The sequence below is a fragment of the Diceros bicornis genome, unplaced genomic scaffold, assembly GCF_020826845.1.
Source record: "Diceros bicornis minor isolate mBicDic1 unplaced genomic scaffold, mDicBic1.mat.cur scaffold_54_ctg1, whole genome shotgun sequence".
NCBI classification, from domain to species: domain Eukaryota; kingdom Metazoa; phylum Chordata; class Mammalia; order Perissodactyla; family Rhinocerotidae; genus Diceros; species Diceros bicornis.
The window spans coordinates 803792-875880 of NW_026691418.1; the positions used below are offsets into that span (position 1 = coordinate 803792).

The window sequence follows — 72089 nt, forward strand, 5'->3', positions numbered from 1 at the left end:
ACAAAATCGTCCCATTTGCAACAACATGGATGGGGCAGGAGTGTATTATGTTAAGTTAAATAAGCCAGAAAGAGAAAGACAAACACTGTATGATCTCACTCATATGTGGAACATAAACCAACACATGGACAGAGAAAACTGGACTGCGTTTACCAGTGGCAGTGGGGGTGGGGGGTGGGCACAAGGGGTGAAGGGAGTCATATATATGGTGATGGACAAACAAAAATGTACAACCCAAAATTTCACAATGTTAGAAACCATTAAAACATCAATAAAAAAAAGAATATTAAAATATCTGTTTTCAGGAAAAGAAAAGTCACACACACAAAAATGTGTTAGTTTCGTTTCTTGTTTTATGTTATACTTTTAAAAGACCATCTCTTCTCTGAGATTATATATAAAATACTTATCCTTTGGTTTTTTCTAGGACTTTCACAGCTTTAATATTTACATTTAAATCTATGATAGTCTATATTCCACAGAACAACTAGGGTTTTCAACATGATTTTTTGTTAACAGTTCGTTTTTTCTTTCCTGCCTTAGCACACCACCCGCACCCACGTTATTAGGAAAAATGTTCAGGCATGGAGATAATTTGAAAGAGTTGTACAGTGAACACTCATGTTATGGACAGAATTCTGTCCTCTCAACAGTCATGTGTTGAAGCCCAAATCGCTGCTACCTCTTATTGTAACTTTATTTGGAGGTTGTGACATAAAAGAAAGTAACTGAGATAGAATAGGGCCATTAGGGTGGGTCCTAATACAATTTGATCAGTGTCCTTATAAAATGAGATTAGGACACACAGACCAAGAGACCCCAGGGGCACGCATGCACAGAGGGATGACCACATGAAGAGGCAGCAAGAGGATGGTCATGTGGAAGGCAAGGAGAGAGGACTCAGGAGAATCCAATCCTTCCGGCACCTTGATCTTGGACTTCCAGCCTCCAGAAATACAAGAAAGTAAATTTCTGCTGTTTAAGCCACCCCGTCTGTGGTACTTTACTAGGGCAGCCCTACTGAAGACAGTCCACCACCTAGATTCCATCAGTTACATTTTACTATGTTTACTTTGCCACTTCCATCCATTTATTACCCAAGAATCCATCTATGCTTAATGCATTTTAAAGTAGGTTGCAGACAGCAGCAGACTTCACTCCTAAACATGTTAGCATACATAGTCATTAAAGTTCAAAATTTGACTGAGGCTGGAAGATCTTCCCAGATGGCTCACTGAATGGTGAGCACTTGGTACTGACAAGTTGTTTCCTCTCCACGTGGACTGCTCCACAGGGCTACTTGAGTGTCCTCATGGTGTGGTGGATGGCTTCCCCTAGAGAGGGCGCAATCTAAGGGACCAAGGAGGAAGCCTCAGTGTGTTTTATGATGTAGCCTCAGATGTGAGACACTGTCATTTCTGCAGCACTGTATTGATCACTTGGGTTCATGACAATTCATGGCTAATCAAATGTGGGAGGAGACTGCACAGGGCATAAACACAGGTGGAAAGTACCATTGGTGGCTCTCTTGGCTGCTAGCCCACACACTAGCCTTTCCTTCAGGCCACCTCTCCTCAGCAGCCCAGAATTCCTTTAATTCTGCTCCAGCTCACCCCTGAGAACCTGGTTTGATTGGAGCTGTTTGGGGCTTCTGGAATTCATAGCTGTGTTTGGGACAACATGGAAGGTCTCATCTTTCCCTTTACGCTTGCTCCTCTCCCCACTCTATCTTTCTCAGCCTCTCCCCCAGCTCCAACGTTCCTTGGCCCCTAGTAAGTCTTTTAGCGGTAGAGGATATTCTGAAGGTCAGCAGGATGGGCAACAGATAAGAGGGGTTTGCTGGAGCAGGAAATATTGGGGGAAAGTTTGCTTCCTGGGCTCCTGTCACCTTCTGTAGAAGGGGAGCTTGGGGGTTTTTGGTGACTTGTCAGGACAACAGTTATGTCCCTTATTCTGAGACTGGGTCCTCCACATTCCCCAGAGCAGGGGATATTAGGTTGAGTGGGGCTCTATCTATCCACTACAGTTGGGAACAGAGACATCTACACAGCAAGAGGAAGCTGAAGAGCTGGCAGCTGGGGCTCAGAATGTTCCTTGTGTTTGGGATTAGGGAGGAGTCACCACAGGGGCCGGCGTCTCCTGTTGGGAGGGACTTACATTGTGCTCTCCTCTCATTTTTGTTGAGTGCTGCTTACTGATGCTTCTATAGATATTATTTTGTGATAATGGGAAGAGAGGGAGTTTTCTGAGGATCTGTTTGACACTTACATTGGAGAGCCTGGTGTGTTGCCTAGGGAGACTCTGGTCATTTCTTTTCTGGAGAGGGAGGCTGGGGTTACTCTTTGCTGGGGATATTCGTATCTAGTCTTATGAGTCAAGAGGCAAGCTGGGGTTTGTGTTGGTGAAAATGGTGTGGCGTTTGTTGCAGCTCCTTCTTCTTGGTGTGTAGGGGGATGTAAGTTGTTTTTTGGGGTTTCCAACATCTCTAATCTTGCAGGAATATGGGGGATCACTTGCTGAAGCTTCTATCATTTGATGGAGCCCTCATGATGGTGGGGATAACTGGGAGGTAGGAGGCTGAGGTTCCTGTTGTCTCTGGTGCTTGGAGACTGGAAGACTGCTGCTTGTACGGTGACCCCACTTTTCAAATGTTGGGGTGACAGGGACGGGTCACGGGATGGAGGGCCATTGTCTCTAATTCAGGGAGAGGATTGGGATAATTGTATGAGATTCCACTTATCTTTAGTCAGGGGACTCTCGAGGGGTCTTTATATACCTCCTTTTGTCTAGTGCTGAGGGAGATCAGAAGTCACACTTTCTGGGTCTGCCCTTGTCTGTATTGCTGGCATAGAATGGGTGGGTCACTGGGCTGCGCCATCCCATTGTCTAGTGTTGAGGAGCAGCTAAGGGTATGACTTATGGGACTGCTGTCATTTCTAGAATTGGAAGTGACTAGGGGATGCTTGCTGGAGTCCCATAATTTCTAGTTATGGGGGGATGTAGGACTTGCTTGCTCAGACCCCAGCATTTGTGTTTGTGGATGACAGTTGTTATCTGAGGTCCAGTTGCCTCTAGTTTTGGAAGGAACTGGTGGTGTTTTGCTAGGGCTTCTGTCACATCTGCTGTTCGATGCAGATTGTGGGCACCGTTTGCTGGGGCTCCATAATCTCTAGTCTTGGGGGTGGAGTGGGGATTCCCATGGAAATGTATCCATCTTCTCTAGTTTTCGGGTATCAGTTTCATGGTTTTTTTAAAGCATTTTATTTTGAAAACGTTTAGACTTACATAAAAGTTGTAAAAGTATACAGGATTGTTTTATTCAGTCAATATTCATTATATTTACGTACATTGTGTCTCCTGCTGATGATCATGGTTAACATTATGTCTTTGGGTGTAATTCTTTTCCTTCAGTCTGAAAACTCTTTCGAGTTTCTTGAATTTCAGTTCTGCTGTTTAATTGTTTTAGCTTGTTTTTTTTAAACCCCCTTTGGAAAATATCTTTTATTTGTCAGCATTTTTGAAGAATATTTTTCTTAAGTCAAAGAATTTTAAATTGACAGGGTTTTTTTCACTCCCATTTAACCCTTTAGCTGTCAGATGTCATACATGTCTTCTTGCTTCCAAAGTTTCTTTTGAAAAGTTTCCAGACTTCTTATTGTTCTTTTGACTGAAACATGTCCTTTTTCTTTGGTGGCTTTAAATATTTCTAGTTAGTTTTTCGTTTTCTACAATTGTCCAGGTTTCTTTCCATTTATTCATAGTTATTTTGAAGTTCTTGTCTGCTAACTCCGGTATCTGGATTGTCTCTGGGTATGCATCTACTGATTTATATGTTCATAATTAAGAGCATTTTCCTGCTGCTCTGCATGTCTAGTAATGTTTTATTGTGTGCTGGATCTTGTGAACAATACCTCGTAGAAGCTCTTAATCATATTACCTTCGTCTAAAAGTTAGGTTTCTAGTATGAATGGATCACCGTGAGCCTCTGAAGGCTAGGTTTTAGACCCTAAAATGAGATATTTATTTCAGTTTTTCGCTGACTCCTAAAATGTAGTCCTGACTCTTTGTGTGTGGCACTGACTGTCAGGCTGTGACATTTCTAGGCTCATAATTGAAAGCCAGAGCTTTTTTTTTAATCAAGGTCATTCCAATCCAGATGTGTCCAATAGCCAACCTCCCATTTCTGACATGTGTGATCTCTGAAATTTCTGCACCATATTCAGTTTTCAGTGGCTTTTCTCTTCCAAGTCTCCTAGATTCGTCCCCTCCACATGCACAAGTGAGGTGTTATTCAAGTTCCTGTGGGGAGATTTTTAGGCAGCTTTGGGGGGCTTCTTTTTGTGAATCTTTATTTTCCACCAGAATATCCCTCAGAGATATTTCAGGATCAGGTTGTATTTCCTCTAGTGTAGCCCTGGAGTCCTCTATTCCTCCAGAGAGCCCTGGTTCCCTCCTTTTTCTTTAGAATAGTATCTTAGAAACCAATTTCTGGGTGGTTGATAAGTATTCTCATTATTACTGGAGTGTCGTTCTTCTAGGCCTTCTGAGCTAACATCTTTCTTTGACTGTGATACACTGGGTCTCATCATCAACAATATATTTACTTAGTTGTTCAGATCCAATATATGCATAAACTAGTTTCAAAATTGCTAACCCATGCCGTTCTTAGAAACATCTTTTATGAGCTAGAGTACAGGATTTCTGGTCAGCTCTTTTGATCCAGGCTTACAGGATGAGGTAAAACATAGTTTTCCAAAGTAAATTTAGTTTCCTTTTCATAGCCTTCATTGTGGCTATGTTATTCATTTGCAAAACATTTAGATTCATTTGTTATAGATCGTTTTCCATTTTATGTTCCCTTCACTACGTGGTGGATTAATGTTTTTAACCTACAGTAATATCCACTCTGGGTTGTACAGTTCTATGGGTCTTGGCAAATGCATAGAGTTGTGTATCCATCAACATAGTCGTGATCGAACATGATACACACACGAACAATCTTGATAGGACAATTCCATCACTCCAAAATTCCTTTGTGCTGCCAATTTGTAGTCATCCCCTCTCTTACTCTTTGCTCCTGGAAACCAGTGATTTGTTGTCCTTCCCTGCAGTTTTGCCTTTCCCCAAATGGCGTACAATGGAATCTATAATAAATGGCTTTTTGTCTCTGGCTTCTTTCACTTAGGAAAATGAATCTGTTTTAAATTGAGGCATATGTTACACGTAGCACAATGCATAGATCTTAGGTGTAGAACTCAATGCATCTTGACAATTGCATACACCTATGTAACCTATGTAACGCCTTTCAAGATATAGAACGTTCTCTTCACCCCATAAAGTTCCTCCATGTGCCTTCTTGGTCAATCCTTGCTCCTTCCTCACCCCTTCTCCACAATCTGAGCTTAGATGCAACCACTGTTCTGATTATTTTTCCTATCACAGGTTATTTTTTGACTGATCTCGGAATTTGTACAAATAGAATCATACAATATTTACTTTTTTGTGTGTGTGGCTTATTTTGCTTAGTATACGCCTACAATGGATTTTAATTAATTCACAACAAAAGATGAAACATATAATGTTTCCTGTATACTGAGAGACTCATAAAGGCTTTACATTTATTAGCTGATTGATCCTTAATACAAGTCTGTGAAGTACTCAATCTCATTGTTCTCATTATACAGATGAAGAAACTTTGGCATAAAATGTTTGTTACTTGCTTTAGGTAAACATCTCTGAAGGAGAGAACTGAGATTGGATATAAGAAGAGATTGAACTGTGATAAGTTATAAACGGAGAAAACAGTTGATCCTAAGGGGAGCTCTGGAGCAGTGGTGGGCCTGCAATGGTGTCTCAAATTGAGGCAAAGGAATTGGGCCTTTGTACTTCCCCCCCATGCCATGAACCAGTCATTAGAAGTGGGCTGCCATTGGGATTGGTCATAACCTTAGGTGTGGCACTTTCCTTTTGCCCATGGAAATTCCCAGATAGGTTGGCAGGATGAGCCCTTAGAAGACTTTCTGCAGCTACAAGAGGAAGTGACTTAGTCATGAAAGAAGAATCTAGAAAATATACCACTGTCTCCGTTATGGTCCACCACTTAAGCCACTCAGATGCACTTGCTTCTTAAAGACAGTGCATTAGGATTCTGGTTGGTCATGTTAACTGGGGAAACTTACAAGAGGAAGATCAGTGGGACAAGTTACAGACAGCTCTTGACTGCACCTTTTCTTGGTGCTGCAATTGATACTTACCATTCCACGTCTCCTAATGTCCCATTTAGATTCCCTTCACCCTTGAAATCACCTCTGCTGGTCTGGGTGGCTTACCGGGAGGAGGATCCAGTTCCTAATCCCTGACTCATCTGAACACCTGGTCACCACGCCCTTCACAGGATACAGCTGTTACATTTAATTATTAAAATAATTGGGGAAAGAATATCAAAAGACATCCCACCGGACTACCTGAATGTCAAATGTCTTCTTTGCCTTCACTGTATAACAGAAGCCCCATATCCTCTGGATGAATTACTTGTGTCAGAGGCCATAGTGACTTCTTTCATTCTGTTGGCCTCATAAGCAGTAGTAAAGTTCAATGGGACTCTCACTTTGTCTCCTGGTAGAAGTGTTCACCTCTGGGAACCAGGACCTGTTGGTTAATTATTGTTTGCAATTCTTCCCAAGAACACGATAACCCACCTTACATGAAAAACACTTGCAATGGCAACTATTTTAGACTACACATGGGAGTATCAATGCTTGGATTGCACCTAGTACAGTACAGTAGATGTTGGGAGTCCTGGGCAGAGGTATGAACTTTCCACACAGGTGATTGACAAGAGTAGATTCTCAGGCAAAAAAGGGCTGCCCAGTTCAGAATATCTTCCATTTGTCTCAATAGATCCACTTCTCTATCTTGCTGCACCCAGGAAAGTTAGTGAAGATGAACTATGTCAGCTGGTTTTCTTAGCTTATGGCTTTTGGCTGGGTTTGGTCAATGGGGAGCCTAGACATGAAATCAGAAGGATGAAAGAGAATGACATCTGGTCCTGGCTATTTCTTGCAGGAGAACCTGGGGCTGGATGCTGCCCCTGACCTCCTCTCAGCTCCTGGAATGCAATTTCCTCCTCTCTTGTTTCTAGAATTCGATAATTTTTCATAGTCCTTACCCCTTCAGGCTTAGGGGTGTTAATAGAGCCCTGCACTTACCATCTTACTGGGTATCAACGAGCTTTTCTGGTTTTCTTACATCCTGTCCACAACTCCGAGAAGCCCCTTTATGAAAACTCTACATGAATCTTCCTAGTCTCAGTGTGTCCTCTGTTTCTTGCTGAGATTCCGACTGATGTGCCAACTCATTGATAGCAGAAGGAAAAGACCTAATAGTGAACCATAAAACCCAACAAGATCAGGACTCACGAAGTCTCTGACTATATCATCTTCTACCACTCCCTCACTGTCCCCAACATGATCTACTCCAATCACACTGGCCTCCGTGTTGTGGAGCTTTGCATGACAAGACTGCTTTAGCCACACAAATTCCTATGACTCACAGTCCCAACTCGTTAAGGTCTCTGTTCAAGTGCCCCTTAACTAAGACTTTTTCCCTTCCTATTCTATGTAAAATAGCAAGAACACATTCTCTCTTAACTGTCTTAAAATGTTTTCATTTTCTGCATAACACTTATAGTAACATGTTTTCTTCATTTTTCTATAGTCTGTCTTTCCCCTATTAGAACTTAAGTGCTCCAATAACAAAAGTGGAGTTTCATTCATTGCTATAGACACCAGTGTCTCCAACAGTGCTTGGCATATAGAATGTGCTCAACAAATAGGCTGATGGTTAAGAGTGTCGACTGTCTGGGCTAAAATACGGGCTCTACAATTTTCTAGCCAGAGAGCTCAGGCAAGTGACATGACAGTTTTCTCATATCTAAAGTGGGGATGAAACTAGTACACACTTGTTAAGTTTATATTTAGTACTCCGTAAGTTAATATTCATAAGGAATTTAGAAGAGTGCCTGGTCTAGCAGAAGAAATGTTTGATCATTTATTAGTGTATTGGAATACTTTGCTATGAAAAAATAAGGTCCCTTCATAAAAAGGAACAATTGACAAGAAAAGACCTAATCCTGTATCTACTTATTTACCTTACACCCAAATATATAAAGAAAAAATCACAGAATACTAAAAAAGAATTTGTTGATCTATAACCGTAGTATAAGACTTCAATACACCTCTATCCCTAAATAAGTTTCAGAAAATAAATCTGAATGTGATACTATATCCCGAAACAAAATGAGCTTGAGTTACTGAGAGTGTACTCTATAACCAACCGTAAGAGAATACACATTGCTTTCAAAGAAACGTGAGGCGTTTATAAAATGCTACTCTGGTTCCTAGCGCCTTGGAGGGGAGTGCTGAGCCAATATATATTGCAAATAGAAATTAAAGAATAAAGATCATTAGAGACATGTGTCATACAATGACAAGGGCTTGATCAACAACATTTACTACTGTGCAATAGAATTAAAAATAATGAGAGATGTGCAAGGCCTGTCCAAATCAAAGTACAAATTACTATTGATAAATTAAAGAAAATATAAATAAATGGAGAGAAATACCAACTTCATGCATCGGTAGGATCACTTATTTAAAGACATCAATTCTCTCCCATTGATCTACAGATTCCAAATAATCTCATTCAAAATCTTGCCAGGATGATGGGTAGAAATTGATAATCTGATGATAAAATTTATAAAGAAATGAAGAGGATCAAGAATTTCCAAAGTGTTCTTAAGGAAGAAGGAATCTGGAGGGTATACACTGCCACGTATCAAGACTTACCAAAGCTACAGTAATTAACACTGCATGGCATTGTGATACAAAAGATGGAACTGAACATAGAGTCTATAAATAGGCATGCTGACATATGGAACTCTGATTTATGTCAAAGACAGCACTGCAGAGAAGTAGACAGAGGACAGTCCTTTTATCAGTAGTGCTCAACTAATTGGATGTTTGTAACAAAAAATGAAGCAAACCATCAGAAACTAAGAAAGATGGATAAGGCAGAGTCACTCCCTCTCATGGCCCTCAAAAGGAGCAAACATTGTCAAAACCTTTATCTTGGACTTCTAGCCTCCATAACTGTGAGAAGATAAATTTCTGTTGTTTAAGCCAAAAAAAAAAAAAAAAAAAGAAGCTGAACTCCTACTTCACAATGTACATAAAAGTCAATTCACAGTGGATTTTAGATCTAAAAGTAGAAGGTAAAACAACAAAACTTTAGAATATAGCAAATATATTCATTGTTTGAGGCAGAATTAAAAAACTCTTAAAGGGAGTAAACACAAGATCCATGAAGAAAAGTATCAAGCATTTAAAGGTGAATAAAACAAAGAGGCTACAGTACAGGAGATCAGGAGAGAGATACACATGAGGTAGGAAGAATATGGAGAACTTTGAAAAAAGAAAACACATAGAAAGTATTGTCCTAAGGATAGAGCAGTCAGCCGGGTCAAATGATGCTGTGTGGTGAAGTAAAATAAGGGTAAAAAATCACCACTGAATTGGGCATCATAGAAGCTGCTGATGTCCTTGAGAAGAGCAGATTGAGTGACATACTTGGACAGACCTGAGTGAAGTGATTTGAAAAGAATGGGAATTGAGAAAGAGGAATATTTGAATACTAACAACCCTTGAAAATGTTTGAATTGGAGATTAGCAGAGAAACGGCAAAAGAGCTATTGAGAGAAACTTTCTGTTTAGGAGAGACAGACTTTAAATGGAAGATACTGGAACATGTAGTAATTAAGTTCTGGAGTCCTGGCATAGGACGTAGGTCTAAGGAATAGGTTAAGTGTAAATATATGTGAATTTAGACTTTATCCAGTGCCAAACTGATATGAACTGGATAATGGATATCTATTTCCTGAACTGTGCATGAGACCAGTTCTTCAGACAACGGTCAAATAGACCTAAGGGTGAGGTTGGCGATATAGGCTGTAAGTACCCTTGAGGGTAACCCAAGGCATGGTCAAAGACCTCCTCCTTCGGTATCACAGGAATGATGCTGGGCTGATTTTGCTGATTGCAATACCAGCTCTGTCTGATGCTGTGCTTTGATGGATGCAACACCTCTCAGTCAATTGCAAGAAACAGAATGTTTGCCTGGGAAAGAAAAAATCCAATCTCAGGATGAGGTAGTTCCCAGAGCCCTGCTGACCCCCAGCCCTGATGAAATCTCTGGCACCTGCAGTGGAAGATGTTGCCCAAACAGATTTTTCACCTTTGTCTTTACCAGAGCACAGCATGTCAGGTGCAGACCCCAGGGCAGGGAGGACCCCAGAGCTCCTTACTGAGAGCAGTGACCAGTTAGGCCTGGACTGGGGGAGTGACAGCAAGAGGAGACCAGAAGAAACTCTGATCCACAGTCACATTGGGGGAAGATCTGAGCCAATATATGTTGCTTCTGAAAATGCCCTAGTTCTGATCAATAACAATTCTTCTTTCCATGGTCTTGAATGGCAGAGCACTTTTAGACACGTGTACTCTGCACAGGAATAAAATTTCCCTGCAGAAGGCTACATTGCAGGTCTCCTTCCTGTTCTGCTCCCCCAGTAACCACTGACCTGAGCACTTGCCTCAAACTGGTGAGTCAGCTGGGATGTTGTTTCTGCTTCTTCTGCCCCTCCTTGTGAAATTTCCACATTCCATGTGTATGATGAGTTATTCTGACGGTTTTGATGACATAAGGCCCAGTGTCTACAAGGAAGGGGACTTGATGGTCAGTGGATTTTCTCCCTTCTATACATTGACCCAGGATTCAGAAATGCAACAGAAATTTCTTTGTGATTCGTCCAAGCAAAGATGTTACATTTTACCTGTAAGTTCATGTGTGTGTGTGAATCACTCTGACATTTATGAAAGTTGAATATAAAAGCTGTGTTGAGATTCTCCAGTAAACAATGAATCATCAGCTCCTTTCTTTTCCTTTAATAATTATTTGTGGTTTCCTTTCTTTTTCCCTTCTGGAATATTTTCCCCCCAAACAGAAGACAGAAATAAGCATCTTTTATTTTCTCCTGCCTTGGAATAATCTCCATTAGTGATTATTTTCTGAAAGCCTAAAGGAGGCAAGTTGCAGGCAAAAAAACACCAAGATCCCACTGTGGTGATCCACATGCCATCCTGCTCCTGACCCATGATGTGGGAGGGAGAGAATCCTTGGGCACACCATACCTTGACTAGAAGTTAGTGCTAAGAGCAAATATCATCAAAGTATATAGATTATTCAAAAATGAACTTTTTATTGAGATGACATTTATTTTTCTTCAAAATGCATTTACTAAGTATCCTTTATGGTCTAAAATAATTTGGAATATTCTCTGAAAAAGATGTGTTTTTTTCAAGTTTTATACAGATGTAATTGACATTCATCACTGTATAAATTTAAGGTGTACAGCATGATGGTTTGACTTATATATTTGGTAAAATGATTACCACAATAAGTTTAGTTAGCATCTATCATCTCATATCAATATAATAAAGAGAAAAAGCAAAAAAAAAAGAAAGGAATATGTTTTTCCTTGTGATCAGAACTCAGGATTTACTCTGTTAACAACTTTCATATGTATCATACAGCAGTGTTAACTATAGTCATGTACATTAGATCCCTAGTACTTATCAAAGATCAAGTGTTTAAAATATATATATATATACATACATATATATATAATGAAATTTTCTAGAAGTCTTTTTATTAATTGCTAGCCTAATGATACTGTGGTCAGAGAATGCACTGTGTATAATTTCAATGTTCAAAGGCTTACTTGATGGCCCATTGTATTGTCAAATGTATGTATATTCTTTGGTGTTCAAAATAGACCAGCATTATTTACTGTTTTATGTAACTATCTGTTAAGCTTGTTTTCCATAACTTTGCATAATGTTTTGTCTCTAATTTGACCATTTCTAAGAGGTTGTGCTAAACCTCCAAATCTGGTTGTTCATGTATGTACTTATGCACATGGGTCTATACATAGTAGCTTTTTTTCAGTTTGGGGGGGATACATATATTCACTGTAAGTACTTGATCTTCTCTTCCTTTCACCACATATGGTCACCATCTTTGATATTTTACATTCTTTTTGATATGAAGTATGATTTTATCAGATGTTAACACGGATACCCATGATTTCTTTTGGTTCATATTTAAATGGAATAACATTTCTATCTACTTTAGTCTTTTCTGTGTTTTGCTTCAAGTATTGGAAAGAATGTAGTTATGTCCTGTGGTAGGTGGAACGTGCCCTCAAAGGTGACAAAGTCCTAATCCTTCGAATCTGTGAATATGTTACCTCACATAGAAAGGAGACTTGGCAAATGTGAAGAATCAAGGATTTTGAGAAGAGGAGATAATCCTGGATTATCTGGATGAGTGCAAAATAATCACAAGCGTCCTTACAAGTGAAAGGATAAGTCAAGAAAGTCAGAGTCAGAGAAGGAGTTATGACAACAAAAACAGGGATTGAAGTGATACGAGGCTATTACCTAGGAACGTGGGAAGCCTCTAGAAGCTAGAATGAGCAAGGAAATGGACACTTCCCTAGAGCCTCCAGAAGGAATGCAGTCCTGCTGACACCTTGATTTTAGCCAGTGAGACTCATTTTATATTTCTGACCTCCCAAAGTACAAGATAACAGATTTGTGTTGTTTTAAGCCTCTAAATCTGTGGTAGAGTCTCAGAGTAGCAATAGGAAATGAATACAAGTCCTCTTTTAATCCAATCAGAGTGTCTCTGGGTGACTCAGAATTACAGTATCCCAACATTTTGGTTTTTAAAGCTGTATTCACCAATAAAAATAATATTTTAATAGTAGAGCGACAAAAGCCTACGCTCTACTGTGCAATCTTCTGGAAATGCGTGTTGTACCTTATCAATTAAATTGTTTGAAAATTAAAATTGGATTGAACTTAGATGTGCAAGAGAGGAATCAAACCAAAGGTAATCTGTAAAGCTCACTGCTTATGATGGTTTTATAATCTGTAAATAAACATATGAAAAGCTGCAACTTTACCTTGCTCCTTGGACCCTGAATTGTTTTTACTCTTTTAGAAAACCATAGAGTCATAAATTGCCTTTCTCTTTATTTTCTCCCTAAGACTATCTCCTTATTTATTATGGTTCAATTTCCCTGCTTCTGGTGAGATGTGTTTCCTAGCTCTGTGAGGCAGGCAGTTTTATAAAGGTATATTGCAAAAGTTTTGATGACACCATTCTATATTCGACTTGTCCTTCCTCCAAGCTTTTCTTATGCACTTCCCTGTCTTACCTAGTTTCTTTATATGGAACATGATCTTTTGCTTCATCTCATTATACCGGCACTTGGCCATGACCAACCTCATGTTGCTGTCACTGCATAAAGTAGTGCTTGACTTGTAAACAAATATGTAAATTGGTCCTTTCCCCTTAAGCACCCTTCCAACTAACTCATTTTAGGACATTGGTCTATCTCTTTTGACTGCAGAGCAATAATGTTGGATCTTCCAAGGCGTTGGGAACACCATGTGCATGTGCTTTGGATTCCAAAGTCATGAAGAGACAATAATTGCTCTGGAATGAACAAGTTGCTTGAGTAAAAATGCCATGCTTTTCCTCCTTTTTTTCCCACGGGAGTTACTCCTGAAGTGCATGACTTTATCTTATTTCTAATACTATGGCTTTGTTACAGGTTGAACTACAAAAACTATCGTTATGTCCTGGTCTTTGTTTTTGCCTTCAAGGAGATCAACAGGAGCCCCCAGCTGCTCCCCAACGTGTCTCTGGGTTTCCATGTCTACAAATCATTCCACAGTGATGTCAGCACCATGAGGTGGTCATTGGGTGGGGGCCAGAAGATCCCTAATGACCCCTGCCAGGCACAAATCAAGGTTGTGGCTGTCACTGCAGGAACCACACCAGCATTCTCTTCCCAGATTGGGACACTGCTGGAGCTCTACAAATACCACAGGTATGAGCATGGTGGGGAGATGGATCTGGAGAGACTGAAGATTTCCTCCTTGGTGAAATTCTGTGGCCACTCAAGTGGAAAAGAAGAAAGTGGGTTTGCATATCTCCCTAATAGGAAAATACCTACCACAGATAGTTCTTGATACGGTGGATTCATTATTTGGTGTGTAAAGCTGAGAAGAGATGAAGTAACCAGAGGCTAGTATCATTGGCTAAAGCAGACCACCGTAGCTTCTGGAAATGTGATTGCCCAAATTCTCTGAAAGGAGTGGAAGCTGGATATTCTGAAATAACCACACCTTAGTTATTTATCTTCTAGTTAGTAAAATTTTATCTGTAAACATGTACTTAAAACTATTTTACTTGGTCAAAAGACCTGAACAGACATTTCTCCAAAGAAGATATACAGATGGCCAACAGACACACGAAAAGATGTTCAAAATCATTAACTATCAGGGAAATGTAAATCAAAACTACAATGAGATATCACCTCACGCCTGTCAGAATGGCTATAATTAACAAGACAGGAAACAACATGTGTTGGAGAGGCTGTGGAGAGAAGGGAACTCTCATACACTGCTGGTGGGAGTGCAAACTGGTGTAGCCACTATGGAAAACAGTATGGAGATTCCTCAAAAATTTAAGGCTAGAACTACCATATGATCCAGCTATTCCATTGCTGGATATTTATCCAAAGAACTTGAAAACACCAATACGTAAAGATACATGCACCCCTGTGTTCATTGCAGCTTTATTCACAATAGCCAAGACTTGGCAGCAACCTAAGGGCCCAACAAGGAATGAATGGATAAAGACTATATGGTATATATGCACAATGGAATACTACTCAGCCATAAGAAACAATGAAATCCAGGCATTTGTGACAACATGGATGAACATTGAGGGTATTAGGCAAAGTGAAATTAGTCAGAGGGAGAAGGTCAAATATCATATGATTTCACTCATTAAGTAGTAGAAAATAACAACAACAAACAAATACATAGAGACAGAGGTTGGATTGGTGGTTACCAGAGGGGAAGGGGGAAGGGAGAATGGCGAAAGGGATAATTCGGCACAAGTGTGTGGTGAAGGGTTGTAATTAGTATTTGGGTGGCAAACGTGATGTAATCTATGCAGAAATAAAAGTATAATGATGTACACCAAAAATTTATGCCATGTTATAAACCAACGTTACTGCAATAAACAAAAAAAAATTTAAAAAATGAAAAAAAATTTTAAAAAATTTTTAAACTCTTCAAATGCTTTGCAAATAGTCACAAATTTAATCCAAATAAAAGACAATGAAAAGGTACCATTATTATGGGAATTTTTAGAGATATAGAAACTAAGATGGATAAAGGTTATGTAACCTTCTCAAGATCGTTAAGCTAGTCATATTAGAGTCAGCATTTGAACCCAGGCAGCCTGACTTCAAAGCCAAGCTTCCCCTCAATCACTTCCACCATCAGATAATATTGCTTCATATTCACAGAGTTATTGCCAAGAATTTAAGTTTAGCTACCTGATCATATGAATTTTGCTGAAATTCGGTTTATTTTGCTTCCAGAGAACTCAATACAGAACCTTTTTTCTCTTTTGATTCAGATCACCTATGGAGATATTGATCCTGTACTGAAAGGTAAGGACTACTTTTCCTCTCTATCAGATGGCTTCCAAGGACATATCTTTAGTCTTCAGAAGGGTCTCGCTGTTGATACATTTCGGCTGGACCTGGGTGGGAAATTTAGTGTCAGTTGATATAAATAGTGAGCAGTTCCTCTGGGAACTTAGAAGAGAGGAGACTATGAACGGTGTCTGCCTGTGACTAAGATACCTGTGACCAAGAGGACGTACACTTCAAAAGATTGGACCTTCATGGCCAGAATCATAGGCTCATCAGCCAATACGTTTACCATGTATGGTGACACACGTATATTAATAAGTGTGAGCATTGCAGAAAAGTATTATTTAACCACTCAGAAGGTGTGGATCACTACACCACTGTGGGATGCTTCTTTTTTTCCACTTCACCCCTTTTTCATTCTTACCATGGCAGTCTTTCCTTTGCACATCAGAACTTTGAGATAATAGGATTTAAACACTCTCTATGGACAGTTCGCCCCTCTAAATACCCAGAAGACTTTCTCTTTACCAAATTATGGCTTGAAATTTTTAACTGCTCTTTTGCAGGAACTAAATGTGGAAAATTTTGGAGTTTCCGCTCAATGCCTCCCTGGATTCTCTGCCAAAGGACAAATTAGACACGACCATGTCTGGATCCAGCTACTACATCTATCATGCTGTGGATGTGGTGGCCTGAGCCCTCCATGAAATGCTTTTGATAAAAGCAGAAGTGGTGTCCATAATGGAATGCAGGTCAGCTCATGTTTCTCACTTAGCAGGTAAAATTTCTCCCTTAAATATGATTCCCATTATTGTATTTTAGGATACGAGAATTATTTCATTTGTGTATAGAATTGTAATAGTGACATTGCGACAAATCAGCGGTGACTTGAACATAATGAATTGCTGTTGTTTCGTACAGGTTGCAAGTAAATTTATAATGATTGTAGGGGCTATTTAGCAACAGTGTCAACTCTTTTAACTAAAAATAATCAATTAAAAACTTTCACTGTGAGAGGTAAGTTTTTAAGATAAGACTTAATGACAATTCATCCAAGGGAATTTAAAAATTCAGGGATTTTCAAAATCTAGTTCTGGCCCTAGCCTGTGATAAATTAAATGCCACTGGGGAAAGGACAATTTATTTGAACATTCCTGCATTTTTCTAGAAAGGATACTGATAGTTAAATAAATATTTCTTCATTGAAATTTAAAATGACTTTTGGAAGCAAGGAGATTGATCCCCTTTTTACAGATGAGAACCCCAATACTTTGAAATATATTTTAATTTCCCCAAGACCTTTTCCATTCTACTTAGATGAACCTAGACTTTTATAAATCCAAAACCTATGAATAATGTGTCTTGAAATTCTTGCTCTCAGGTACAAGGAAGTTAATGTGATGTCAGATCTAAATACACACATTTATTGTGAATATATATTTATTTATGTATATATATAACCTTATATATATTTATGTATTATATAAATATTAGTTATACATTTATATATAAATTATATCAATTATTGTATGAATATTGTTTACTAGGAGCTTTCATCTTTTCTCTTTCATTTAATAAAATATTTTGTTCAAAGTTAGTAAGAAGCAAGCTGTCTTTCTTTGTCTCTTCTTGAGTTCAAGGAAACTCCCTAGCACCCCTAAAGCAAACCTCATTGCTCAAGGTGAAGCTCAGGTTTGGCCCTACAGTGCTCCCTGGACATGGAATCTTCAAGAATGGTTTAAACAAATCACCATGTGCTCTCTAAGGGCAGACAGGAATGTCTTCTTACTTAAGTATACAAAACAGTAAACACTCCCCAATTTGAACTTAGTCAGAGTATTACTGATATAGAGGGGAAAAAATCTAATTGCTGGGCAACTCAGTAGCCCCACCCGTTCGTATATGAGTTTTCTGTCCTCAATTTCCATCCTTATTTCCTTTCCCAATTATGTCTCCCTTTCAGCTCCACCCATTCCTAAAAAACACCCAATTTAAAAACAGCACTGTAGCTCATGCGTCACTGGCTGAGAAAAGAAACTCTGTGTCACAGTATGAAATTCTGAACTATATCATTTCCCAAAGGTCTTGGACTTCAGGTGAAATTAAGGGAGTTTGTTCCCCAGGATCCACGTGGTCAAGGTTTCATCATACATGAAGAGCTGATAGACTGGGCCGTGGGATTCAAAAAGACTGCAGAAAACTCAATCTTCGATTAATTCTTCATCTACATCACAAGATAGAGACCGTATATGAAAATAATGGTGAAATTGTTTAACTCATAACAAAATTCTCACTTATTGATATAATTTTTCTTCCTGTCCAAGAGATATTGAAGGTACACTTTTTTTAAAAATAAATTTATTTATTTATTTCCCCCCCAAAGCGCCAGTAGATAGTTGTATGTTATAGCTGCACATCCTTCTAGTTGCTGTACTTGGGACACGGCCTCCGCATAGGCAGAGAAGCAGTGCGTTGGTGCTCGCGAGGGATCCAAACCTGGTCCACCAGCAGCGGAGCATGCGCACTTAACCACTAAGCCACGGGGCCAGCTTGAAAGGACACTTTTAATTAAGGAGATATTCCCCAATTTTGAAATGCTTTATATGCTACAACAGGACAGTGAGGCTACCAATTTAATATGATGAGCTGATAAAAAATTGATGATTTAAATTCCCATTTAAGCTGAAAAAGTGTCAATCTCATTTCTTGCAAATTTATTGCTCTGCATGCATTGTGCCTCGAAGACATAACAGGTGCTGACGACCAAGCCTTTTGATGACTTGTTGATACAATTAAAATTGTCTTTGGCCATTTGCTTTTATTCCAGAAAACAAATTTTATTCTCTTTAACTAGAATCAAAAGAATTGACATTGAGTGTTTTTTTTTAATATTTCAATATTTTATTAATATTCCTTATATTTCCATCTCTTCATCCCACCTTTATACATTCTTGGAGAAAAATACACCATCAGAAAAAAAGATTATTTTTGCTCTTCCAGGAACTACATTCTTCTTCACATCAGATTTCCCTTTGAAACTCAGTCTTGTAAGCCATCCCTCAAGATGCTATATTATATCATTCAAGCTTGACCCTGTTTCCTTTGTGTATAATCTACCTGACAATAAATATATTACTAAATAAATTAAATAATTACATATTGTACTAATCAAACAATTCTCATATAAAAGTATTGTATGAATTAAAATATTATTTATTATTAAGGTAAAATCTGCTTATAGTTCAAAAAAGTGATCCAGGAATACCATATTCGGAATCACATTTGGCAATAACAAATATGATTCATGATCAGATGCCCCATTTTCCTTAAAACAAACAAGTGTCCTAGTCACTGAGATGGAAAATCTTTTAAATCAGTATGTATCTTCATGTTGGGAACTCTTTTCTGCAGATTGACCTTGATTTTATTTTGCTTTCCCTGGGTACATCAATCATGTCAAATCTTAGAGGTGATCTTTAAGATAATTTTTGAGATAATTTAACTAATATTATCAATTATTCAATATTATTAAATAATAAAATATTGTCCAATTATATAGTATTGTTCAGTATTATCAATAATTCTCTTCTTTCAAACTCCCCCCTATGGGTGTAGGATGTTCTGTCAGCCAGGATTCAAGAAAATCCCTCAGGAAGAGAGCTACCTGCTGCTTTGACTGTGTATTGTGGCCAGAGAGAGAAATATGTAATCAGACAGGTATGAACTGACAAAATTACATAATTACAATCACTTTCTTTCAGCCCTTCTTTGTCTCCAAATAAAGTGTAAAGGGTCTGGGATTAACCAATAGAATCTCATTTCTTCTTTATTTTCTATTATTTAATTCACTCATTCAATACATTCATTTAGGTAATCAATACATCATTTCCATGTTGGGAGTTACCTTGATCTGGCTTCTTTATACTCACATTGTTAGGTTTTGCTGAAGCAGCTCTTCTCAAGGGAATACAGCTCTTAAACTACATGTTGTGTTAGGCAAACACTTAGAGATTCCGTAGCACCATATACTCATCTTGACCACAGAATAACACACATGGAATTATGATGGAAGTAAGTGTGGGTGTCTTTAGGACATGCCTCCTATTCATATCTTTACACCCAAGGTGACGAGCACTATGCCTTAAACATAGTAGGTGTGCAAAAACGGGAACTAAAGATTCAATAAATGAATGGATATATTATATTATTATTACTCTAGTAGAAGATATAAACCATGAAGTGAGCATGCAAACTTGATAAGATAAAGGCCCTTTTTTCCAAGAAATCATAGTGAGGTACGTGTGAAAAAAGAATAACATGGCAATTTGAAAAGTGCCAAATAAAGGTAGTTAGAAGTTAGCAGAGTCAACAAGAGTATATAGTCTTACTTGGATGAATCAGATAATTCTTCATGGAAAGCTGATGTTTGAGTTGAGTTTTTAAAAACATGTGGGGATTTGTCAGTTCAAGATGAAGAGGGACTCTTGGCAATAGAAGTTTGGACATCAAGAGTTATGCAAGATGAATAAGTTCTGGCGACCTACCGTCCAACATGGGCCTATATTTAACAATATTGTATTGTAGACTTGAAAATTTACTAGGAGGGTAGATTTATGTTAAGTGTTCCTACCTCAAAAGAAAAAAAGTATTTTAAAAAAGGAAGTTAAATTAAAAAAATTACGAGGACAGGAGGAAGGATTTGGAGGTGATGAATAGGTTTAAGGACTTGATTGTAGTGATGTTTCCACGGGTGTATATTATCTCCAAACACATTAAGTTTTATACATTAAATATGTACACCTTTTTGTATGTCAGTCATACCTCAATAAAGTGTTTTTAAAATGTTTTTATGTGGTATATTCAGACATATGGAATAAGACCAGTATGGCTGGAATGAGATGATAAAAGACTGATCATGGATGATGATGGAATAGGTAAATAATGAAAACAAAAATGCCCATCATATTTAAAGTACAATATTCCAGTCTTACCAAACAAAACAGCAAACAATTCATATGTACTAATTACCAAAGTTATCTCTTTATATTGCTAAATATTCTGTCCAGTAAAATAATACATGAAATAACATATTACAGAAATAAATAATGGTCTGGTAGAGAGAGCATGTTTACAAATTATGTTTGTTGTTAGAATGCATCTGGATATAAATTTAAAAGAAAACAAACTAAATGTGTCTTTTAAAAAATATTTATTATATCCCATAAAAAAGACCAGAGTAATTTACTATGATGATTCTTTGTGCCAGAAAAAATAAAAGCACAGTGTTGCATTACAAAGATGGACAGGGAAATATGTGTCATTCTATTTGTTATTTACTTAATGAATGTTGTCATAAATATCACTTTTCAAAAAAAAAAGTGAAACAATTAAAAAAAAAAGGCCATAAATAGAATGACTCCAGGATTAGAGAATTCAGCAGCTCAAACCTATAATCAAGCACAGATGATACTCTCATATTTTGTTCTATCATCTTTGGTTTTCAGCTTTGTCTACAGGCTGGGCTCCTTATGGTCTCAGGCTGAGCTGTTTAAAGTATTATATCATAGCAAGTGAACAGAAAGATGAAAAAGAATGGGCATCTAGTCTGCCTGAATTTGTAAGAGTCACTCAAAAACACATCCTCCAACTATAGTTGGGGCCAACTAGAATTGATTTAGACTTCTCAACCTCCCCTCAATCACACGGCCTCATGGAAGAAGTTGAATGTCAAAGCACAACTGAGCTGCTGGTAGGAAGGGGACAGATGGGTCATGAATAGGCAACCGGTGGAATCTGCTTCCATGTTTACTTACATAATGCAAAAAATACTTTAAATTAGAATGCAAAAATGTCTAATCAATTAGTGGGATCTAAAATAATGTAGCAGGCTGGCCCTGTGGTGTAGTGGTTAAAATTCAGCATGCTCCACTTTGGTGGCCCGGGTCCATGGGTTCAAATCCCAGGCATAGACCTACACCACATATCAACCACGCTGTGGTGGCCACTCGCATACAAAATGGGGAAGACTGGCACAGATGTTAGCTCAAGGCTAATCCTCCTCAATCAAAACATAAATAAATAAATGAATAAATAATTAACTAAATAAATAAAAGATGAATATAATGTATCAATAATAAGGATTTTCCTACATATCAATAGTAAAGTGTTTGATAATGCAGTATGAAAGTCTCATTTCTCACTCTCAAAAACACAAAAATGTAATGCACAAAGTACAGTAGTTAGATGTGTTCAACTGAAAGTGATAGAGAAACTCATAGTGGCCTTAAATCATGACGTTTGTTATTTATGTTACAAGAATTTCAGAAATAGACAAATGCAAAGGTTTTTTTTTTTCTATCAACCTTTTAATAATAAAGACTCAGGCTCTATATAACTTTTGCTTCAATATGTTTAGTGTGTGGGATTTTATTTTTACAATTGTCTGCCACTGCACAGCATCCACATGGGAAAGAAAGAGGAAGAGTCAGCTATAGCATCCTATTTGATGCACGTTTTATTTAGTGCAAGAAAGAGACTATACAATCAGATTGTCATTGATTTATGTCCATGGCTCATAACCCACAAGTGAGGTGGAGCACACTCTGACAAAAATTAGCTTAGATCTGTCACAATTGGCTTAGGTCACTCAAAATTGGGGTTCTAATAGCTAGGTACAATGGAGGAAGTGTACTGAGTAAGTAGTTACTGTATGTTATGCGAAGTATAGTTTTAATTTTGGCTAAAAATGTGTTTGAGAATTGCAAAAGAAAATGAATAAATTTAGCGCCATTAAATTTCCCAAATGGAATGTCTGAATATTACAAAGTCTGTATCCTTGTCTAAATAATTTCTAGCTTTAACGCAATTCAAACCACTTAACCGAAGGAATTTACTTTGAAGGTTAAGAATTTTACTACATTTTTTATGAAACAAAAATTGAGTTAGAAAAATCGAGAAACAAGATTTATATAGAAAAGTGATTTAAAAAGAAAAGCTGTAATTACAGTAATTTCATTGTTCTAATATTATTTGTAGAAATAGGAACGAGAAAAGAATGTCCACTTTCAACAATAAGAATGGCTGCTTCATGCTCCGAGGTCAGAGTTGAGTAGTTGTGGCAGAGACCCTACGGCCCACAATGCCTAAAATATTTGTTCTCTGTCACTTTACAGGAAAAGTTTGCCAAATACAAATTCATAGCCCTGGGCGCAGCCTTGAATGATGGCTGATGGGCATGCCTGCATATGTGTTGCAGCTGTCTCATTCTCAGCTGAGATGACTTGTTTCCATGTGTTCTTCTTGCCTCACAGTGCTCCTCAGAGCGATTGAGATCTAGGTGAGCACAGTGATAAAGCACTTGATGTCCCTGATGCCCTGCCTTCCTTTCCCTGCCTCACTTTCCCAGTACCTCACTGGTGTGTTGCAAAGTCCCCAACACCTAAAATATTCGCCCTTAAACCCTCAAGTTTATGGACACATCCAACTAACACAGGACCCAAACTTGGAACTTTTGGAGGTGGATTATCACTTACTTGAAGCTAAAAGCATTCTGACATAGGACGGGACTGTTTAATGTGAATATTATTAACGTAAGTGTCTGCAACATTGTGTCTCACAACCAAATATGGTGTGGGCTGTGGGCCCTATAATGCCAATGAGACTTTTGTTTTTTGTCTTCGGAATATGGAAGAGTGGCTGACTGAAACACCAAGACTTTCCTTTCCTTTTCAAATAGAGATCAATGTATAGGGCGTCCAGGAAGCCAGTATGCAAACAATGAGAGAAATCACAGCCTGCTGAAACTTTAGACATTTCTGGAATTTGAAGATTCTTTAGGGAAGACTCTGGCTTGCACAGCTCCTTGCTTCTCTGTTGTTATAACAGTGGTCCCTGGGGTCTTTGTGAAGCACCGAGACACTCCTGTAAGCAAGAATTGGACTCTCAGCTACATCCTACTATTCTCCCTCACCCTCTGCTTCCTCTACTCCTTACTCTTCATCGGCTGACCCAACACAGCCACCTATATTATTCAACAAATCACATTTAGAGTTGTTTTTACTGTGGCTGTTTCCACTGTCTTGGCCAAAACTATTACTGTGGTTGTGGCCTTAAAGGTCACTGCACCAGGGAGAAGGATGTGACAGTGGTTGGTGTCAGGGGCACCTAACTTCATCATTCACATCTGCTCCTTTATCCAGCTGAGTCTCTGTGGGATCTGGCTGGAAACCTCTCCTCCCTTCATTGACACAGATGCACACTCTGAACACCGCCACATCATCATCATGTGCAACAAGGGCTCAGTCACTATCTTCTACTGTGTCCTGGGATACCTGGGTTCCTTGGCCCTGGGCAGCTTCACTGTGACTTTCCTGGCCCGGAACCTGCCTGACACCTTTAATGAAGCCAAGTTCCTGACGTTCAGCATGCTGGTGTTCTGCAGCGTCTGGGTCACCTTCCTGCCCATCTAACACAGCACCAAGGGCAATGTCATGGTGGCCGTGGAGGTCTTCTCCATCTTGGCCTCCAGTGTGGGGCTATTAGGCTGCATCTTTGCTCCCAAGTGCTATGTTATTTTCCTAAAGCCAGAGAGAAACACATCAAAAGTGTTAAGGAATAAAACACACTCAGGGAGAAAATAATCGAAATGTAAGTTATTTTCATAGGTCACAAGAACTTGTATAAACTTGAAAAATAAACTACTATATTTTTCCAGACTCAATTTCAGTACCAACTAAACTTACCTTACATCTCCACTTAATTTTTTGCTTTATGATTCTTTTTGCTTTGTACAATTTTCCTTGGGCATTCAAATGAACAAATACACAAACATTCATAGTAATTTTCCTCTAAAATTATGTGTGAGAGATTGCAAAAATGGCCACACATCAGTCCTTTCCCTCTGTCTGTTTGGTTATAGCATCCCACGTTGACTCTGTGTAGACTTGGCATTGTAACTTGCTTTGGCCAATGGGATATTATCAAATGACATGAGCAAAGGCTTGAAAAACACTTGTTAATTGTTGCTACTTGTCCTTCTCTGGCTGCCCTTGGGAAGCCTGAGGCCATCAATATGTGAATGAGTCTAGCCAGACTCCACATCTCCATCACTCTAGGTGGCTTCAAGTCAACAATCAGATGTGTGAGTAAAACTGTCCTAGACCATCCAATCCCAGCTGAGCCACCAATAAGTCAAGATCAAAATAACTTCCCAGTTAACCCACAGAATCTTGAGAAAAAATAAACTATTCTTATTTGAAGTCACCAAATTTTAGTGTGATTTGTTACACAGCAGAAGCTAACTGATATATTATGCTACCATTTAAATATGTTCTCTCATTATTTGTATAATTATCACAGATTTCAATTAATTTATCCAATATCATAGACTGGAATATTCTTCTCTAGATTAAGTCTCTGAAAGAAAATCAGAGAACATATCACGTTCCATTTTACTTTTTCTCGTTCCTATTTTCAACCAGACAACTTTAAGCATATATATTTAGAATATCTTCTCTAACTTTAAGATTATGGATATTCTTCTATATTGTCATCCACCACTGTTATACGTGAGGATTTTACTTTTAATTTTAGCCCTATAATCCATTTGTAATGATTTACTTGTGAATAATGTTAGTTTATGGTCCAGTGTTTTATTCTACAAATGGATATCTTTTAGTCTAAAAAACAAACACTGCATCATTTTAAAGGTTGATTTGAAGCATATGGAATCTGAACAATGTTTGGAAAACTATCTTTGAAACACTGTTTTCAGTCACAAGTATAGTATATCTCTCCATTTAATCTGAGCTTTTACATGCTTTGTATCTCTTTATAATCTTCTTCATATAACTAATGTGTAGTTCCAATTATTTTAACTACTCATCTTAAATAATTCATTGCTCTTAGGAATGGAATAATTACTTACATGTTTAAACAAATTCTTACTCATATAACAGTATTTTTGATGTTTCATATAAGAATCTATCTTCCTTTCACATTACTCCGCTTATTTACCAGTTCTAAACTTTATAAGTTTTGTCCCACTAAAATAATAGATTTTCTCTTCTTCTCTAATATTATTTACCTCTTATTCTGTTGATTCTCGTTTTTTCATGACTAGACTCTCCAATGCCACACTGAATCACAATAGTGTTTGCCAGGAGCATTTACCTCTTCTTAAGTGTAGCGTAAACATCAGATAAATTCCTTGTCAGGGCAGAGCAGTCATCTAAGAGAGAGAAAGTAAAAACCTGAAGGGGAATCATTTCTAGCTGTAAATCAACATACTTGCTTCTTTTGGCTGTTTGGAGCTGGAGATGTTATACAATGTGGCCAGCTGAAAATCAGAGGATCTCTCTCTAGTCCCAGGAATTAGTCTTGGTCAAATCTCTCAACCTCTTTAGACCTCATTTTCTTCACCTGTAACATGAAGAGTTGGATGAGTCTTTTTTAGTTCCGAAATCCAGTGACTCCAAGATTCCCTTCACCCAGATGCACTTGACAAAGACCAGAGAGAATTTTTAGTTGTCCTCTTCTGCATCAACATTATTATCCATATCACCACTTAAAGACATAGCAAATGTCTAATTTTGCATGACACTGATAAAACACGTTCCATACCAAATCGCTGTTTGTTGGGATAACAAATCTATAGTTAATTGCTTAGAGGTAAGCATAGACATGGGCCTTGCTGGAACCAGCAATCAATGGGCCAAAAAGTCTTGCTTTATTTTACAGCGAGGCTGTGGAAACATTCCCTAATACACCAGAATTCTTCTGTACTTAGAAAGTATGAAATAAATGGGAGACTTGAATCCTTGGTTACTAGCTAATAAGGATATGATTTTTAAAATATTGCTAATGATGCCATTTGCCTGCTATGAGGCTGTTCTCTGGTTAGTAAAGAGCAGATGTATTCAAGGCCACTGTAATTTTTTTAATAAATATTTACTCAGCGCCTGCCACTTGCTGCAAGATAGCAGTGATCTACCCTAAGAGCATTTATTTTCTAGTAGGATGTCACAGACCATAAACAAAAAGATAATTTTAAGGTGATCAATAAAGTTACATATACGTCAGACTTTTTTTAATTTTGGACTATTATTCACCCTTTCCCTTCTTTAACTGTTTCCCAGAACTCTAAGCATGGACTTGAAAACCAGAAATCATGGGTCTCAAGTTTCTTCTCGCAACACCCCTGTTTCAAAGACATACTGGTGATCATCTGAGAGTATGTCTCTTTAAGACTAAGTTCATATGAATCAGCATTATTTCATCACTTTCTTGAGAAGACGGATGATATTATGAAGGGAAAACAAAATATCATATGGGATTTATACTCAAAATGATATTTCCACTCTAATTGTTTTATATAATGTGGTGTGATTTGGGGCAAGTCAGTTACTCCTTCAGAGACAGTGGTAATAATACCCAGAAAAGCATTCTATAGAGATTAAATGAAACAAAGTATGAGAAACTGCTTTGTAAATTGCAAAGCAATCTATTTCATCTTATTTATTGTAATAACATTTTCATTTATCCAATCCTTTTGACTCTACACAACCTGCCTAGACTGAGTTTTATTTTTAATTCAACAATAAAATGGGTCAAAATGGTTGAAAATTAGAAATTTCATATGGTTCAACTTAATTAATAGGCCATCACAATATTTAATTTGATTATAATTACAGTTAAATTTTTCATGATGCCTTATCATGTGCCAGGCACATTCTAGGCATCTGACATTTATTCACTCATTTAATCCTCACAACAATGCCATGGAGACAATACTTTTAACCTCTATTGTATGGATGAGGAATATTAGAGGTTATGTAATTGTCCAAGTTCACACAGCTGGTACCCAGGTAGCCTACCTCCAAAATCTCTTTTAGGGATCCACTAGCGGTCATGGAGCTTACATTGTAAAAGGATCACCCTGGTTCCTGGTTGGCTAATGGACCAGAGGGGACTAAACAAGAAAACACATGGCTACTGAAATGATCCAGGCAAGCAATTCTGAATACAGGATTTCCTTTCTTTTTAAGGCTGAATAATATTCCATTGTATAGATGCCCCAGATTTTCTTCATCCTTTCACCCACGGGTGCACAATTAGGTTGTTTCCATCTCTTGGCTATTGTGAATAATGTTGCAGTGCATTTTGTCAAACGTTTTCCTGGCACTTAGTGAGTTTGAAAAAATTCTTCTTATACACATTAGTTACTGTAATGAACTACATTTCTAAATGTCTAAAGTTTAAATATTTGTCATTCTACAGAAATACCTTGCCTAATCATGATTTGTGTTATCAGTTCATGAATGATCTAAGATTTTTGTACAAAAATTTGTTATAATGGCTTTTTTTTCATATATTCAGGAACCTGGCATAATATGGGTATTCCCTGATTCTTGATTTTTAGTAGAGTTTTCTAGTAAGCCTTTAGGATAGGAAGTATCTTCCTAGCTGTGAGGCAGAGAGCAGAAAAATAATAAAGTGATTGTTATATTTAATTATATCAAAAGGATATAAAACTGTCGCTTTGCTAAATTGTTTGTACACACCCTTTGCTTATTTGTAAGAATGGCACATATCGTTTTATTAATGAAAAGAGAACTCAATAAACAATTTTAACGTAAAACAAGATCTATTGAGAACTTATATGAAAATTTTAGAAATATGCTGTCAACAATTTCCTCACCTGCAAAATGGAGATAAATAATACCATCTTCCTTATGGGTTGCTGTGAAAATACTCAAGAGTAATGTATGTAAAATGCTTATCACCATGTCGATGGGAAAGTGATGTCCCATTCATTTTTCCACCGGGATGATGACAGCTTTTTTTACGCTTGAAGTCTGTAGTTTTCAAAATATGTTCTACTGATGTAAAGTGAATCCTTTTTACAAATTCTTTGTAGAGTTAGATGATCCCTTTGGAATACAAATTCAGGCTCCCGTGTGTGTGTGTCTATACGCACATCTCTCAAATAATACTTCAAGCCTTATAATGAAAAGCTACCTTCCCCACTCTTGACTCTGGTTCCAAAAACAACTTCAATTTTCTGGTTGAAAATCTATCTTTCTAAATTAGCTACCCATACAGCATTTACATTTTTCAGCTTTTGACTATTTATACTTTCTTTCTTCTCTGAAACAATCAGCATGAAGCGTTCTTACATATGTTAAAAACATAATACCCCTTGCCCAATATAGCTATTTAATGAATTAGGATAAATCAAAATTCAATGTCTACTGTTTTATGACATAAGTGTTTACCATTTTATAGCATATGAATCTTATCCAGAGATGTGCTACGTCAGATATTATGAATACATTTTCTGTCTCACTTTTTCCTTTGACCTTTTATATGGGAAAATTCTCTTGTTTCTTTGTTGTCTTCCTCTGGATTCATCACTGGTTCATCTCCTTCCACCGGAAATTTAAATCTCTTTCCAGTAACTTCTGACGCATGAGACAATTCATGGGCTTCAGGTTTTGCTTGGGGACATCCCTCTTGGGCTTGAACATATACACAGGCCCACATATGCACAGTATGTCTGGAAGGATAGAGGAGAAAAGGATGTTTATCTCTGCGCAAAAGGACTGGGAGACAGTGGTAGAGTGAGAATATTTTACTGACTGCACCACTATTTGAAGTTTTCCTATATGTGTATCTACGACGTAGTGGCCTCTCTGCCCCCAGTTTTTAAAATTAAAATAGCGTTATATCTTGATCTACTGGCTTGGGACAGCAAGATGTAGAGAAATGTGAATATATGATCCAATATTTTAACGAAATTAAGTAAAGCAAACCCGCACAAAAAATTTATAATTTTAAATATGGGCACATCATTCTATGCGTCTGTGTAAAGGTGGGGAAAGGAATGAAGAAAAGCTATTCAACATCCAGCTACCTGTACAGTCTAGGGGTCCACGAAAAGCCCCGCCTCCAGCCCTGCCCCTGGAGCTCATTTCCTCCCCCTGTGAAGTCCACCTGCCTTATTCCAGCCCCACCCCCGTCTCTTCCCGCCCCTGGAACTGGTCCCCGCCCACACACTTGTCCTCACCCACAGCCTCGCCCCTAGACCTGGTCCTGTCCCTGTTGCTGCCCCAGCCCTCTGTCTGCCCTAGCACTCACTCTAGAAACTAGACACCTCCCCCAAGGCTTGGGTGCGCGGCCCTGCCCTGCTCCACACGCCGCCTCCACCAGGAGCCCCCAAACGTCCGTCCTCTCCGAACTTCCGTCCTCCCTGAACTTCCGTCATCCCCAAACGCCCGCCCGAGACCGGAAGCAGAAGCGCGGGTTGCGCCGTGGATGGAGCCTTGGGCTTTGCAGTGTGTTCCCTCTTCTAGGCGCAGATGGGATTCTCCTGGACGTTTGCCCTCAGGGGCGGGGCTCGGTGAGCGGCGGGCGGCCCCGGCTCGGGTAGGGGTCCAGGGAGGCGCCTGGGCCGCGGGCAGCCCCGTCAGGGCCCAGCGTCTCTCCGTCCTCCCGCAGCTCCATTTCCCCCAGGCTGTTCTCTCAGGGCCCCCGAGGCTGCTGTTCCTCCTGGGTCCGGGCGCCGCCGTCCCCTACTCAGAGTCCCCGTCACCGTCCTACATGTGATTTTGTCCCCAGGGGGCTTATCGACGTCTGCAGGCGTTGTTTGGGTTGTTACAAATGGGGGCGCTCCTGGCGTCTAGAGGGGGAGGCAGGAATGCTGCTCAGTGTCCTCCAGGGCCCAGGACAGCCCGACACAGAATTGCCCGGCCCCAGATGTCAGTGGTGTGGAGGTTGGGAAACCTGCTCCAGGGCCTGAAAATCCCCCGAGCCCTGAATGAAGTGTGGAAATTGTTGACAGGTCAGCGAGTCACTTACAGGGTCCCTAAATGACAAGCTTGTTTAAAGGGTCCAGAGTCACCAAAACGTCTCTGTCCAGCCAAGTGAGTTGAGTGACTCAAGTGCACACAGCACGAAGCTGTTTTCTCCCATCTCGGGGAGCAGGTGGCTGGATAGGAATCGGGAAAATCCAGTCGCAGCCAACAGTTAGAGTTAAATCAGTAAATACAAAAAAAGAAGAGTGAATGGGGTGGCCTTTCCATCCAACACCCTATAAAAGGCCTCAAAAGCTTGTTTGCGCTTTTTTATCCCCCCTCAGACACGAAAAGCGTCCGTGGAGCTCAAGTTTGAAGTGAAACCGGGCTCAGGGTCCACCTGTCCTCGCTGATCCATGAATTTCTGTGTGACCAGGTGAGTACTCTGTTGACCTGGTACCAAGAGGTTCCGGCAGCCTCCGCTGTGCAGAAGACCTGCCAGTGGGGTTTCCTGGCCTCGGGTTGTCACCACATGGACTCACTGAAAGTGAGTGTATCTTGAGAAAAATTATTGATTTTTGATGGATTATATTCAAGGAAAAGATGGTAAACTGTGTGTGGTTCTGTGTGGTAAATATTTCAGTAAGTACAGTTATATGCAAATAAGAACATATGAAAGAAACGTAAATAACTGCAAATGTGTATTATAGTAGAAAATATAGATTTACTTGCATTGCATAATACTCAAAAGTCAGGATTTATATATATTATAAATACAAAAATGTTTTGCGTGTGTATGTAGTATTAGAAGACATCTCATGAAATATTAGCAGGGATACTCAGCAACATTCCTTAGAACCATTCAATATGACTTCTAAAATCCTATAAATCCTCCACAAAAATTTGAAATAGAGGAACATTCAGGGAAAAAGATGATTTGAACTTCTTTGTATTAATAACAAATTTAGAATTGAATTTGCCAGTAGCCAGATTCATTTTGAGCATTTTTTTCTTTATGACATTTCAAATCATTTGGAGGAATACTAAGCAACACTGTAGATTGAAGGGAAGGGCACTAGTCTCCAAAAAGACTGTCCTCACCACCTTGCCTTCTAAAGGGAATTAACTTTGTTTCTTGAAACTTTTCTAAAATAACGGTCTGGTGATTCACGTTGCAGAGAATCTTGTTAAGTACTTTTGTATTTAGTTGTTGGCTTCTACTAATTTTTTTTGTGTGTGCATTTTTCATTCTAGCTTTCTTGTGACATTCTTGAGGGGAATGTGTGCTTGTCATGCAATAGATAGTCTTTGAGTGTATAATTTATGGTGACCAACCATCCTCGTTTATTCAGGACAGTGGGTTTTTCCAGGACATAGCACGTTTTGTGTTCAAACCAGGGCAGTCCTAGACAAACTGGGATGGTTCCTCATCTCATGAGCCAGGCCCTGGGCCACATGCATGGGGACCTGGAGAACCAGAGAGACCTTGTCCCACATCCATGGAATTTATATTGTATTTGGGTATTTGGATTTTAGACAGTTAATGATGAGAGTCATGTGGGAGTTTGGCACAAGGGGACTCAACCTGATGGGGCAGGGAAGCCCTCTTGAGAATGACTGATATTTAGATTGAGAGCTAGAGTTGGGACTTGATTTAGCTAGTTGGAGAATTAGACTGGAGTGAGGGTGTGGGAGTGTGTTCAAGAAAGTGTTTCAGGCAGAGGGCCCCGCATGAGGACACCTCTGAAGCAGAGAGCCTGGTGTGTCCATGAACTGAGAAGAGGGATGGCTGAGCTGAGTCAACACAGGGGGAGAGGTGTGAGCCAGACCAGCGAGGGTGACAGGCTGGACCAGGTCAGGAGTGACTTGGGACTCTGTTCTAAGACCAGTGGGAAGACTCTGGAGAGATGTGAGTAAAAGGATGATGTAATTAGTGTTTGGTAAGCACGGGGGTTAAAATGGAATTCATGGTTAAGAATGAAGACTTAAGAGGAAAGATGGGAGGTGCTGGGAATAAGATTAGGAATAAGATGATTGTTCCCTATGCCTGGCTGATGGCTCTGGAGCAAGAAATAAGTAGAAAGAAAAGACCTTGGAGTGTAGAACCGAGAGAATGTAAGGGTACTTTCTTGCCTGCATGTGTCAGATGGCACAGGGCACTGTCTGTGTCCCTCGCTGCTGTCCGTGCAGACCTGCAGGTGCCTCCTCGTACAGGTCTGTGTGTTCACCCCTCTTTTCCACTCAAATGCCCCCCTCCGCATCCTAAAGGAAGTCAGGCCTTACTTGTGAGGGGGTTGTCTCACAAGGTAGAAACCTAGGATAGCCCCTGCAGGCATCAGAGCAGCCCCTTCAGCATCTCCCTCAGCCTCCTCCCTTCCACTCTCTCGCCTTCCACACCCAGAAGGACTCCTGCTCAGTATTCCACAACCCCATGTTCTTACTCCCCCAGGCTTGAGAAGAGTGGGGCAGCCACTGGTGTGGACATCATCTGCACCTTCCACTTTGACCCGCGCAGGTCAAGGGTTAGACAGAGATTGACTTGGCTGGGAGTTGAGCCATGAGACCCAGGGCGTCTCCCACCTGGGCTCCTTCACCCTGGACGGGGACAGCCTCTACGTCAGTGGTGAGGGGGTGTGCTACAGCGACGCTGTCTGTCCTAATCGGAGTCCTGTGTTGCCTCCGTTGCTCTAAAGTGAGCTATGATCCATCTCTCTATCTACCCGGTCTGGGTTCAGACTTCTCATCACTGTGTGATCACTGGGTCCAGCCACCTTCCATCTCGTTGCCTTCCCCCTGAACACCCCTCCACTCATCCTCTCTGCTTTCCCATCTGCTTTTCCCACAAAGGTCCCTACATCCTCCCTCTCCTTAATCCTTTATGTTCACCCCAACTCTTGCTCAGCTCGTCTTGCCTTCTCTCCACAGGTTACACCTATGGAGCCATGGCCCCGACTACCACCAGTGATTATTCCTGGCCCTGATCTCCTGGGTCCCGTCCGTATTTGGGGATAGGGAGCACATATTCTCCTACACCTGCTGTCCTTGGTGAGGGAAGGACCTGGAAGGGCCCTAATTAATCCCTTCTCTCCCTCCCGGGTTCTGGTGGAGAGTCTCAGCCCAGGGTGAAAAAGCCTTAGACAGAGACATATTCTCCACCACATTCTGACCCCATGTGGTTTTCACTTTAATCTGCTAAAGCACCGCCCTTGGTCCTCCTTTTCCAGGTATCCCATCCGTCTGTCCAGTTTTCTGCACATCCATCTGTCTCTCCACCGAGTTCAGTCTCTCTTGTTCACCTATCTCTCTCTCTTGGGCTCCTCTCATCCACAGGCTTGCTCATCCCTCTACTCACACAGTCACCAGTCCCCTAACTCTCATTTATGCTTCATCTTTGAATGGTGGTCCTGGCACAGCCACTGCTGGAGCCCGGGTGAGCTTGGGGGCTCCTGCCACTCTATCCCTCCCTGAAGAGAGCCGTCGCCACAGCTCCGGAGCCAGCCACCACATCCCTGCATACTTGATCATCACCTGTGCTACCAGAAGCCACCACAGGTATCGGGGGCCCCTTTTCCTTCCCAAGAGAAGTTCTCCAGCCCCACTCCTCCACCAGCCAGTTGTGATCCAGAAGCTGGGAAGCCAGGGTGTGAAAATCTGGTTTTAGGGCAATCATGCTGATCACAAAGATTATACCAATGATTCAGTCTCAGGCCAGCCCTCAGAGAGCCCCTAGCCTTGTGAAATTAACACACCATTATAATACAATGTGGGATGTTTCGAGGAGAGGCACCTGGCATAATTTGGAGGGGAAGAGCTTGCTAGAGAAAGTTTCACCAGAATGGAGTCCTTAAGAATGTGTAGGAGGGACCCTGGCAAATAGAGGATGAAGGGTTTCCCTGGCAGAGTGGATTCCATGAGCAAAGGCTCCAGCCAGAAACAACATGACATAAGGGGAGAATTGAAACGAATTTGGTTTGCGTGAAGCATGAAGTTTAAACCGCAGTAGATGGATAAAATAATACTGAAATGTCAGCAGGAGCCAGATTGAGTAGAGCCTTGAGTGCCAGGTAAAGAAGGTTGAACTAAACACTGAAGGCCATAGGGAGCCAGGGGTGGTACTAGAGCAGTGGTGGCCCTAGTGAGGTATTCATTTCAGAAAGATTCTTCTAGTAGTCCATGTAGAACATCCTTTAGACAGATCATCCACTGAGCCTGCTGTGGTGTTGGTCCGGGTGAAGGATATTAAGAACTGAGCTGGGACAGGGAGGGAGTGTATGTGAAGACCAGTGTGCAAGGTGAATGGGTGTTACTGGGAGGGAGGAGGATCTGAGCAGATATGCTGGTTCTGACTTGCGTGACCACACGGGTGGGTGGTGGTGCCACTGTGAGAGATGACGACAGACGATAATGAGTGCAGGATTCAGGTCTGGTCTCAGGCCAGGTCTCAGTGATGGCCATCGTTCTCCCTCTCGTCTTGCAGTTCTGGGGCACAGCCTGAAGACCCTCACAGTCACCTTCCCCATCTTCACCCTCTGGTATTCATCAGACAGGAGCAATGGCTCAGCCACCTTCAACTCCATTGAGAGAGTCCTGCAGAGCCTGGTGACACCCTGGTCCCAACAGCTCCTGGTGGGTTACATCCCACCGAGCCCCTCCCCTAACCCCTGTCCCTCCTGCTCATCCTCCTCCTCCTTCCTCCCCAGCTGGATCCTTGTTTAAGAGGAGAAGCCTGGGCCCATTCTACTCGAGTTGCAGACTGGTCTCCCTCAGGTGAGACCCTCCCCTGAGCATTTGCCCCTAATGACCACTTTTGTGACCACCCTTCTTTGTCTCCCCACTGTCCTCCCATTTCCTCCTTCCAGTTCTGGCCCCCACCCCCAGAGGTTTCAGGACCTCTCTCTAGAGTCCCCACATCCCTCTCTCCCCAGGCCTGAGAAGGATGGGGCAGCCACCCGTGTGACGCCGTCTGTACCCACCACCCTGATCCCGTGGGCCACCATGCCGCTGTGCTGGGAGCGGAGAGTCTCCACCTGTCTGCTCTTCCTCTCGATGGCTCCAGCCTCTGCAGCCCAGAGTTTACCCATCCAGAGAGAGCACCAGCTACATTTCCGCATCATCGTCGGGAACCTCAGCAACCTGGAGCCCACATCCTCGGAGTACACCGCCCTGCCGAGAGACACCCAGGACCATGTGGGGTCTCCCCTCTCCCGTCTCACCTTGTCCTGAGGGCGGCGTCATTCCTCTGCCTGACTTACATCTGTTACGTGATTGTTTCAACCCTTCACTTTTCCTGCGTGTCTGGGTTCTCTTAGTGTCCAGAGGTGATGTCCTAGCTGCCTTGCCCATTTCTCACATGGGTAAACTGAAGCTCAGAAAGAGGAGTATTGTGTCTAGGGTCACACAGTGAGTTAGAGGCAGAGCCAGGATTTGAAGTCAGGTCTCCCTTGCCCCAAGGTCTGTGATCTTTCACTGGCTCCAGTGGTGCCCTGCATCCCCAGGAGACCTCCATCTCACCCACTCTCCCTCGCGTTTGTTCTAGGTCACCAAGCTCTACAAGGGCAGCCAGCTGTGAGACATATTCCACTCCTTCCTGGTCACCGAATTGATGTAGGTTGAGGAGATTGGAAGCAATGGCTGAGCTGGTGGCTGATGACTCTGAGCTCAAGTGACACATCCTTGATCTGAATGTCACTGACATGGTGCCCATTCTGCCCCACATCCCTGTCAGCTAACCCTACCATCTCTTTCCATAAGTTTTTGGGGAATTATAAAAGCATTAACATTTGGGGTCACCAACCTCCAGCATCCTCCTCCTCCTCCTCTTCTGGAGACTTTCAACAAATATCAACGGTCTAACTGTGTTCTCCAGTAGTGGAGCCACTAAGCACATGGGGCAATTAAAATTTTTTATACACCTATTGCGATACGGTTCACATATTGTGTGTGGGGAGGAGTGTATTTTTTAGTTTTTTCTATATACAATATCTTCTCATCTGCAAAACAAATAGTTTCACCTCTTCCCTTCCAATCTGGGTTTCTTTTATTCCTTTTTCTTGCCTAATTGCCCTCATTAGAAACTCTAGTACCTGTGATTAACATACGAGATAAGGGAAGACATCATTTTCTTGTGCCTGGTCTTAGGGGGAAATTTTCAGTCTTTCACCATTGAATATGGCGTTAGCCGTGGGTTTTTCATTGATGCTGTTTATAGGTTGAGAAAGTTTCCTTCTATTCCTAATTTGTTGAGTGTTTACTTTTTTTGACATGAAGGGTGTTGTATTTTGTCAAATTCTTTTCTGTATATGTGGTTGAGATTTCGTGGTATTGGCCCTTATTCTATTAATATGGTGTATTACATAATCAAGTTTTCAGATATTAAGCCAACCCTTCATCTAGAGGTGAGGGATTAAGATGTTCTCAAGTCTTTCCCAGGCGTGCCAGAGCCCTGAGCCCTTGTGTCCTTCTAGACGCCCGCAAATACACTGGAGCTTTTCAAAGGCCCCTGTGGACATCTCATTCTCCCAATTTTTATTCTAAGATTTGGCTCACCTCTTGCCTGCCTCAGCTGGTATCACTCCCTCAGGCAAATACAATAGAAAACAATTAGCCCTGATTGTTTTTAGCAAGTGCCCTGGGGACAGACTATCCTCCCTGGGCAAGCTCTGAGTCAAGTAACTACAAGCCCTGAACATGGGGCTTTTTCAGGGAGCTGCCAGGCAGGTCAGCTAGTGACAGTTCGCTGGGGATGGGTCTTTTGAGAACTCCAAACCCATTATGGCTGCTGGGCTGCTGGTTGTCACAGCCACTATAGTTGTGAGAATGACGGTTTTCAAAGTTATGGAGGATATTGTGAGAGCAGGATGGGATAGTGCAAGTTATAGTGGCACAAAGTTGGTTCCCTTTATCAAGATTCCACCATGTTTCTTCACTAAACCCTCCTCGTATTCTTACAAGCCGTTGATTAATTTCTAGACTTCTGAAAAGTTGATTTTGACCATTTTTACCAGTGTTCTCATTGTTTTTATGCATTTCCAGAAGTCCTTACTCCAAAGTTTCAAAAATGTTCTCCCTGTGGTTATTTATTTATAAATTAATTACTTTAAATGAAATTATGTGAGAAATTCAGTTCCTCACTCACACACACTAGCCAGATTTTAAGTGCTTGATAACAACATGGGGCTAATAATGAGTGTATATAGTAGTGCCGACAAATGTTTACATTATTGCAGAAAGTTCTCTTGGACAAGACCCTGAAGCAGGGAATCTAGAATCAGGGTAGAATTCCAGACACCCTTGTTCATCCCTTGTGCACTTCCAGGTCTGTCCCACAGAGTAACCCCACTGGAGCAGACTCCCTGTGTACTTTGTCACCTTGGCACAGAGACTGGACAGAGTTGCCATCTATGAGGAATTCCTGCGGCTGACCCAGAATGGACACAGCTGCAGAACTTGATACTGGACAGGAAGAGTGTCCTTGGGGTTGGTAAGGCTCCCTGGTCATTGGGAAAGAAAGTGAGGCCTTTCCGGGGACTCTGGATGCCTGGGGCTGAGAGAACATTGAACTTTCTCAGACTGGCAGGAGGTGGCGTAGTCCCCTAGTCTTGACCCACCATTGAGAGAGAGAAAAGGAAACGAGTGTAATATAGGAGGCCCTCACCTTCTCCTAGACAGCTCTGTTACCTAAAGCTAGTCATCTCCCCTCTCAGAACTTTTGTTTCCTTATCTCTCCACTGACAGCAACTGGGCCAGATGGTCAGTGAGGGCCTCCAGCTGTGTGTGAAGCAGACTCAGGTTTGGGGGTGGATGTAGTTTCTGATCCACAGGCTATAGTTTGCCAAGTCCCGCTCTAGATGATCACCGATGCGCTAGAACTTTTTGCAGTGGTGGAATGTACTATATCTGTGCTCTCCAGTGCATAGCCACATGTGGCTGTTGAGTACTTGAAGGATGGTGTTGTGACTGGTCTTTATTCTTACTGATTTTTAATGTTACTGAGGTACTAGAATTTTTATTTTATTTAACTAAAATTAATTTTAATTCAAAAAAATACTTGTTGCTGCTCCATATCAGACAGCACACCTCTAAGAGCTTGTCTGGGTAGAGGTACAAGTAGGGGGACCTGCACCCCTCCCCCCATGCCCACTGGGTGCTGTGTGTCCTACCCTCCTGGAGTTTATCTTGTAGCGGGGAATAACAAGAATAGAGAATTGAAACTTATCAATTATTTGATGTGAACAAACTCATACTTGCAGGCGGAATTCAGGGAAGACTTCCTGCAGGAAATTACATTGTAGGTTAATCCTAGAAAATGAATATTAAGCAAATAGTTAAAGGAGAAGGGGATGCTGTGTTTCTAGGCATGGAAGAACAATTTTGAGTTGGATTTTACAAATTTAGAGAGATCCCATAGGCTTTCCAACTGTGATGACCCATTCTGCCCCCAGCTGTCATAAGAAAGTCCAGCCCAAATTCAGTCCTCTGTGGCCAGAGGCATGAATTTGTTTTAATTTATTACTCTTTTGTTCTGTGATAATGGTCTTGTATTTTGTAGCAAAGTATGCTCACTTTTTAGAGATGGAAACTAAAATGGTGGGAAAAATGATGATGTCTACTTGACTTTAATATTTCATTGAAAACATGGGATGAATCAAGGGTGGCAAGTGTTATTAATTTATACATTGATGCAATATTGTTTTAATTAGATGGAATATACATTGTTAAATCTAGATGATGGATGTTTATGAGACTGTTCCCTTTATTTTTCTGTGTCTAAAAAGTTTTATTAAAAAGAGTGAAACACACTCACATGCATTCTCCATTTCATTCACTTCCAGAATATTCTCCCAACAGAGATGATGCCTTGACTGAGAAGCCAGGTAAACCTGCAGGAAGCCTCAGCCCATGCTAAGGGGAGTGTATCTTGATGCTGTGCCTCATCGAAGAAAACCATGTGCAGAGGGTCTTGGATGATGAGGAAAGTTGGCCAACCCTTGTCAAGGAGGGTTGAGGCACAGTGGGGTCACCAGGAGCCCTGGGGCGATGACAGGACGTGGCTCATCCCACCACATGTCTCCCCAGACCTCCCCTTCTGGGCCTTCATCCTCATCTGCTTGGCGGAACTCCTAGTGCTCATCACAAACCTGATTTGCTGTGTCCTGGTAAGCCATGACGTGTTGCTTGTCTTCTTACTATTGGGTTGTAAGAGCTCTTTATATATTATAAATACATGTCCTTTTCTATGGATATGTCTTGCAGATGTTTTCTCCCAATCTGTGTGTGGCTTGCCTTCTCCTTCACCACATGAGTCATTGGGGAAATGTAAGGGACAGTCATCATGAGATTCCACCACACTTGAGAATGGCTAAAATTAACAAGACTGACTATAACAAGTGTTGTTGAAGATGTCAAGTCACTGAAACGCTCATCGAGTGCTGGTGAAAAATAGCTTGGATCCGTCTTTAAAAATTACATACGTCTACCCAGCCATTCCTCTCCTAAGAATCCATCCAAGGGAAATAAACACATATGTCTATACACAGACTTGTACACACATGTTGATAACAACCTATTTAAAGTAGATAAAAATGGAAAACAACCCAAATGTCCATCTACTAGTGAACGGATACACAAAGTGTGGTTTATCCTCAAAGTGAGATACTATTCAAGCATAAAGAGGAATGAATTAATTTTTCTTTTTTAATTATTCTATTGAAATTATAAAGGGTTTTAACATTGTGTAATTTCTGGTGTTCATTATTATTTGTAAATTTCTGTATAGACTGCATCGTGCTTACCAGCGGTAGTCTAACTTTTATCATCACCATGCATATGTGTCCCTTTAACTCTTTCACTCAACACCCAGCCCCCTTCCCCTCTGGTGACCACTAATCTGTACTCTTTATCCCTGGATATGTTTATCTTCTACATATGAGTGAAATAATGCTATTTGTCTTTGTCTGGCTTATTTCGTTTATCATCATACCCTCAAGCTCCATCCAGGTTGTTGCAAACAGGACGATCTTGTCTTTTTTTTCGGGCTGAGTAGTATTCCATTGTATATAATACATACCACATCTTCTTTATCTGTTCGTCTGTAGCAGGGTACTTGGATTGTTTCCATGTCTTGGCTATTGTGAATAATGCCGCAGCGAACACAGGGGTGCATAAACCTCTTTGAATTGTTGATTTCAGTTTCTTTGGATAAATATCCAGTAGTGGGATAGCTGGAAGGTATGGTATTTCTATTTTTAATTTTTTGAGAAATATCCATACTGTTTTCCCTGGTGGCTGCACCAGTTTGCATTCCTACCAGCAGTGTGTGAGGGTGACCTTTTCTCCTTATCCTCTCCAACATTTGTTATTTTTTGTCTTGGGAGTTATAGCCATTCTGACAGGTTTAAGGTGATCTCTCATTGTAGTTTTGATTTGAATATCCCTAATAGTTAGTGATGTTATACATCTTTTCATATGCCTGTTGGGCTTCTGTATATCTTCTTTGGAAAAATGTCTGTTCATATCCTCTGCCCATTTTTAGAGTGGATTATCTGTTTTTTTGTTGTTGGGTGTATGAGTTGTTTATAAATTTTGGCGATTAACACCTTGTCAGATATATGATTTGCAAATATTTTCTTCCAGTTGGTGGGTTGTATTTTCGTTTTTTTTTTTTTTTTTTTTGCGAGGAAGATCAGCGCTGAGCTAACATCTGTGCTAATCCTTCTCTTTTTTTCTGAGGAAGACGGGCTCTGAGCTAACATCAATTGCCAATCCTCCTCCTTTTTTTTTTTCCCCAAAGTCCCAGTTGATAGTTGTGTCGTAGTTGCACATCCTTCTAGTTGCTGTATGGGGGTCACGGCCTCAGCATGGCCGGACAAGCGGTGCATCTGTGCGCATCCGGGATCCGAACCTGGGCCGACAGTAGAGGTTCGCGTGCACTTAACCACTAAGCCACGGGGCCGGCCCTGTGTTTTCATTTTGTTCATCGTTTCCTTTGCCTTGCAGAAGCCTTTTAGTCTCATGTAGTCCCATTTGTATATTTTTTCTTTTCTTTCCCTTGCCTGAGTAGACATGGTATTAGAAAAGATGCTGCTAAGACCGATGTCAAAGACTGCACTGCGTATATTTTCTTCTAGGAGTTTTATGGTTTCAAGTGTTAGAGTCAAGTCTTTTATCCATTTCGAGTTAATTTTTGTGTATGGTGGAAGATAATGATCTTCTTTCATTCTTTTGCATGTGGCTGTCCAGTTTTCCCAACAGCAATTATTGAAGAGACATTCCTTTCTCCATTGTATGATCTTGGCTCCTTTGTCAGAGATTAACTGACCACAGATGTGTGGTTTTCTTTCTGGGCTTTCAGTTCTGTTCCATTGATCTATGAGTCTGCTTTTGTGCCAGCACCATGCCATTTTGATTAGTATAGTGGTGTAATATATTTTCAAGTTAGGATTGTGATGTCTCCTGCTTTGTTCTTCTCAGGATTGCTTTGCCTGTTCAAGGTCTTTTGTTATTCCATATACATTTTAGGATTCTGTGTTCTATTTCTATGAAGAATGTCATTGGGATTCTGATTGGGATTGCATTGAATCTGTAGATTACTTTAGGTAATATGGACATGTTAACTGTGTTTATTCTTCCAATCCATGTGCATGGAATATCTTCCCATTACTTCAGGTCATCACTGATTTCTTTCAATCATGTCTTATAGTTTTCATTGTATAGGTCTTTAACTCTTTGGTTAAATTTATCCCTAGACACTTTTTTCTTTTTGTGGCAATTGTAAATGGGATTGTATTCTTGAGTTCTCTTTCTGTTAGTTCATTATTAAAGTATAGAAATGCAACTGCTTTTTGTAAGTTGATTTTGTACACTGCAACTTTGCTGTAGTTGTTGATTATTTCTAATAGTTTTCTGATGGATTGTTTAGGGTTTTCTATATTTACAATCATGTCATCTGCAAACAGCAAGAGTTTCATTTCTTCCTTTCCAATTTGGATTCCTTTTATTTCTTTTTCCAGCCTAATTGCTCTGGCCAAAACCTCCACTACTATGTTGAATGCGAGTGGCGAGAGTGGGCACCTTTGTCTTCTTCCTGTCCTCAGAGAAATGGCTTTAAGTTTTTCACCATTAAGTATGATGTTGGCTGTGGCTTCGTGATATATGGCCTTTATTGTGTTGAGGTACGTTCCTTCTATACCCATTTTATTGAGAGTTTTTATCATAAATGGATGTTGGATCTTGTCAAATCCTTTCTCTGCATCTGTGGAGAGGATCATGTGATTTTTATTCCTCATTTTGTTAATGTGGTGTATCACATTGATTCATTTGCGGATCTTGAACCATCCCTGCATCCCTGATATAAATTCCACTTGATCATGGTATATGATCTTTTTAATATATTGCTGTGTTCGATTTGCTGATATTTAGTTGAGGATTTTTGCATCTGTGTTCATCAGTGATATTGGCCTGTAATATTCCTTCTTTGTTCTATTCTTGCCTGCTTTTGCTGTCATGGTGATGTTGGCCTCATAGAATGAATTAGGAAGTGTTCCATCTTCTTCAACTGTTTGGAATAGTTTGAGAAGCATAGGTATTAAATCTTGTTTGAATATTTGGTAGAATTCTCCAGAAAAGACATCTGGTCCGGGACTTTTGTTGTTTGGGAGGTTTTTTATAACCATTTCCTTATCTTTACATGTGATTGGTCTGTTCATTTTCTCTATTTCTTCTTGATTCATTTTTGGGAGGTTGTGTGAATCTAAGAATTTATCTATTTCTTTTAGGTTATCCAATTTGGTGGCATATAAGTTGTTCAGTGTATTCTCTTATTGTCCTTTGGATTTCTGTGGTATCTGTTGTAATTTCTCTTCTTTCATTTCTAATTTTATGTCTTTGAGCCTTCTCTCTTTTTTTCTTAGTGAGTCTGGCTAAGGGTCTGTCAGTTTTGTTTCAGTCTTCTAAAAGAATCAGCTCTTTGTTTGATCCTTTCTACTCTTTTTTTAGTCTCTATTTCATTCATTTCTGCTCTAATATTTATTATTTCCCTCATTCTGCTGACTATGGGCTTCATTTGTTCTTCATTTTCTGGTTCTATTTGGTGTAGTTTAAGGTTACTTATTTGGTATTTTTCTTGTTTGTTGAGGTGTGCTTGTATCGCTATGAATTTCCTTCTTACAACTGCTTTTCCTGCATCTCATAAGAGTTGTTTTGTTGTTTTTTTCGTTTGTCTTCAGGTATTTTTTTATTTCTTCTTTGATTTGTTCATTGAACTAGTGGTTCTTCAATCGTGTGTTCTTTAGTCTCCACATATCTGTGACTTCCCCATCTTTTCTCTTGTAGTTGATTTCAAGTGTCATAGCATTGTGGTCAGAAAAGAAGCTTGATATGATTTTAATCTTAAATTCATTCAGGCTTACCTTGTTTCACAACATATGGTCTATCTTTAAGAATGTTCCATGTACACTTAAGAAAAATGTGTATTCTGCTGTTTTGGGAGGGTATGCTCTATGTATATCGATTAAGTTCATCTGATCATATGTTTCATTTAATTCCACTATTGACTTGTTGCCTTTCTCTGCATGATCTATCCATGGATGTAAGTGGGGTGTTCAGGTCACCCGCTATTATTGTGTTGCTGTTAATTTCTCCCTTTGGGTCTATTAAGGTTTGCTTTATATTCTTTTGTGCTGCTGTGTTAGGTGTATATATTTTTATATGTGTTATGTCCTCTTGGTGGAAAGTCCCCTTTGTCATTATATACTGCCCCTCTTTGTCTCTCATAGTCTTTTTTATCTTGATGTCTGCTTTGTCTGATATAACTATGGCAACACCTACTTTCTTTTATTTGCCATTTGATTGGAGTATTTTCTCCCATCTCTTCATTCTGAGCCTGTTTGTTTTTAGAGCTGAGTTGTGTTTCCTGGAGGCAGCATATTGTTGGGTCTTGTTTTCTAATCCACCTCACCACTCTGTGTCTGTTTATTGGAGAATTCAATCGATCTATATTTAGAGTCATTATTGATACTTGAGGGCTTAATCCCACCTAATCTATATTTTCATTGTTTCTCTTCCTTTGTGTTTCTGACTACCATTTTACTTTGGGGGTTTTCATGGAGGTTGTCTCTTTTTTTATGATCTATGTCTCTGTTCTGACTTTTTCTTTGCTGGTTACTGTGGGGTTTGTATGAAGAACTCATAGATGAGATAGGCCATCTTCTGATAGCCTCTTATCTCCGTTAGCCTAAGCAGGTTCCATTCCTTTCCTCTTCTCCTTCTCAGTTATTGTTGTCACAAGTTATTCATTTTTGTGTTGTGAGTTTGTGACTAAGTTGAAGTGTTTATAGTTACTTTTGATGCTTTCTTTCCCTTCTTCTTTTAAGTTATAATTAAGTATTTGCTACCCTGTTGTGAAACAGAGCTGTAGCTTTCTGATTTTGTCTGTCTATTTATCTCTTTGCTCAAGGCTTTGTAGACATTTGCCTTCTTTTTATTTCGGGTATGAGGGTGTTCTTGATCATTGCTTGTATGGGAAATCTAGTGGCGTGGAACTCCCTCAGCCTTTGTTTATCTGGGAAAACTTCTATTTCTCCATTGTATTGTCAGGGGAAGAGTGAGAATCTCCCTCTGCCCTTTCCCTTAAGGTTCTTCTGGCTGGACAAATAATGAACAAGACAGGTTAGAAGGAGAAAATAATACCAAGTTTAATAACATGTATACATGGGAGAAACCCAGAAATGAGCAACTCGTCCCTCTGTCTAAGCTGCTTGCTTAAGTATTGCAGCTACAGGCGAAGGACCGTGTTGGGGGTGGGTAGTGACCTGGGTAAAAAATGAGTACATAGTATATAATCCCATTTATAAAAATCCTTGGAAAATACAGGAAAATCTATAGGGACATATACCAGATCACTTGTTGCCTGGGAATGAGAATGTGTTTGCAAACGGCAGGGAAGGAGGAATTAAAATGAACATGAGGAAATTTGGGGAGATGGGCGTTCCTTTTCTTGATTGAGGTGATGGTTCAATAAGTTATAATCAAAATGTATCAAATTGTTCACTTTAAATGTTTGCTGTTTTCTGTATGTCGTTAATACCTCAATTAAGCTAGAATATGTAAGGGAAAGAGAGGGAGAGAGAGCCGAACGAGGCAAAAGGGAAAGAAAAGACGGACTGAGGGTGAAAATTAAGTGGAAAAAATGAAGAAGGAGACACAGGAGGCATCGGGTCTCTGTGGCTTTGGCATCTCCTTCCCCTGGAGTCTCCCATACTGGGCAGCTGACTGGACCATTCTGATACGCTCTCCTCACCTCACAAGTCACTGTCTGCCAGCGGAAGAAGGAGGGTGACTACGAGGTCCAGTGATGACGCCTGGGCTATTACCTGCCTCGTGGCGACCTACGGAAGCTGTGATGACTAGATATGACTCGATCCGTGGTCCCTTTTTCCCAGCTGGGCTCCAGAGGAGCTTGACTAGAACAGAAAGAAACCACATTAGACGGACACAGGCTCCGAGCCTTTCTAGACTTGGCCCCTGACTGGCTCACAGGGGACTAAGTTGAAAGATTTCACCTTCCTTAAGTCCTGAAAGTGACTGCAACTTCTGTCCTGTGGTGTCACACCAGTTCATCCTTCAGGGACACCAGAATTGGTGAAACCAGCACAGACATTGCCATCATGTAAAATCGAATCCCCACTTCAGTGCAAGGTTTCCCTTCTTAGGAAAATTTGGAACATCCCTACCCTTCACTCTGTGTAGCCATCACACCCCTCTCGGTTCCTTCAGATTTCTCCCACACTGAAGGCCTGGCAGTCTCAGGTTCCCCTTTTCTGCTTCATTCTCTGAAGTTCAGAATCACCAGGACTTCCAGATCAATCTCCCTCGATGGCTCCTCTACCCACTCATGGGTGCTCCATGACGGGAAACAGGCCAAGATGGGAGGAGTGGGTAAGACATGACTCTGCAGTCACCTTGGGCCTTGGGAGCTGTAATGATTAGGTGACTGGGAAGCCTGAATCCCAGAGAAACACCAAGGCTCTGGGAAGAGAGTATCTGCTCTGGTTGTAAAAGTGAATAATACTCGGTGGGAGAAAACTGAGGGAAAAGAAAGAGTCTTTTTTCATCTTTCTCTGTACAGAGTCCAACTAGCTTCACAGCAGAGGCTCCCCAACAAGCAGCCCAGAACATCCCAGGCATGAGGCAGACTGCGCTGTTCTGCAGTGGGTCTGTGCTAACATATTACATTATCTGTACACACTGTGCAGACGACCACAGCTGAAGATACCCAAGGGCTGAGAATTAAAGTCACAGTCATGGCACTCTCTCAGACTTTTTGTGTGTGAGCTTCACATTCTCAATCTGAAGCAGTGATTCTCCGAGAATGCACACTATGCAGATTCTAATGATGAATAATATTAATATATTATTATTATACATTGCATACATTATACCTTATATACTGTACAGTATAATTATAAATTAATGTATAATTATTATTATACATTAATATATTATTAATATTGATTATTATAATATCATTATAATGATTCATAATAGTTATCATTATTGGCTAATTCTTCTAAGCAACATGACTGGAAAGCTCTGCATGTATTATCTCAGTTACAGTTACAATTTTAGGGATTTATTCCCATTTAAACCTAAAGATGTGGAGGCTCAGAAATATTAAATAACTTGACAAAGAAGGAAAAAAATTACTACAAACCTAAATTAGACACATATGCAAACTATGTGTCAAAGAAAGAAAGACGTTTTTTCACTTACAAACAGATTCAAGTTGACCTCCCACAGGCCTGCAGTGAAAGAACCGGTAAAGAATGTACATCAGGAAGAAGAAATGTGAACCCAGGAAAACATAACAGGAGTCACGAGGAAAGGAAAAAACAGTCTGTCTAATTTAGTATTAGTTTTAAAACAAGACATTAAAAACACATTCAAACCAAAATTCCAGATGATTACCACATGGAAAAATAGAGGAGAGAAGATTTAGCTAAAAAATAACTCATTTTTTAGGGAAGATATAAATACTAAGATACTCTATTATTGTTTAACACATTGCTCTCAGAAACTGATAAATCTGTGGGACAAAACTAAGTAATGATAAAGAGGATTTGAAGAGTACAACATACTGGATCAGGCAAATAGACATATCCCAACACACTGGTTTATTGTGAGACTTGTGATGCTGAAAACTGTCGTTCTCCTGACAGCATGATACCACAATGGCATATCAATTTTCATGAATCAAATTTCCACCACATATAAATCTAAAAAAAGGGACAATCCAGTATTTCATTATATGCCACTGTGATTCAACATGCAACAAATACCAGAAAAATAGAGACCCAGAAGTAGGTGTCTTTTTTGAGAAGACAGATATAACAGCTCTTTCGTGAAATATTATGTTTTAATCTATTACAATATTACACAAAAAGGACAATCCATTTGGACTAAGTATGTTTTCTCTGTGACTGTGAGGGCAAAACTCTAAGTATTCCCTGATTGTGATAACACTTGGTCTTAAAATACAAATAGATAACACTCAGTAAAGGAAAATGAGAGAACAAAATGAGAAGGAAGGATCTCCTTTCTCTCCTCACCTGAAACCCAGTCTCTCACCTCTGAAGGATCACTGTCTGTATCTTCTCTGTCATGCAAAGGGATCAAAGAAAAGAAAATTATTGGTATATATTAAAGTTTCAAGAGCACAAAGCAAGAAGTCATCAGGACCCTTGCGGAGGCATTAATGTAGTGTGAGCTCCATGTCATCTGCGCCGTCGTCTGTTTTCTTCATCGTGTTTGTTGGGATGTCCTTCTTGGCCCCTCACTCACCCTGCCTCGCTAGTGAGTGTGTCTGCATCAGTGCTACCGCCAGTCTGTCTCTTGGCATCTTCATTGTCCCTTCATGTTTCCTGATATCTTCCTCAGTCACCGGAAGACGTTTGCAAAGGAGGTGTGGGATGTACAGACCAGCTCCTGGGATCATCTCTGCCAAATCTGTAGACCAGGCAGGGGTGGGCGTGGGACTGGAGTTCAGAACACCTGCGAGCTCACCTGGCAAGGATACACCTGTGTTACTTGGTGCCAGATTGGGCAGGGCTTTGACAAGGTCCAAAGCACTTAACAGTTCTCCTGTACTCTGCAGGCCTGGAGACCTTGCAGTCTCTTCTGCCAGCAGAGTTGTTGGGGCTGCTCCAAGGTTTCCTCCCTTTGCTGGCATCTGATCTTATTGCCAGGATAGGATGTGATTCTAGTAACTGGCCTCTTGAGTATGTAACTGTACATTCTCAAAGGGGTGGAGATGCTCAAACCAGGCTTTGGTTTAGAATGCTTTCCACAATCATTTCACTTCCTCTGTGATGATTGGACCATCATACTTCTTTTCCTCTTACTTTATAAAAATAAATTGTGAAAGTGGATCAGAGTTGTAAATGAAGCCTGCCTTCCCAGGACAATTATGTCAGATGCCTTATACTTCTACTTTCCCTCTCTGTCTGTAGGGATTAATCTAACCTGTGTCCTGGGACATCATCAAAGAGATTTGGGTCAAGAAAAGAAATCACGAGGTCAGAACTCAGGACTATGGCAGGTCATTTCTTCCCCCCCATGTTGTTAGACACTTATGTGTATGACTTTATTTTCTTTTTGTCCTTGTCACTCTCAACCACAAAATCCTTGGAGCTCCCTGTCAGGACACATGGTCCCCAGTCTTTGTCTAAATCCCAAATCATACCATTCTTCTATACTATATGACTATTCATTTGATTAACCCATTGACCAGTTGGGGTTCATAGTTCCATTAGAGCTTAAATCAGTCGTGAAATTATCATCCACCCCACTCCTAATGACTCCTATTTGACAACTGTGAACATTAAATCTCAGTGCAGAGAATGTATGTCTGAAAAAACTCAACTTACAAATGAAGATTGTACTGTAAGTGGGAAGTACACACTGGATTTATGAAACTCAGGAAAAAATGTAAACTCTTATTATTAAGCTTTGTATAGACTGCACCCACATTGATAATATCTTGGTTATAGTGGGTTAAAATATACTATTAAAATTATTTTCACCTGTTTGTTTTCATTTTTTAAAATGTGGCTACTAAAATATATTTAAATTCCATATTATAGAGTGCTTAATGTTACTATTGGACAGTGCTGGTGAAGCCATCAGTGAAAAGAAAGTCCAGAGAAAGTGATTAGGGAAATTTTTTCCCTTGAAATGGAGTCTACACTGGCCCATACTGCCAGATGCAGCAAAAAGTCTCATACACACACACGCACACACACACACTGTCAGAATGAAACATACCTCTTCCTAGAGTCTCACCACTTCTCACATGGTATGAGGTTGCACACTTACATAGTCCTAAGTGGACTAATCTCAAGAAAGAAGACAAAAGTCTAGGTAAATTACCAGTTAGGAAGATCTAAAACCAGAGACTAAAGCTCAAGATAAGTGGTGAATTTCCTGTCGTGGCTTCTGTTATTAATTCAATATGATAGGGAGACTTTTCCAAGGAGGGTTGTTTTAAAACTCACTTTTTCTTTACTATGTAAAAATAGACAGGCTATGTAAAGAATAATTACTCTAGCCAATCAATGAAAAGGAGATGATAGATCATGAATACCCTTATTATAAATCACTACTGGATTAGAGAGTCAGGGAACAGCTGACATTGGGTTAATTTGACCGTAATTAGGCTGATTCTGATTTCATGACCGTCATATTGATTGTATTATGCTAGAAGCTATGAAACTTCCCAGCCCCCCTACTATTTAACCACCAAGGCCCACCAACCAGACTAGTCCTTGCTGACACATCTCCTGCCTCCATCCCTTCTGACAACACCTCAAGGATTTTCCCCATATCCCACTCTGTCCCTGCACTCTTCTATCTGCCCCAGGGCCAGGGAATCATTTTCTCCAAGGCTCAGGCTCTGCGTGTCTCCAGCTCTGGGGATGGCACTTCTCCCTCTAGTGAAGACAAGGATCAGAGCGCAGACCCTGTGAGCTGCAGCAATTGGACAAAGGCTGGGGTTTGCTGACAGAAAAGAACCTTTAGTGGGCACGGTTACCAGGGTCCAAGAAACCACATTCGTTCCTCCAGGGACTGTGATGCAGGACAGAGCAGGAATGTCTGTGTGTGGTTCGGCTTGGGAATGCCTGTAGGGTGATATAGGTGACATTGGTAATGCATTTGCCAATGTTGTCCACTCATTTATTCATCATATGTCATGGAGTGCTTTCTACATACATCCAGGCAACAGTCTCACCCTCTGGGGCTCACAGGCAGTGTCAGAAGAATTTCTAAATTTTATTTCTAATATATAGGTACAACACTGGTAATACACTAGGTGTACCAAGCATTTTTCAAACATTAACTCCTTTAATACTCTCCATAAACCTACAAAATATGTATGCTGATCATTATTGCCAACTGACAGATGAAGAAACTGAGGCACCAATCAGGTAAATAACTCAGTCAATACAAATATCTAATAAGGGATTGAGATGGAATTTGGACGTGAGGTGTTAGCTCCATAGTCTGTGCTCTTAACCATGACATTTACTCTCTAAAGACTTCACATCATGAAAAAATTTGATCAGTTATCCATTTTCTTGTTGCATTGAGTAGCCACACTATTTTATCTGTCTGAAAAATAGAATACATGCATAGAAACTACTACACATACACACTCAAATTACATCTATTTATGTCCCCAGCCCCTGAAAATTAATAAAGAGAACATTTCAGAATGTTTCTTGCCCAGGTTGGGAGGACTCTGAGGAAATCTCAGTGTTACTGTAAGAAGCTGAGGACAGGCTGGGAGTGGGTCTCAGGGGAACGGTGTCCTCAGGAGTCATGATTGAATGACAACATTGATGGGAGGGTCTCAGCAGTGACTGAATTCAGGATCTGGTGGTGTTTTTACCTGGTGCTTATCTTCTGGCTGTGGGTTTATGGTGATGCAGCACAGGGAGTGGGGATGGTTCACTGTGTTCTTGGGGAAAACAGACCAATGAAAGAGCGGGAATGATGATTTCCTTAAACAATGGACTCGTGGTGGGAAAAATTTGGCCTGGAAGAGACAGTCGTGTGCCTGCTATAAACAGAAGGAGTTGTCTCTGCTTCAGCGAAAGCAGAAACCCCTTCCTCATGCACTCATTTTATCTCAATGGGAGGAAGGAGGAGGAAATCATGTAATGCTCTTCTGGATGTGAGATCTGTGATGGTAGAGACTGTGCTAGGAGGTTCGGAAAGGCTGCCCTGAGGCATTTCAGACCTTTGCTGTGACCAGAATGACAAGTGTAAGCACTCCTGCGTATGTCTGGGAAGAGTGAGTGTGTCAAGGAGAAGGCTCCCTGGTGCAGTGACTCACAGGAAGAAGCGAGTTTGACCAGGGAAAGTCAGAAATTTGGCCAGTGTGGCTGGAGGGAGCCTGAGAAGAGAGAGGAGTGGAGAGAGGAGGGTGATCAGGCTGGATCCTGGGACATGGTAGACTGTTACTTTCTGTTCCTCTGTGACAACATTACTCCAAATCCTGCCACCTATAAAGTACAAATATTTAACATCTCACAATTTCCTTTAGCCAAGGATCAGACATGGCTTAGCTGGGTGCCTCTGCCTCAAAGTCTCTGTGAAGAAGGGGCTGTGGTCTCAACAGGGCTCCAATGGGGGTGGATTCCCACCCAAGATCACTCACATGGGTTTTGTCAGGATCCATTTGGACTGAGAGTCTGCGCTCCTGTCTGTCTGTTGGCTGGACACTCCCTCAGTTCTCTCCTATGGAGCCCCTACATAGTGCAACTGAAAACATCAGCACTTGGTCTCCCAGTTCTGGTGATTTGCTTGAGAGTGAGTGCGAGAGTAAGAGCCAGCGAGTGAGAGAGAGAGAGAGAGAGATGGAAACAGAAGGAGGGAGGTAAGTAGGGAACCCAAGTATGCCAGTAAGCAGGAAGTGACAGATGTTTTGTAATTAAAACTTGGAAGTGACATCCCATCACCTTGGCTGTGTTCTGTTGTTCAGAAGCCAGATATTGACCACTTAGTGGTGACACAAGGATGTGCACTCCAGGAGACAGTGAGCATTGGGAACATTGTGGAGGTTCCCACCACATAAGCCAACATGAGCCTCTTGGGACTGATTCTGAGTAAAACGGGGACCGTGGAAGGGTTAATGCCAGTGGATCACAATGTCTGAATTTCCTCTAATTTCAACCCCTTCAGGATGCAGACCTGAATATGAGGCTCAGAGCGGCAGTGACTCACCAAAGATCACACATCTGGGACTTAGAGAATTTCTGACTGATATTCTATATGATGTCCTACTCCTTGTACTTCCTCCATCTCTAAGTGTGTGCATTAGACACATGTGACACCAGCCCACAGGTGTTGTACGTATTATTACATATACACTTGATGAGTCCCTAGGAAGCTGTTTTTAGCCCAATCCTCATTGTGCAGCTTGGGAGACTGGGGAGATCTTGAGAGGCACAGCAGCTTTTCCAGGACACAAAACTGGTAGGAAAAAGAGGTCTGACCTCAGCTCTGTCTCCTCAAAGCTGCGGACTGGATCCACTCCCAAGGAGGTATGGGGAGGGTGGTGATGGATTTTGTGAACAGTGATGGAGATGACATGGGCAAGGAGCGAGAGCAGCCAACAGCCTAGCGGGGGCTTTGAGTGGGTCTGATTGAAGGATGGGGTCAAGTAATAGAACCTTGAAGAAGTGACCTCACTTCCTTGGTGACAGCACCCAACAGAACTTAGAACTCTGGTTACCAGTCACCCACAGTGTAATCACAGCCTCCTGTCCAGTTCATTTGAGTGGAGATACTCGACACAGCAGGATGTTCTCCTGTTGTCCCATGACTTTCCGAGGCTCTGGCCCCCGGAAAGCCAAGGAAGAGAGCGTGTTAAGTCTCTTTAGACATTGGCTCAGCCCTCACTGTGAATGTGTGTGGCGTTTTGGCAAGTGGAACCATGAGGTAACAGTGTAGGCCAGGGCAGACCACTCTAGGTAAGGCCAGAACTGTGATCCCACAAGGACAGCCCCACACCCCTTGACCCTCATTGTGTGTGTGTGTCTGGGAGGTGAAGTGAGGGAAGCTGGGGATGAGCAGGACCCAGCCTGGGCAGGAGCAGGAAGCTAGATGGTGGGAGTTGGGCAGTGTGTCATGTTCATACTCAAGATCTTGGCTGCAGGAGAGTAAGGTGAGCACTGTGGACCAAGCTCCTCTATCCGCATGTGAATGCTGGGCCCTCAAAGTGTCCTCGCATTCCTTCCCTGGTGGAGTCTATGCAGATTCCCCTCTGTGCCTGATCTGTGGTGGAGTTTCCCACTGTGGCAAAGTCCAGGCAGGCCTCTGATCACTCCTGGCCTGACTGCTGGGCACTGTCACTGCAGAACTGCACCCAGGAGATGGTCGAGGAGCTGGTGGATGGTTACCAGTTTGTCATCTCCCTGGAGTGGACACAGGTGCACCCCTGCATCAATGACCAGGGCTGGTCTGAGGTGAGTGTGGGTGCAGAGGTGTCATCATACCCAGGACCCTGAGATGATCAAGGCAGTAGTAGAATCCAGACTCAAATATGAGATTTCCCTGGGACCCGCTGCCCCAGAATTTTCTCGCTACAGTGCCCCACAGTCCCATTCCCAAAGTAATCTGGACCTCCACTCCTCCCCAGAAGCTACACAGGAGGGTAGAGAGATACGTCATTCCTCCTGGAGGTTCACCATGATGTCACTGACTGTATGTTCCTCCTCCTCTCCCCCAGTGTGAGGATGAGTCCACTGTGAATTTAAATGAGGCCTGCAGGATGCGTGGCCTCCAAGCAGGCATGATGGAGAAGCTGACAGAGTCCATTGCATCAGCTTTCCTGAGTAGGAACATCTCCAGCTTCACCAACTTCATGGTCAACTACTCGGCCTCAGACACATCCCACCAGGTCCTGGACCAGCAGTTTACTAGGTGAGTAGCCTCTCACCCCTCAGCACAGTGGTGACTCTGCCCACTGCCAGCTGTGTACCTTGGGCAAATCCCCACATCTCTCTGAGACTCAGTTTGCTCTTCTGAAAAGTGGGGGGGGGAGAGGATAAATTTCATGGTGATCTTGTAGGGACTAATGGGATCAGTCATGGCAGGGGCTTGCCTGGTGCTTGGATCTGCAGAGAGGGCTTTGGACATGCTGTGTTTGGCTCCCAGCAGCCCCGAACTGGGTCGGTCCCTCAGACGTGGCCAGGGGAAGCCCATCCCTCGGTGCCTCTCCCGGAGCATCCAAGGGCAGACTCGGCACCAGCCCCTCACCACTCGCCACTGCCACGACCATCGTCCTCCCTCGGGAGGCCTGGGCCGGACAGGGACCCAGGTGTGGGAGGCCGCCAGATCTCAGGTCTGGCACACCGCTTGCCAGGCTGATTCTTCTCTGACGGGTGCCCAGCACACGCCCCAGGAGACTTGGCAGCCATCCCAAGGGCTATGTCCTCTGGAACTCGTCCCCTTGGAAGGGGCCTGGCCCAGGTGCCAGGTTCGGCTGGTTGGCCAGCCTCCTTGGGAAAAAGCAGGCAAGCTGAGCAAGGCTTGCAGGGCCCTGGGCGTGACACCCGCGACCTCAGGCAGAGGGCCTCCTGCGTGCCCTCCATGGCGTTTTTCTCCCCAGAGCCGTGGCCTGGGCACCAGGAAGGCCAGGCCTTCACGACTCCAGGGAGGAGGCTGGGACTTGTCGCCGGAAGGGCTTGCCCAATTTGGCCCTGGCTCCCTATCCCTGTGGTGCCATCTGTCTGTCTTGGTCCTTCTGACTCCACAGAGCCTTTCCTACACCTGGCCTGGCTGCACTCGCAAAGTGCAGGCGTGGGGCGAGACAATGGCTTTGTCTTTCCAGGAAGAAATGAGCCCCTGGATGAAGCAGCTGGCCCAGGCAGAGCCTTGAGCTTGAAGCCCAGTATGCCTGTGGCCATCAGGGCCAGAGCAATGCTTCCAAGGAAGGGAAGCGGCCTTCAACGGATTGGGAGTGGGGGAGGGGAAGGAGACAACAGCTGAAGCCACGTCCAGAAGGGCGGCGATGAAACAACTGCAGCAGTGTGGCGCCAGAGGTCCGCCCCTGCTGGTCCGAGCCTGCAGGGAGGGCGGGGCCTTCATTGAGGACCCCCGTGGCCAGCCCTAGGCCCCGGCGTCCGTGCATGCATCCTTTACCTGTGCGGGGGTGTGGGGGGTTGAGCCCAAGCCCGCAGGGCTCCCGGAGTGGCCAGAGAAAGAAGGGCCCATGGGGGAGGAAGGTGAGGTGGGCAGGGTGCACCACCTTCCTCTCCTCAGGTCCCCAAGGTGGAGAGAGAGAGAGAGAGAGAGGGAGAGAGAGATCCATGACGTCTGAGTCGCTGCCTCCACCGCTGGCTGGTGCCAACTCACACGCCATCCCACTTGCACCCACCACCCCCAGGCATGCCCCGGGGCCAGCCCCACCACAGAGAAGCTGGTTCCTTGTCACCTCCCTGCCTTCCCTTCCAGACCTGACCCCATTGCAGGGGAAACTGTTCAGACAAGCCTTTACATGTCCCTCTGCATGACAATTGTCTCCCTCCCTTCTCCCATCCCACAGGCCCACCCACGACATCCACCTTTGTCATTAGCTCAGGAGAGGATGCAAGATGAGAGTCTCTGCCACTGTGTGGAGAGACTCAGTTTCCTGGGTTTCTCCCATGGACACATGTTCTTCAGGTGGGTCAGATTTGCACCATTGAACGTGTCTTGTTAATTATTTGGCCAGCCATGAGAACCTGAAGGGCAATGGCGGAAGGGCATTCTCTCTCTGCCCCCAACAACCCTTATCTGGGTCGGTCCCTCAGACCTGGCCAGGGGCAGCCCATCCCCCGGCGCCCTCTCCTAGGGCATGCAAGTGCAGGCTCAGTGCCCGCCCCACCCCTCTCGCCACTGCCAAGACCATCGTCCTCCCTTGGGATTCCTGGGGAGGACAGGGACTTGGGTGTGGCAGGCTGCCTGATCTCTGCTCTCTCACACCGCTTGTCGGGCTGCTTCCTCCTCTGACGGGGCCCAGCACACGCCCCAGGAGACTTGGCAGACGTCCCCAGGGCTATGTCCTCCAAAACTTGTCCCCTCACAAGGAGCCTGGCCCAGGTGCCAGGTTCAGCTTTTTGGCCGGACTTCTTTTGATAAAGCTGGCAAGCAGATCCAAGCTTGCAGTTGCCCTGGGCGTGACACCTGCGACCTCAGGCAGAGGGCCTCATGGGTGCCCTCTATCGCGGATTTCTCCCCAGAACCATGGTCTGGGCCCTAGGAAGGCCAGGCTTTCCCGACGCCAGAGAGGACGCTGGGAACTGACCCAGGAAGGGCTTGCCCAGTTTGGCATAGGCTCCCAAATGCCTACGGGCTGCTGACGCTGCACTTCTTGCTTTGCCATAAGCCTCTCTCGGCCCTTTTGTCTCCACAGAGCCTTTCCTCCACCTGGCTGCAGTCGCCAAGTCTTGGCGTGGGGTGAGGCCATGGCTTTGTCTTTCCAGAAAGAAATGAGCCCCAGGACAAAGCAACTGGCCTAGGAAGAAGCTTGAGCTCGAACCCCAGTCTGACTGTGGCCACCCAGGGCAGACCCACCCTTCCAAGGAAGTGATGCAGCCTGTGATCTGTGAGGTATTGTGGGAGGTGAGGGAGACAGCACCTGAAGCCAAGTCAAGAAGGGTGGGGTTCCTTCAGCTGCAGCTGAAGGTAGTCGCCCTCGGTAGTCGCCGAGGGATGCCCCAGCCAGTCAGATCCTGGTGGGAGGATGGGGTTTTCACTGAGGACCCCCGAGGCCAGCCCTAGTCCCGGGTGGCAGAGAATGCACCCTTGGCCTGAGGGGGTTGAACCCAAGCACACATGGTTCCGAGAGCTGCCAGTGAAAGAAGGGACCATGGGATATGTAGGTGAGGTGGGTAGGGTGCCCCACCTTTCTCTCCTCAGGTCTCTGAGGGAGAGAAGAGAGAAAGAGACACAGAGAGAGTGAGAGAGAGAGAAAAAGAGATCACTGACCTCTGAATCACTGCCTCCACTGCTGGTACCAACTCACATGCCATCTCGCTTCCACCTACCACCCCCACGCCCACCCCGGGGCCAGCGCCACCACAGAGAGGCGGGTTGCTGGTCAGAGTGTGATTCTCTCTCTGACCCCGACTGCCTCTAGCTGGGTCGGTCCCTCAGACCTCTCCAGTGGCAGCCCATCCCCAGGCGCCCTCTCCCGGGACATCCCGAGGCAGGCTAGCTGGCAGCCCCACCCCACTCGCCCCTGCCACGACCATCATCCTCCCTCGTGAGGCCTGGGCAGGATAGGGACCCGGGTGTGGGAGGCCTCCTGATCTCAAGTCTGGCACACCCATTGCCAGGCTGTTTCCTCCTCTGACGGGGCCCAGCACACGCCCCAGGAGACTTGGCAGCCATCCCCAGGGCTATGTCCTCTTGAATTTGTCCCCTCTGGAAGTGGTCTGGCCCAGGTAGGATGTTTAGCTGGTTGTCCCGCCTCCTTTGGAGAAAGCAGGTGAGCCGATCCAGCCATCCTGTCACCCTCTGCCTGGCACCTCTGCACTCAAACAGAAGGCGTCACACGTGCCCTTCATCATGCTTTTCTCCCCTGAGACATTTCCTGGGGTACTCTTAGTGTTACATTAGTGTTATGTTTGGTTTCTGGTTACTGTCAGTTTTAGGGTTTGGTTTAGTTTTCGGGTTTGTGTTAGGTTTATATTTAGGTATATGTTTCTGGTTAGGGTTAAGTTTATGGTTCTAGTTAGGGATAGGGTTATGATTCACGTTAATGGTATGTTTGAGTTTAGGTTAGTGTTAGGGTTAGGGTTGAGGTTAGTGTTATGGTTGATTGCCAGGTTTGGGTTAGATTTCACGTTAGGGTTAGGGTTCAGTTAGCATAGGGTTATCATCTGGTTAGTGTAAGTGTTAGGGTTTCTGTTACTATTGGGGTTACGGTTATGGTTAGCATTAGGGTTATGGTTCTGTTTAGTGTTAGGGTTTGGGTTTGGTACAGATTTGTTTTACGTGTAGGGTTAGTTTCAGAGTTTAGGGTTAAGGTTAGTGTCAGTGGTCAGATTCAGTTTAGCGTTGGGGTTCGTGTTAGGGTTCGAGTTAGATTTAGCGTTAGGGTTAGGTGTAGTGTTAGTGTTAGTTTTTGGGTTAATGTCAGGGTCAGGGCTTGGTTTTGATATCAGTTTAGGCTTAGGGTTCTGGTTGGGTTAGGCTTCGGCTTAGTGTTAGGGTTCAGGTTTGAGTTCAGGTTCTTTTTAGGGTTAGGATTCAGATTAATGTTCGGGTTAGTGTTAGGATTTGGGTAAGGCTGAGGTTAGGGTTAGTATTTGGATTAGGGTTATTATTAGGTTTTGGGTTTGAAAAATGTTGAGCTTTAGCTTTAGGTTTTTTGTTAGAGTTAGGGTTAGGGTTAGGGTTGGGTTTGAGTTATGGTTAGGTTAGGTTTACGTTTTGGTTTCCGATTAGGGTTATGGTTAGCATTAGGGTTCGATTTAGGTCTAGGATTAGGGTTAGGGTTAGCCTTGGGTTTGGATTATGGTTAGGGTTAGCGTTAGGGTTAGAAATATGTTTAGAGTTCAGGTTATGGTTAGTCTTAGCAATAGGGTTCAGGTTAGAGTAATGTTTAGTTTTAGCGTTATGGCTAGTGTTCGAGTCAGAGTTAGGCTTAGGGTTCAGGTTCGTGTTCTGGTTAGGGTTAGGGTTAGAGTCGGGCTAAGATTAGGTTTAGGGTTAGGGTTACAGTTCAGGCTAGGATTGCTGATATGGTTAGGGTTAATTTTCATGTTAAGTTTAGGGTTAGCTTTAAGGTCAGGGTTGTTTTTGGGTTAGGGTTATGGCTAGGGTTCGAGTTCATTTTCTGGTTAGGGTTAGGGTTATGTTTTGCTTTGTTGGGACGGTTAGGATTAGGGTTACTGTTAGGGTTACGTTAAGGTTTAGGGTGAGGTTAGTGTTTGGATTAGGATTAGAGTTAAGGTTTGGGTTCTCGATGGTCTTAGTGTTAGGGTCGGATTAGGCTTTGTGTTTGTGATAGTTTTAGGGTTAGGGTTAAGGTTCGGGTTAGAGTCTGGGTTAAGTTTGGGGTTCAGGTTATTGTTAGAGTTCTGGTTAGCTTTAGGCTTAGGGTTAGGGCTGGGGTTTGGTTTAGTTTTGGATAAGGGATACGGCTGGGTTCAGGTTGGCTTTGGGTTCGAGTTAGGGTTAGGTTTAGGATTTAAATTTGGGTTACGGTTAGAGTTATTTTTCGTGTTAGACTTAACGTTATGGTTAGGGTTAGGATTTGGGTTAGGGTTATTGTTAGGTTTAGGGTTAGGTTTTGGCTTAGTGTTCAAGTTAGGGTTATGTTTTGGTTCGGGTTACGGTTAGCGTTAGTTTTAGTGAAAGGGTTAGTGTTTGGTATAGGGTTATGGTTGGTGTTTGGTGTCAGTATCATCTTAGGGTTCGGGTTAGCGTTTGAGTTAGGTTTAGGGTTTGGATTCGGGTTCGGGTTAGGGTTAGTGTTCACCTTAGGTTTAGGGTTAGTTTTAGGGGTTGGGTTGGGTTCTGGTTCGGTTTAGGTCTAGGGTTCTGTTTAGGGTTAGGGTTCTGATTCGTGTTCATGTTAGGGTTAGGATTAGGGTTATTGTGATGTTTAGGCTTAGCTTTATCTTGAGGTTTACCTTCAGATTAGGGTAAGGTTTAGATTTCGGGTCAGGATAAGATTAGGTTTATGTTTAGTGTCGGATTAGGTTTCGGGTTAGGGTTAAATTTGGTGCCCGGTTTAGGGTTCGGCTTATGCTTAGGGCTAGCTTTAAGGTTAGGGTTATGTTGGGTTAGGTTTACTGTTAGTGTTCATGTTAGGGTTAGGGTTATGTTTAGTCTTAGAGTTTGTGTTAAGATTAGGGTTAGGGTTAGGGTTAGGGTTGGGGTAGGGTTAGTGTTAGGCTTAGGGCTAGGGCTGGGTTATGTTTAGCGCTAGGGCTAGGTGATGTTGTTTGTGGTTCAGTTAAGGTTAGGTTTAGCAATAAGGATATCATTAGGAATAGGGCTAGTGTTTGTGTTAGGACTAGTTTAGGGCTACAGCAAGGGCTAGGGATAGGGTTAGGGTTGGATTACATGTAGGGTTATGGTGAGAGTTAGGAGTAGGTGTAGTGATAGTGTTAGTGTCTTGGCAAGAGTTATCGTTAGCGCTGGGCTTAGGGCTAAGTTTAGTTATTACATTTAGGGTTAGGATTCTCTTTAGGTTTATAACTAGATTCATTTTTATGGTTTGGGATGGGGTGGGTTTTGAGGTTAGGGCTAGGGGTATAATTAGGGTTAGGTCTGACGTTAGTGTCATGTGTGCCTTAGGGTGGGGAAAATGGAAAGTGTAGGAACAGGCATAGGGTTTGTGTTTGGGTTTCGGTTTGGGTTAAGACTATGGTTAGAGTTAGGGTTATGCTAGGGTTAGGGTTATTGTTAGTGCCAGGGCTAGGACTAGGTTTTAAGTTAGGGTTAGAGTTGGCTTAGGGTTACAGTTACAGTGAGTGTGCATATGATTAGGGTTAGGGCTATGGGGAGTTTTAGGGCTTGGGTTAGAGCTAAAGTTGGGTTATGATTCATGATACAAACCCCCACCCTAGCCCTAAAACTAATGTTAACATTATCTGAACGTGAAGCCAAATTCCCACCATAGCCCTAACCCTAACCCTAACCATATCCCTAGACGTAACCTTGCCCCTAACCCTAACCCTAACCCTAAACCTACAAATACCCCTACACTAAACCTACGGTTACCACTAACCCTATACCTGACCCTTACCGCAACACAACTCCAACCCCAACACTAACATTAACAATAACAATAATTGAAGAATTAGCACTAAGCCTAAGCCTATCCCTATCCCTAACACTAACCCTTGTCCTAGCCTTAACCCTAACCCTGACACTAGCCCTAGCCCTAAAGCTAAACCTAACTGTAACCCTAACCCAAAACCTTACCCTAGATCTAGCCCTAACCCAACCTACAGATGAAAATAATACTAGCCCTAGCCCTGGCACTAAAACTCTGACCTTACACTAGCCATAACCCTAACTCTATGTCTAAACCTAGCCCTTGCCCAAACCTTAACCCTAACCCTAACACTATGCTAACTCTATTACACTAACTCTAAACACTAAGGCTAACACTAAACTTAAATTTAATCCTAACAATAACCCTAACACTAATACAATGCTAGCCCTAACTCTAACCCTAACCCTCACCGTAACTCTAACCCAAACCTTATCCTTATCCCTAATCTTAAATTCAAGCCTAACGCAACCCTAACCCCAACCCTACCCCTCTTTCTCTCTATAAAACTAACTCTAACCGTAACCAAAACCTAACCTTAACCCTATCCTTAAACGTGGGAACAGGTTTGTATAGGACAGGAATCCAGAGTAGAGCTGAGCCAAATCATGTCTAGCACCCATTCCAGGAAATAAATCCATACCCCATCTCCCTTCCTTCGAACTAGTAAGGATCACATAATACCTAAAAAACATTTGGCACAGATTGCTGTTTGGAATCCTAAAGCAAACCAGTACACAAAGCCTAATCTGAGCCCTAAGCCTAACCTTAACTTTAACCCTAACTGGAACCCAAACCCTAACCCTACCCCTAATCCAATCCGACGCCTAAGCCTAACCCTACGGCTAACAGAAATAATATGCAGAACCCTAATGCTAGCACAAACACTAATATTAACCATAACACTAAGACTAGACATCACCCACCCCTAACATTACCCCAACTTTAACCCTAAACCTAACCCTAACCGTGACCTTATCCCTACCCCTACTCTTAACCCAAACACTTAGCCTACCCCTACCCATAGCCTTAAGCCTAATCCTACTCTAATGTTACCAATAGCCTGAAAATAACGCTTAACCTAGACCTAATGCTAGCTCTAACCCTAAACCTGGCTCTAGCCCAAGCCCTATCCCTAACCTTAACCCTAAATCTAACACAAACCCTAGCTCTACCCTAGCCCAAACCCTAACCCTAGCCTTAAGCCAACACTTACCACTACCTCAGACCCTAGTCATAGCGCTAAACTTAACCCTAACCCTAACACTAACACTTAGTCTAACCCAACTGTAACTCTAACCCTAATCCTGGACAGACTCCTAATACAAACTCTTGCCCTAACCCTAAGCCTATTCCTAACCCTAAGCCAAACCTAAACACTAAACATAATGGTAACCTGAACACTAAACCTACTCTTAAACCTAACCCTAACCCTAATATCAGCCCTAAGCCTAACCCAATTGCTAAGTCTAACACTAGACTTAACCAAAATGCTAGCACTACACATAAAACTAACCCTAAAGCTAGCACTAACCATAAACCTAACACTAGCATTAGACTTAACCCTACACCTAACCATAACACTCCACACAAGCCCTAACCCTAACACAAATCCAAGCCCCAGACCTGACCCTAAACTTAACCCCAGACATGACCATATCCCTAACCCTAACCCTAACCCTAGCTCTAGGCCAAATTCTATACCTACCCATAACTATAGACCTAGGCTTAGCCCTAATGATAACCCTAGCCCTTTCCATAGCCCTGGCCCTAACGCTAACTCTAACACTAGCACTATCCCTAAACTTAGTACTAACACTAAGGCTAACATTAACCATAGCCCTAAACCCAACACTAGCCCTAGTCCTAACCATAACACTAAGCCTAGACATAAGACTAGCCTTAACCCTAACCCTAGCCCTAAACTAAACACTAAGCTTAACTGTAACTCTAACGCATCACTAACCTTAACCGTAGATCTAAAAGTACCCTAACACAAACCCTTATACTAACCCACCCTAACCCTAGTCCTAAACCTATCCATAAATCTAGGCCTATTATCAGCCCTAACCCTAACCTGAACTCTAGCTCTCATGCTAACTCTAAAACTAAACCTACGCTTAACTCTCACCATAACCCTAACCCTAACCCTGACCCTAACCCTAAGCCAAACACTAACACAACACCTACCCCTACTACAGTTTAGAGTTGGCATTCAGGCTCTAGTTAAGGTTAGGGTTAGGTTTTCATTACCATTTAGACTTAGCATTCAGGCACGGGTTAGCGTTACTGTCCTGCTTACGCTAAGGGTGAGGGTTCTGGTAAAGGTTAGGTTTATCGCTAGAGGTCGGTTCAGTTTGGGGTTACAGGTAGGCCGGGTCAGTGTTAGCTTTAGGCTATGTTTTGGGTTCTTTTAGGGTTAGGGTTAGGTTTCATGTTCAGTTGAGATTTAGGGTTTTTTTTCAGTTAGTGTTGTATTTAGGGTTAAGGTTCAGTTTAGGCTTAGTATTAGCATACGGGTTAGTATTAGTGTTAGGTTTAGAGTTGGGTTAGGGTTTGAGTCATGGATAGGGTTTGGGTTCGGAGTTCGGTTATGGTTAAGGTTAGGGTTAACCCTAACCTTGGGCACTTAGATGGCCCGGGCTTCACTACTCCAGAGAAGAGGCTGGGACCTGTCACCTGAAGGGCACACAAAGGGTGGCCCCAGATCCTTAGACCTCCGTCCTGCTGGGGCCAAACTCACTGCATTGTCATATGCCTGTCTCTGCACTTGTCACTCTACAGATGGTTTCCACTACCTGCCTGGAACTGAAAAGTGTGGGGGTGTGTTGATGACATGGTTTGGTCATTCCAGGAAGAAATGAAGCCCGGGACGAAGAAGCTGGCTGAGGCAGAGCCTTGACCTCGCTCCCCAGTCCGTCTTGGCAGCCAGGGCCAGACTACCACTTCCAAAGAAGGGAAGTGGCTGGCGAGCTGAGTGGGTGTGGGGTGATAGGAGGGAGACAACAGCTGAAGCTAAGTCAAGAAGGGTAGCGTTCCTTCTTCACCTGCACATGGCAGGTGTGAGAGAGTGCCCCAGTTGGTCAGAGACCAGCAGGCTGGTGAAGCGTTCAATGAGGATCCCCGAGGCCTGGTGGCCGTGCCTGTGCCATTGACCTGACACATTGAACCCAAGCCTGCAGGGGTCCCTGAGCGGCCAGAGAAAGATGGGCCCATGAGAGAGGTAGGCAAGGTGGGTAGGTTGAGTCCACATCTCTCCTCAGGTCCCTGAGGGAGAAAGAGAGAGACACAGAGAAACAGAGAGAGAGAGAGATCTCTGAACTATGAGTCACTGCCTCCACCACTGGTGCCAACTCACACACCATCCCACTTACACCCACCACCCCCATGTCTGCCCCTGGGCCAGCCCCACCACAGAGAGGTTGGTTCCTTGTCATTTCCATGTTGTCCTTTTGGGACCTGATGCCACAACAGGGGAAAACTTTCAAACAAAGGTTTCCATGTCCCTATCCATGAGAATGGTCTTCTTCCCCTCTCATATCTGAAAACCTCACCCCCAACATCCTCCTTTGTCTTGAACTCAAGATAGTATTGAAGAGGAGAACCCTGCCATTGTGTTGAGAGACTCAGTTTCCTTCTTTCTCCCATCTACCCATGTTATTAAGCTTGAGGTTATTTTCTTCAGCTAACCTGTCCTGTTAATGATTTGGCCAGCCAAAAGAAATTGAAGGGAAAGGGTGGAAGGGGGTTCTCTCTCTGCCGCTGAGAGCCCTGAGCTGGGTCCCTCCCTCAGACCTGGCCAGGGACAGCCCATACCCAGAGGCCATCTCCCGGAGCATCCCAGGAAAAGCTCACTGCCAGCCCCCACCCTCTCACCACTGTCAAGTCCCTCGTCCTCCCTCGGGATGCCTGGGCAGTTCAGGGACCCGGGTGTGGGAGGCAGAGATAGATCCCAGGTCTGACACACTGGTTGCAAGGCAGCTTACACTTCTGACAGTGCCCAGCACACACCCCAGAAAACTTGGCAGCAGGCTCCAGGGATCTTTGCTCTAGAACATGTCCCCTTGGAAGGGGCCTGGCCGAGAATTATGGGCCGGCCGGCCAGCAAGCTGACTTAAGACAAAGCAGGCAAGCCAAGCCATCCTTCCAGTTGCCCTGGGCTTGGCACTGGCCACCTCAGGAAGAGGGCCTCGCTGGTGCACTTCATCGTGGATTTCACCCCGGAGCCATGTCCTGGGCACTAGGAAGGCCAGGCCCTCCCGACTCCAGAGAAGAGGCTGCAACCTGTTGCCAGAAGGGCTTTCCCAGTGTGGCCCCGGCTCCCTGTGCCTGCGGCCTGCTGGGGCCACACTCACTGCTTTGCCATATGCCTGTTTCAGTTCTTCTGACTCCACAGAGGCTCTCCTCCACTTGGCTGGAGTCGACAAGTGCAGGCGTGGGGTGAGTCCATGGTTTTGTTTTTCTAGGAAGAAATGAGGCCCGGCATGAAGCATCTGGGCCAGGCAGAGCCTTGACCTCGCACCCCAGTCCGCCTTTCGCTAACAGGGCCAGACTGACACTTCTAAAGAAGGAAAGCATCCAGCGAGCTGAGTGAAAGTGGTTGGATGGGAGGAAGACAACAGCTGAAACCAAGTCAAGAATGACGGTGTTCCTTCTTCCTCTTCACCTGGCTGACGCAAAAGAGTGCCCCACCTGGTCTGAGCCTCATGGGTGGGCGGGGCCTTCACTGTGGACCCCTAAGGCCCGACGGCTGTGCATGTGCCCTTGGCCTGAGTGGTTGAACTCAAGCCACAAGGCTCCCGGAGTGGCCAGACAAAGAATGGCTCACAGGAGTGGTAGGTGAGGTGGGCAGGGTGTGCCTCCCCCCTCTCCTCAGGTCCTCGACAAAGGGAGACACAGAGAGAGCCAGAGAGATGGAAGGAGAGCGAGATCCCTGACCTCTCTAGATTTCAGGTTAGAGTTAAGGTTCACTTTAGCTACGGGGTGTGATCAGGTTATTGTTAGGGTTAGTGTTACCTTTGGAGTTGGGATTAGGGTTAGCGTTAGGATTATGGTTCTGGGTAGGGTTAGGGTTTGGGCTTGGTACGGGTTTGTTTTACATGTAGGGTTAGGTTTAGAATTTAGGGTTAGGATTAGGGTCAGTGGTCAGGTTCTGTTTAGTATTAGAGTTATTATTAGGTTTCAAGTAGAGTTAGGGTTAGTGATAGGTTTAGTGTTAGTGTTAGTTTTCAGGTTAGCGTGAGGGTTAGTGTTTAGGTTCGATATCGGTTTAGGGTTATGGTCGGGTTAGGCTTCAGGTTAGGGTTCGGGTTAGGTTTATGTTTAGGGTTACTATTTAGATTAGGGTTGTGATTAGGTTTCGGGTTTGGGAAAGTCTTAGCCTAGCGTTAGGTTTCTTGTTAGGGTTAGGGTTAGAGTTAGGACTAGGTTTAGGTTTAGGGTTCAAGTTGGGTTCAGATTTTGGTTAGATTTAGGGTTAGGTTTTAGTTTCGGATTAGGGTTAGGTTTAACTTTAGGGTTCAATTCAGGGTTAGAGTTAGGGCTAGGGTTAGGGTTATGGTTGGGTTTGGATTAGGGTTCGGGTTAGTGTTAGTGTTAGCATTAGGGTTAGAATTATGATTAGAGTTTTGGTTAGGGTTAGGGTTAGCAATAGGGTTCAGGTTAGGGTAAGGTTTAGTTTTAGTGTTAGGGCTAGTGTTGGAATTAGGTTTAGGGTTAGGATTCGGTTTCAGGATCTGGTTAGAGTTAGGGTTAGATTCGGGCTAGGATTAGGGTTATAGTTAGGATTACATTTCGGGTTAGGGCTGCTGGTAGAGTTAGGTTTAATGTTCGCGTTATGTTTAGGGTTAGGTAACGTCAGGGTTGTTTTCTTGTTAGTGTTAGGGCTGGGTTTCGGGTTCATGTTCCAGATAGATTTAGGGTTATGTTTTGCTTTTGTGTCATGGTTAGGATTAGGGTTACTGTTAGGGTCATGTTAACTTTTAGGGTGAGGTTAGTGTTTGGCTTAGGGTTAGGGTCAGTGTTTGGTTTCTCAATGGGGTTAGCATTACGATTGGATTAGGCTTTGGGTTTGTCTTAATTTTAGGCAAAGTGTTAAGGTTGGGTTTAGAGACAAGGTTACGGTTGGGGTTCGGGTTCGGGTTAGGGTTATTGTTAGGGTTTGGGTTAGGTTTAAGCTTAGGTTTAGGGCTAGGTTTAGAGTTAGTTTTGGATTAGGGATAGCGCTGGGTTCAGGTTGGATTTGAGTTTGAGTTAGGGTTAGGTTTAGGATTCGGGTTCGGGTTAGGGTTAAGGTTAGTTTCCATGTTAGAGTTAGCATTATGGTTACCGTTAGGGTTCATTTTGGAGTTAACGTTAGGGTTAAGGTTAGGTTTAGTCTTAGGGTTCAGGTTAGGGTTATGGTTAGAGTTAATGTTCGGTTTAGGATCACAGTTAGATTGAGGGTAAGGGTTGTGTTCAGGTTAGAGTTAGGATTAGCGTTATGTTTAGTGTTAGGGTTAGTGTTTGGTTTACGGTTATGGTTAGTGTTTGGTGTCAGTATTAGGTTAGGTTTACTGTTAGGGTTCAGGTTAGCATTTGAGTTAGGGTTAGGTTTCGGGTTTGGGTTAGGGTTAGGGTTAGTGTTCACCTTAGGGTTAGTTTTAGTTTTAGGGGTAGGGTTGGGTTCTGGTTTGGTTTAGATGCAAGGTTCGGTTTTGGGTTATGGTTCCAGTTCATGTTCATCTAGGGTTAGGGTTAGGATTAGGGTTACTGTGAGGTTTAGGCTTAGGTTTACTGTGAGGTTTGTCTTCGGGCTAGGGTTAGGTTTAGGTTTTGGGTCAGGATAAGATTAGGTTTAAGGTTAGTGTCAAATTAGGCTTTGGGTTAGGATTACTTTTGGGGTCCGGGTTAGGGTTTGGGTTAGGGTTAGGCTTATGCTTAGGGCTAGGTTTAAGGTTAGGGATGGGTTGAGTTAGGTTTACTGTTAGGGTTCATGTTAGGGTTAGGGTTATGTTTAGTCTTAGAGTTAGTGTTCAGATTAGGGTTAGAGTTAGCTTTCAGGTTCACGTTAAGGTTAGGATTAGTAGTAGGGTTCTGGTTAGGGTTAGGACTAGGGTTCAGGTTAGAGTTGGTTTCAGGTTAGGGTTAGGGTTAGGGTTCGGGTGAAGATTAGGGTTAGTGTTAAGGTTAAGGTTGATTTTATGGTTAGGATTAGGGTCAGGGTATGGTTACAGATTCAAGATTGGATTAAAGTTAGGTTTAGGATCGGGTTAATTTTAAGATTAGGGTTTGGGTTATGGATTGGTTTAGGGGTAGTGTTAAGGTTAGGGTTATCATTGGGTTAGAGTTAGGATTAGTTGGCTTATGATTAGGGTTAGGCTTCATGTTTGCGTTAGTGTTAGGTTTAGGTTTAGGTTTAGAATTAGTGTTCAGATTAGGGTTAGGTTTAGGGTTAGGTTTCGGGTTCAGGTTAGGGTCGGATTAGAGGTAGGGTTCGTGTTAGGGTAATGGCTAGGTTTCATGTTAGGGTTGGGTTTGGGTTAGGCTTAGGGTTCGGTTGAGCGTTATGGTTAGTGTTAGGGTTAGGGTTAGGGTTGTGATTATGCTTAAGATTAGGTTTAGTATTCGGGTTAGGGCTAGGGTTAAGGTTCAGCTTAGATTTAAGCTTAGAGTCTGGTTTGGTGTTACGGCTAGTGTTCTGGTTAGGTTTAGGTTTAGGATCATGGCGAGGGTTCAGGTACAGTTTGTGGTTAACCTTAGGTTTCATGTTAGTGTAAAGTTTAGGGTTAGAATTAGGGTTAGGGCTAAGGTTAGTGTTAGGTTTGGGTTCGCTTAGGGTTAGCATTAGGTTTAGGGTTAAGTTTTGGGTTCGAGTACGGGTTAGGCTGAGGGTTACTGCTAGGGTTTGAGTTATGGTTAGCCTTAGAGTTAAGTCTAGGTTTAGTTTTAGGGTTGGGTTGGGTTAGGGTAAGGGTTAAGGTTCTGTTTAGGTTTATGCTTAGTATTAGTGTTAGGTTTCAGGATAGTGTTAGGCTGAGGGTTACTGTTAGGGTTAGGGTTAGGCTTATGTTTGGATTCCAGTTAGGTCTAAGGTTTGTGTTCGGGTTAGGGTTTGTTGAGGGTTAGTGTTAGGGTTATATTTCAGGTTACAGTTAGGTTTAGGTTTCAGGTTAGCAATAGGGTTGGGGTTAGGGCTAGTGTTATGGATATGGTTAATGTTAGGGTTAGGGTACTGGCACCGGTTTTATTTAGGGTTAGTGTTAGTGTTAGTGTTTAGGGTTATGGTAGGATTAGGGTTAGTGTTAAGGTTATGATTACGGTTCGGGTTCAGGTTACATTTAGTGTTAGGGTGGGATTATGCTATTGGTTATGGTTACGATTTGGTTTGGGTTAGGGTTAGGCTTAGGGATAGGGTTCATGTTAGGCTTAGGGCTAGTGGTCGGGTTAGGGGTTGGTTGGGTTAGGTCTAGGGTTTGGTTTAGGTTTAGGCTTAGTTCTAGGGTTAGAGTAAGTGCTCGGGTTAGGGTTAGATTAGGATTAGAGTTCTGGTTAGGTTAGTATTTGGGTTTGGGTTCAGTTTATGGTTAGCATTCAGGTTAGTGTTCGGGTTAGGTTTAGGGTACGTGTTAGGCTTAGGGTTATAGTGTAGGTTAGTGTTGTGGGTCGTGTTAGTGTTAGGATTCATGTTCGAGTTTGAGTTATGGTTCGTGTTTGCATCAGGGATACAGTTCTGGTTAGGGTTTGGGTTAGGTTTAGTGTTTGGTTTTGGGTTGGGTTTAGGGTGCGGGTTACTGTTAGTTTTAGGGCTTGTGTTAGGGTTAGGGATAGATTTAGTGTTATGTTTAGGGTTAGGGCCATTGCTAATGTTAGTGCTAAGGCTAGGGTTAGTTCTAAAGCTTGGTGAATGTTTACGGTTCGCTCTAGAGCCAGGGTTAGGGTCAGGTCTAGGACTGGTTTAGGGTTAGGTCCAGATCAAGGAGCAGACTTGGTGTTACAATTAGGGTTAGGGTTATTGTTGGTTAGGGCTAAGTTTAGGGTTAGGGTAAATGTTAGGTTTATGGCCATTGCTAGTGTTAGTGCTAAGGTAAGGGTTAGATCTAAGGCTTGGTGAAGTTTCATGCTTCCTTCTAGAGCCAGGGTTAAGGTCAGGTCTAGGACTGGTTTAGGGTTAGGTCCAGGGCAAAGATTAGGCTTGGTGTTACAATTAGGGTTAGGCTTATTGTTGATTACGGCTAAGGTTAGTGTTAGGGTTAGTGTAAGGGTTAGGGTCATTGCTAGGGTTAATGTTAAGGTTAGGGTTATCTCTAAGGCTTGCTCAAGCATTAAGGTGTGGGCTAGGGCTAGCGTTAGCATCTGGTCTAAGACAATATGAGGGTTAGGATCAGGGTTAATGTTATGTTTAGGGTGAGTTTTACCGTTTGGGTCAGGGTTAGTGTTGCTTAGGGCTAGGGTAGGGTTACTCTTAGGGCTAGGGCTGGTTTATGATTAGCTAGTGATGGCTTATGATTACATAAGGCTAGGATTATTGTTATGGTTATTATTAGTGTTAGGGGAGGTTGTTTGAGTCAGGGATGGGGCTGGTTTTGAGGTTATGGCTAGGGGTAGGGTTAGGATTAGGTCTGACGTTAGTGTTGGGTGTGCCTTAGAGTTGGGACAATGGAAAGTGTAGTAGTAGGCATAGGGCTTTGGTTTGGATTAGGAGGAGGGTTAGAGTTAGTATTATGCTAGTGTTAGGGTTACTGTTAGGGCTTGGGCTAGGACTAGGGTTAAAGTTAGGGTTAGAGTTGGCTTAGGGTTACAGTTACACTGAGTGTTAGCGGTAGGCATACGATTAGGGTTAGTGCTAGGGCTAGTGTTAGGGTTTGCGATAAGCTTAGGCTTAGAGCTAAAGTTGGGTTCATCCTACCTAAAATTGGGTTCATCCTAACCCTAAAAATAAATCTAGCCATAAACTTAAAGAGAAACCTAACCTTAAATATAATAATGAAGCCTAGCCTTAATCCCAGCCCTAACGATAACTCTTGCCAAAACACTAACCCTAACACTACCCCCACACCTAACCTTCACCATAACCCAAGTGTAACCCTAACCCTAACCATTGCTGTAACCCTAAACCAGTCCTAACTCAAAACCTAGCCCTATTTCTAATCCTATACCAACGGTTAAACCTAACCTTAACCAAAACTCAAACCACCTCCCCTATCACTAATAATAACCATAACCCTAATCCTATTCCTATCTAATCATAACCCAGCATTAGCTAATCATAACCCAGCCCTAGCCTTAAGAGTAACCCTACCCTAGCCCTAAGCAACACTAACCCTGACCCAAAGGGTAACCCTCACCCTAAACCTAACCTTAAGCCTAAACCTAACCCTCACATTGTACTAGACCTGATGCGAATGCTACCCCTAGCCCACACCTTAATGCTTAACCAAACCTTAAACATAAACCTAAACTTAACATTAACCCTAGCAATGGCACTAACCCTTACACTAACCCTAACACTAACCTTAGCCGTAACCAACAATAAGCTTAACACTAATTGTAACACCAAGCCTACTCTTTGCCCTGGACCTAACCCTAAACCAGTCCTAGACCTGACCCTAACCCTGGATCTAGAAGGAAACGTAAACCTTCACCAAGCCCTAGATCTAACCCTTACCTTAGCATTAACACTAGCAATGGCCACAACTCTAACATTTACCCTAACCCTAACCTTAACCCTAAGCAACAATAACCCTAACCCTAATTGTAACACCAAGCCGACTGCTTGCCCTGGACATAACCCAAAATCAGTCCTAGACCTGACCCTAACCCTGGCTCTAGAACGAACCATCAAAATTCA

At 42.7% G+C, this 72089-nt stretch overlaps 1 long non-coding RNA gene across 1 annotated transcript; it reads left to right on the forward strand.

The window, feature by feature from the left end:
- The first annotated feature begins 33031 nt into the window (after window positions 1-33031).
- Window positions 33032-33820, forward strand: LOC131403076 (uncharacterized). Its single transcript, XR_009219198.1, has 3 exons — window positions 33032-33052; window positions 33355-33390; window positions 33760-33820. It is a non-coding gene; the product is annotated as an uncharacterized LOC131403076 (long non-coding RNA).
- The last annotated feature ends 38269 nt before the right edge of the window (window positions 33821-72089 follow it).